A 72,089-nucleotide genomic window follows, 5' to 3' on the forward strand; every position below is an offset into this window, starting at 1 on the left:
GAGGAATTCTATTTAGAACATGGTATCATATACCAAACGATCGTTCCTGATTCATCACAACAAAATAATGTAGCTGAATGCAAAAATCGTACTTTAAAAGAAATGATGAATTCATTATTGCTTATGTCTAGTTTACCACAAAATTTGTCGGAAAAAGCTCTATTGACTTCTAATTCAATTCTAAATAAGTTACTTCATAAGAAATTAGATAAAACACCATATAAATTATGTAAAAGTCGAAAACCTACATATAAGTACATGAAAATATGGGGATATCTTGCTAAAGTTGCAGTACATTTTCCTAAAAAGGTTAAAATAGGACCTAAAACTATTGATTGTATTTTCATTGGATATGCACAAAATAGTAGTGCATATCGATTTTTAGTGTATAAATCTGATATTCTTGACATACATGTCAACACCATTATAGAATCGAGAACTACATCTTTTTTGAAGATATTTTTCCTTACAAAATAGGAAAAATAGATAGTTCACTAACAAGGTCTCATAAGGATATATTTACTAGTAATCAAACTCAAAGAGACACTAATGAAGGAAAAGAGGATGAACCAAGACGTAGTAAGAGAACTAAAATATTTAAGTCATTTGGTCCTGATTTTATGACTTATTTGTTAGAAAATGAACCTCAAACCTTCAAAGAAGCAATGTCAAATCCTGAAGCTCCATTTTGGAAGGAAGCTATTGATAGTAAAATTGATTCTATAATGCAAAATCATACATGGGAGTTGGTAGATCTTCCACCGGTACTAAACCATTGGGTTATAAGTGGATTTTTAAAAGGAAATTAAAACCAGATGGTACCATTAATAAATACAAAGCTAGACTGGTGGCTAAAGATTACAAGCAAAAGGAAGGCTTGGACTATTTAGATACTCATTCACCAGTAACTAGAATTACATCAAATTCGAATTTTGATTGCAATAGCAGCTTTGTATAATCTTGAAATATATCAAATGGATGTAAAAATTGCATTTTTAAATGAAGATCTAGAAGAAAAGATCTATATGGAACAACCAGAGGGGTTTATCGTTCCAGGACAAGAAAAGAAAGTATGCAAACTAGTTGAGTTATTGTATGGACAAATGACTTCAAAATTAATGAGTGTGATAAATGTGTATATTACAAAAGCATTCAAAAAGGGTATGTCATGATTTGCTTATACGTAGATGACATGCTAATAATGGGTAGCAATATGGAAATTATTAAAGCTACTAAAAAGATGTTGACTAATAAGTTTGATATGAAAGATCTAGGTGAAGCTGACGTGATTTTAGGTATTAAAATTACTAAGACATCAGACGGAATAGTTCTTTCATAATCTCATTACATTAACAATGTACTTAAGAAATTTAATAAGTATGATGTAGGTCCAGCAAAGACTCATATTGACATAACTTTACACCTAGCTAAAAATCATGGTCAAAGTGTATATGAATTGGAATACTCCAGAGTTATAGGAAGCCTAATGTATATATCAAATTGCACACAACCAGATATAGCTTGTGCTATTAATAAGTTAAGTAGATTTACTAGTAACCTAAATAAAGATCATTGGAAAGCATTAATTAGAGTTTTGAAATACTTAAGATATACAATGACATATGGGTTACACTATACAAGATATCCCACTGTGTTAGAAGGATATTGTGATGATAACTGAATATCAGACACAAAAGACTCAAAGTCTATAAGTGGATATGTGTTTACACTTGGAGGTGCTGTTGTGTCATGGAAATCTTCAAAACAGACTTGTATTGCGAGATCAACTATGAAATATGAATTTATAGCTTTAGATAAAGCTGGAGAAGAAGCCGAATGGCTTAGAAATTTTTTAGAAGATATTCCAAATTGGTTAAAGCCTGTGCCTACTATATGTATTCATTGTGATAATCAGTCATCAATTAGTAGGGCACAAAATAATATATATAATAGTTGACATATACGTCAAAGACATAATACCATTCGACTACTTCTCTTTAATGGAATTATAAATATTAAATATGTAAAATCAAAAGATACCTAGAGAATCCACTTACTGAAGGTTTATCTAGAGAGCAAGTTTATAAGTCATCAAGGGGAATGGGATTAAAGCCTAAATCTAATGAATCATCATAAATGGAAACCCAACCTAGCTGAATGGAGATCCTAGAGTCCAGGTTCAATGGGACAACGTAAGTATGTATGATTCACAAGAAATACTGTGAAGTATTAAAAGAGAAATACTCCTTCCCATTTATAAGGTGAAACAGTATTGCTTGCAGTGTGTTATTAGGATAAGCTATGCTTTTAATAATGTCTATATTTTGAAAAACCAAGTGAAATACGACATGATATTTCTTATAGACAATCACCTATATAAGTGTAGAAGTGGGGTTGCTTCTATGAGAATTATAAAAGGCATAATTATCTAAAGCACTTATGAAAACTAGGTTGTTTAAGTCCAAAATGAACATAACAATAAGAACAAATTTTGTGCAGAAAAGGACTTGTATGTTGGTTATTGTCTCAGTTTACATCAAAAGTCGACAATTCAAAGCATTATGCATATTGATCGACTAGTAAACTCGACAACTATTCACTATGGAAGATTCAAGTCCAAAAGCTGTCTATCCTAATGCAGTTTCTTTTCATTAAACTCTCTCTAGTGTCTGCATAGTCATCTTGCATTAATTTCTATTCATGTGTGGGGATTGTAGGAATTTGTGAATAGAAATTATAAATATTATATATTTATTTGGTTTCCATAATACTTAAAATACTAGAGTTTTATTTTAAAATAGATAAATAATAAATAAAATAATAAGAAACAGTGTTCTAGTGAAAGAACATGTCTTCATAATGGAAAGATGTCTGGTATTGGAAACGAAGTGACTTTTAACACTTCGTATATTTTGAAGAATTAGGTTTCTTCATATAGATGCAATATTTCCTATGATATTTTTATTATCTTTCTACGATTAAAACATTAGAACAGAAAAGAAGATAAAAAAATATTCGTTAATTTTGTTTTTACATCATTCATTAATAAAATAGAGAGAGAGTGAAACACAAGGTTGTTCGTTATTTCTGGGAATTTGGAGTGCTACTATTCTCAGAAAGTAGTCGTTGTATCCTGAGAGACATTTGCTATCTATTAATCCGTTGAGCACCAGTGCGAGGCGAAAATCGTCTTAAGGCCAAATAATTAAATTCTTGCCTCGACTAATAGGTTTTTCTATAATCTTATTCTTGTGTATGTGTATTTGATATTTATGTATTTTGTAGTAGAAACCCATATCTAGGTTAACATATATATTATGAAAAAAATATATTCTAACCTGCATAAAACAGCACCTAAAACACAGAAAGAGAAGGAAAGCCAAGAATATTTGTATAACCGGGAATCTGGAAATCAAAGCTTATATCATTCCCAGAGACAGAGACATAGACAATGGGTTAGTTGAGTATTTCCATGGCCATGGTGTTGATGATATTCATGGTAGGCGTGAGCAGCTTTGTAGAGACATTTCAGCCACCATTTCGCTCAAAGACACCTGTACCATAACTCCACAAACCCGTCAGATTCCTGCTGTAACCTAATGAAGATAGAGTTGGCTAACCACATACCCTGCGTCTGCACCATCATCACCACTCCTAGTTTGCTTCTGTATTTGGTCTTAATCATACTTAGGCTCCTCGTCTTACCCGGGAATGTGGCTCCCCTTTCCAGCTCTATCAATGCGAGGGTACTAATTCTGTGTCTATTATGATTTAATCATTACTGCTACCAAGGCTACCAAATTTTGATTACCTAAAGATCTGGCATTAGAATATTAGTGATTGATATATGGAAAGTGAAACTAGTAGCATCCTCCTGCTATATTATTTGGCAAGCAAAATTTGGAGGAAAAAATTTGGTACTCTTAGCATTTCTTTCCTTTTTTAATTATTAATATTGTTTGGGTTCTCTGTTTGATTAATTTCTCAAATTTTGAACATCATGTGTTGTACTTTTGATTAAAACCAAAAAAAAAAAAAAAAAAAAAAAATGTTGTGCTTAACTCAGTGAGTCACGGGTCTGGACTCCGGTGAACTGTTTTGTAAATTGATTTTCCAAAATCTTAAAATATTTATGAAAAAAAATTATATCAAATGTAATGAATAATCTTCAAAATTTTTCATTCTTTCCGATTTTTTGTTTGTTCAGTGTGATCAAACTTTCTCCTTTTTTTTAAATTTTTTTTTTTTTTTAATCCCCTCGGTGTATGAAATGGACGAACTGACACACCCTTTTCAAATCTTGAAATCTTGAAGCCAACAAGCAATTCGAGGAATTCTAAAACCATAATATATTTTTATTCCAATTTTTTTCATAATAATTTATTACAACATATGTTCCATGTTTGTTATAGAAGTTGAATCTCAAATTGATGGGTGAGCTATTTTACTTTTGTTTTCACTTTTTTATACTACAGCTTTGTCTTCTTTTCATCGAATGACCAGCGCCACGTAACAAAATTTCTCAATCATTTGTATATTTTGTAATTAAAAAAAGAAAACAAAAATCAATTGATAGTCTTACATAAGTTATTTAGCATAACCATTAATTAAAGAAAAACATTAATTTGTCAAAATTTTTATTAGGGAACTCAATTGTCATCAGTATTGTGACTGAGTAAAGATATAATATTGGGCAACAACATTTAACCATAAATGTCATACAAAAATATTATTTGTCATCACTAATAAATGTTCATTAATAAAATTTACATGTTATATGTCAATTTAAATAGTTATTTTAAAAATTTTAATATAAAATAATAGTAAAATTAAATGCTCTTTGATATATAAACTAGTAATAATCACAAATGATAACAAATAATAAAATTTATATTTGAGCCACCGTTGTATTGGTCACACGCCAATAAATATGTAGCTAGAGATATATTTATTTTTAAAAACTAACATATATTAGTTATGTGAGTTTTTGTAGTAATAAAAATATAGTTCTTACGAGAATAATATTGTTGACCAAAGAAAAAGGCAACTAATCATAAATTTAACTAGAAATTTTAAGAAGATCTTTAACCATAACTAAGGTTCAAAAAATCGATATTGATGAAAATATCGAGAATTCAAAATATGGAAATTTCTATGGAAATATTGGAAAATATTGAATATCAATAAAAAATTATAAAAAATGATGTAAATTTATTTTAAAAAATGAAATTTTTTATTAAAACTTTAAAATTAGCTTATTTAATCCATCAATTATCAAAATTGATTATAAAACTTGCTAAAATATTGAATGGATGTTATATTCTTCTTAGTGAATTGATTTATAATAAGCATTAATGACTATAGATGAATTATTAATAATAAAAGTATGTCAAAAAATACATATATGATAAAATTATTTATTAACTAAAATATATAAAACGATTGTTACAATTACATTATAATTTATTAATGTCATCTTAATATCATATAGAACTTCTGGGTGGTTGAAAATCATCGGTTTCTTCCTCATTTTGATTTGAGATGTGAAGTGTAAGAAGTAATTATGAAAAGATATATCTCCTTAATAATTTTGTATATAATTATTAATATGCTAACTATATGGATCTTGCATTATTGGTTGACTATGTGCATAACTACTACTCTCTAATGGTTGAGTTTGAGATGGTATCCATGAGTTGCGTAAATATTTATTAAATAAGGGTTATGAAAATGATTTCCAACCCTCATAAATCCAAAATTCATAGAAATCGAATCTTTTTCTTGTTGTGATGTCTCCATTATAGATTTTTCTTTATGTATATAGTCTTTTCCAATAGCACCGAATTCTTAATCTGCATTTCTACTTCCATGATCTTCATCTAGTGTTGCATGTGTGTATTATTGTTCACCAGTAAATGATATATTGCCTTCTTCTTAAAAGAAAATGAAAAATAAAACCTATTATAAGGAATATATTTTAAACAATTTTCTTCTTCAAAAAATGTAAAAAAAAACAAAAAAAAAAAAAAAAAACAAAAACCTTGTGAATTGTCAAGATTTTTTTTTTTCAAACAAACATTATTATTTCATATATATATATATATATATATATTTCATTATCTATTTACCCATATTTATAAAACAGATATTCCCGCCAATAAGATTTGCCAGGTTCAAAAATTTAATTTACAATCTTTTTATTTTTGTTTTATTTATATTTAATAAGTAGAACTTATTAATGTTATTCAATTCAATTTATTCTATTTTGTTTATATCACTAAATGTCTAAAAAGCAATTAAAAGGTAAAAACATTATCAATGAAGTTAATTTTATAAATGTTTTTATTAAATATCAATAATATTTATGAAATTTTTTAAAAAGATTAAAAAATTTCATGGATATTTTCGAAATTTCAGAAATTTCAGAAACTTCTATAGAAATTATATATTTTTTAACCAAATCGTTAAGGATTTGATGTGGATATTTTACGGAAATTTCCATAGAAATAATTTCAATAGATATTATGGAAGTTTCATTTATTTCCATTTCAAACCTAAATTTTATTTCAACTCTTTAAAAAAATAAAAATATCGAAGAAATTTTCAGAAAATATCAGATATTTTAAACCTTGACCACAACAACTATAGTTTTTAAATGTTTTTAATAACATAAATTTTAGGCACAAACTTCATCATAGATTATCTGGTATACGGACCGAGCATCTTGAATCTATCATATAGGAGAGCTAAGTTTTCTGAATATGTGCCCTGGAATATGTAGGAAGACAAGTCTAACAATTTATACATATAGTTTATTTGAAGGACAGTAAAAGTATCCTTCATTGTTGTTGGAAAAAAAAAAAAAAAAGAAAAAAAAATATTGTTTATAGTATGGCCAACCTGAATTTTAACTCCCAGTCCCTTGGACGAAAATATCTTTTCAATAATGCATTTAATCACCCCTCCAACCCCTTGATTTATATTTTTTTCCATCGGTGTCCTTGTACATGTTTTGTTTTGCATTTTAGTTCATGAACTACTATTTTGGTATCAAAACCCTATAAATTTCATTACAATGAAGCAAGGTATATGGCCTTTCTTTTTAGCTGGTTGGAAGCTTCTGATGTCTAAGAAGTTCTGATAATTATTTTTACCATATATTTATATATATATATATATATTTCTTTTTTACCACCGAATCTCTAACTCAGCCTTTTGCATGAAAAAAATGTGCCTTTAAATAGTTAAAAAAAAGAAAAAGAAATTATTGCTGCACCCGTAATTTCAACTTTTTAAAAAAAAAGTGGACTGAAGTTTTTTTTTTTTTTTAATAAAAAAGGACAAAAATTAAGAAATTTTTAAAAATTAGGACTTTGGTGCAAATATCATTATCCTCCAACCCAAATTGAAGTTGATTTTATTATGACGTAGATAATTAATATACATATATCTATGTGTGTGTGTGTATTGCAAGAAAACAAACCCATGTATGAATAATTGATTAAGTGATAATATTGAATCAGCTAGAATATACTTATATCCTTTTTGATCCACACAACTTTAGTGACAAAATTGTATTTTCTCGGACAATATTCCTGAGTTTGAAAAGGCGGTCTCAACCATTATTCAGCTTTTAGGCAAAAATTGCTCTGAGGCCTTTTATTAAATATTGCTAATAATTTTTTAATACTAAATTTGATTTTTTATTTAAAACCTTTTTTTTTTTTTTTTTGGCTTTCTGAGATAACTTGTGATAACATATAAATATTTTTTAGACTCATTATTAATCATTCATGTGTACCAAGTTCTAATCTTTGTAATTAAATAAATTAGAAAATGCAAATCAATTAAAACACATAGATGATTTATTTTTACATAACAAATTGAAGTAGAATTGGAAATTCAATAGCAATAAACACGAGTTCATAGAAAACAAAAAAAAAAATCCATAATATAAAAACAAGCCATATAAATTCATTAAATAAATAATAACTAAATAAATTAATATGAGCAAAGTCAAAATTAAAAGAAAAACTAAGAATTAATAAGATTATCCGCCTCTCAAGCAATTTGGATTGAAATTTTGTAGACTATATGGAATGTCTGAGAAAAATTAAGAAATTTACATATAAAACCTTTTTTTTTTTTTTGGCTCATAATTTACGTATAAAAGTTGAGGAAACAGAAAGAGATGAGAACCAAATGAAAAAACTCATAAACAAAGAGATTTTTAACCTGTGTTCATTAATAGAATAGTAAACACTTAATTTAGATATAGAAAATAATTAACGAATTTAGTAGTTTTTTAAAGGAATTTAATAATTGATTGATGTTATTTCTCAAAAATAGAAGATAATTATGGTTATAAATAATAAATTAGAGTTAATGTAGCATTATATGAAAGTCAAAATTTATATATTTTCACAAAGAAAAAAATATTCTATCTTATTTATTCAATTAAAATTGTTATATATATATATATATATATATATACAGAAGTGCTATAGCACGGACCCGTTCGCACCACATGGAGAGGACTTTGACTTCCGCTTGCCTTCCTCCATTTAATGAAAAGGTGCGTTGGCAACTCTTTTGAAAGAAAAAAAAAAAGCAAAAAACAAAAAAAGAAACAAGACATGACCCACATCCATCCGTTTGCTTTTCTCTCCCTTCACTTTCCACGCACCAACTGATTCTAAACAACAACAGCTCAAAATACGAATCTGAAAGAAAAAAGAAAAAAAAGAATAGATGCACTTTCATTTATAATTGACCAAGATCTGAGACAAACAACACCAAAAGCAACAGAAAAATTAAATCCCCCAGCATTCGAAATGATAATCGACCAAGATTTGTTAAGTGACCGAAATAAAAATCATAATCCCAAAAAAAAAAAGAAAAAGAAAAGCTAAGCTACTAGTTTAGGACTTTAGGAAAGAAGAGGATGAACTGCGGGAGAGGAAGAAGGAAGACCTGCGTTTTTGTTTTTGTTTTTTCCAAAAGAGGTGCCAACACACTATTTCATTAAATGAAGAGATAAGCAAACGGATGGGTGTAGGTCTTGTTTTGTGTTGTTTTGTTTTTTTGTATTTTTTTTTTCAAAAGAGATGCCAACGCACCATTTCATTAAATGGAAGAAAGCAAATGGACATCAGAGTCCTCTCCATATGGTGCGAATTGGTCCGTGCTATAGCACTTTTGCATATATATATATATATATACACATTATTCTTAAATTTCAATGTAGAAATGTTTTTTTAGGTCCTACACTTAGCGAGGGCCCTAGGCCTGTGCCTCTTAGGCCTTGTTTGGGAAGTGTCAAAATTAAGAGAGAAAATGATTCTCGAGATTTAGTTTCTTGGGATTTAGTTTTATGAAAATTAATTTTTCTCTTAGTTTGTTTGATAAGTAATATAAAAATTGGGATTCATAAGTAATTAAATTTAACATTGTATAATAAATTAAAGATAAATATGTATTTTAAAAAAAAATCAAAACTATTTTCTCTGTGATTTTTAAAATGACACCTATATATGTAGGAACAATTTTCCCATATATTTTCCTACTTTGGTGGGAATCTAATTCCCTGAACCCACACTTTTCCACCTTACAATAAAGATCCAAACAAAAAAAAGTTATCGTTTTTCTAAGAGAATTAGATTCCTACTAACTTTTCTTCTATCCAAACATGCCATTAAGCAAAGCCGATTTTGAATGATTCCATTTCATTTAAAAAAATGTCTAGTGAAATAATTCATTGGAGTCAATTAGGTGTATGGACACATAATAATAATAATAATAATAATAATAATAATAATAATAGTAAAATAATGGGTTACTTCCAAAGTTTAAAATATCCGATATTTTCTTGAGATTTCTTCGATATTTTCATTTTTTGAAGAGGTCGAAATAAAATTAAGATTCCCAATGAAAATTGATAAAACTTCTATAATATCCATTAACGATTTAGTTATAATTTTTATGAAAATTTCTAAAATTTCTGAAATTTCCATTGAAATTTTGAAAATATCTATGAAATTTTTAAATTTTTTTAAAAGAATTCATAAATATTATTGGTATTTAGTAAAACAAATTATTAAATTAACTTTATTGATAATTTTTTGATCCCTTAATTGCTTTTCAAATATTTAGTGATATAAGCAAAATATAATGAATTGAATTGAACAACATTAATAAGTTTTACTTATTAAATATCGATAAAGCAAAAATACAAAGATTGTGAATTATATTTTTGAATCTGGCAAATCTTATTGCCGGGAATACCTGTTTTATAACTGTGGGTAAATAGATGATGAAATATATATATATATATGTGAAATAATAATGTTTGTTTGAAAAATAAAAAAAATTCTTGACAATTCACAAGTTTTTTTTTTTTTGAAGAAGAAAATTGTTTAAAATATATTCCCTATAATAGGTTTTATTTTTCATTTTCTTTTAAGAAGAAGGCAATATATCATTTACTAGTGAACAATATTACACATATGCGACACAAAATGAAGATCATGGAAATAGATATGCAAGTCAAGGATTCTGTGATATTGGAAAAGACTATATACATAAAGAGAAATCCATAATAGAGATGTCACAACAAGAAAAATATTCGATTTCTATAAATTTTGAATCTATGAGGGTTGAAAGTCATTTTCATAACCCTTATTCAATAGATATTTATACATCAAGTAGCAACTCATGAGTACCATCTCAAATTCAACTATCAGATAGTAGCAATTATGCACATAGACAACCAATAATGCAATATCCATATAGTTGATATATTAATAATTATATGTAAAATTATTAGAGAGATAAATCTTTTCATAATCACTTCTTACATTTCACATCTCAAAACCAAAATGAGGAATAAACTGATTTTTTCAATCACCCATAAGTTCTATGTGGTATTAAGATGACATTTATGAATTATAATGTAATTGTAATAATCGTTTTATATATTTTAGTTAATAAATAATTTTATCATATATGTAGTTTTTGATATATTTTTATTAATAATAATTCATCTATGGTTATTAATGCTTATTATAAATCAATTCATTAAGAACAATATAATATCCATTTATATTTTAGTAAGTTTTATAATCAATTTGATAATTGATGGATTAAATAAGCTAATTTTAAAGTTTCAATAAAAGTGTCCATTTTTTAAAATAAATTTTCATCATTTTTTATTATTATTTTTATCAATATTCGATATTTCCGATTATTTCGATGAAAATTTTTGTATTTTAAACTTTCGATATTTTCATCGATATCGATTTTTTGAATCTTAGTTACTTCTAATAATAAAACCACTTTTTTATAGCAAGCGTGAAGCATAAGGCTAAGTTAGAGACTTTTCAAGTAAAAGACGAAACGTATGGACTTGATGTCTTTTTTGTTATACCTTTGGTGCATCCAAATTTGACTGAATATTTTTATTCTTTCTTTTCGTCAAAATATATAAATACATATATATATATATATATATATTTTTTATCATGTAAATGCTCGATAGTTTTTCTATGGAACAAAAAAAAAATGATAGTTTTTAACAAAAACCATAATCTTTTCTATATTTAAGAAATATTTGCAAAAATTATTGTTTTTTCTGACTGCATAGAAAAACAATGCAAATATTTACAAAGGAGAAAGTCTATATATATATATATATATGTACTAGCTAGGACAACATGCTTCACACATTTTCTAATCTTTAATGATGTGGTATTTGTTATATAACAATAATTTAATGTTTGATTAAATGTTGGACATAACAACATTTTATACTTGTTGGAAGAATGCTGATCATTCGATGTCTGTGTTATTTACTTTGATTAATAAATTTGGTTCTATAGAAACTTTTTTATTAGTAAAATAAACTACTTATATTGTGAGTTGCTTACTTCAAAATTTGTTTGATTTTTTTGAACTCAATTGTTCTCCATTTTTATAATGTATAAGTAAATGAGAGTTATAAAACCTTCCATAGTTTACAATCTAAAGTTTATTGCCTTTTGTATGGATGACAATTTTGCCCAATTGAATTGCCTTGCTGCTGTAGGATCCAGTACCATTTTATGAATGATATGATAATTCTTATATATCATTTTTTTTAATATTTTAAATATCATTACTGAGCATTAAAAATATATACAGATAGTAATAAGTTAATAATAAGTGTGTCCATTAATATATATAGATAATTTTTATATAAATCAATCAGATATAAAATTAATTAATTTAAACAGATATAAATCAATTAATTCAAATCAAGTGAAAATATGATATTAATTCCAATCCTTTTAACTCTATCATATTTGCTAATCAATAAATTTTCAACATTATTTTAGCAAAAATTCTCATATTTTTCCTAAGGAAGTTATTAGTGTTTTTTTTCCTCTTTTTCTTTCTTTTTGTCATTGAAGTTATTAGTACTTGGAATAGTGACAATTTAGCAAGCATATGAAGTAAAATATAATATAAAAGGTAGAAACCTACAAAATGAAAATAGAATAAAAGAAAAGGAGAAATACCACAAAAATAAAGAAGATTGACAGCACCAACAAATACTTTCTTGATAAATACTTCGCCTTAGCAGCAGGAGCAACCTGCGCATTTCATTAGACCAAAAAAGCCATTGAAACATTGACGCAAAGTCTATTAAATAAACACAATTTCCCCCCATCCCCTAATTGGGATATACACGAGTTGATTAACAAATTCTTTCTTGATAAATACAAACCCTACCATAAGCATTCGTTTTATAACCATAAATATGTAAAAGTAACATTAAATAATCAGTGTGTGAGCAAAAAAATTACCTATAGACCATATCTATCTATTCAAAGCCACAAATTTTGAGAGCAAATTTTTAAAATTAACACCAATTAATTGAACAGCAAGTAAGAAATGGTAACAACACATGCTTAAAAAAAAGCAATAAAAATTAAAAAAATTCCATAAATGTCATCTAACATTTTATTAAGACTTATAATATTACTACAGATATAGCTTCCAAGTACATAGAAATTTAACATAAAAAATATCTATTTTAATACCTACCAATATATAATAGCATGTCTCTCTTGTGAAATAGCTTTAGCCTGCTACCTAATATGGCCATCATTGAAACCACAAAAGTACAATTTTTTTTTTCTATTCATTTAGAAATCTTTTATGAAATTTTCTTGTAAAAAAAAAAAAAAAAGCAAAAAGCGGGATTGGATAGTCACTTTTTACTTCCAAAGAGAGCAACGAAAGAGAGTTAATTAGCTTGGTAAGTGTTAATGCTAAATTCTCACATGTACTATAGTTTTGATTTTCTTTGTTTGATCTTAAGCTCTATGACAAGAATTTGTGTTGTTCTTATGGACAACCTCTGAACCCGACCTAAGGTCATCAAAATGACATGAGAATGAGTAAAAACCGTTAAGGAGTATTGGCAGTGATAAGGCAATGCAAACTTTAGGACAATGAGGATGAGCAAGAAAGAAAAGCTATAAAGGAATGCCTCTGAATTAGCTTTAAGAGAGAGAAAGAGATTAAAGAAATTCATAGAGGAAAATCCTTGAAAATGAGTAGACTTATGCCTCTTATAGAAGAGAAGGAAGGTTGGATTTGTGATGTCTAGCACCTTAACTATGGGATAAGTATCATCTGGACCTTACACTAATGCATAAAGGGCACTTGCCAGGTGGAGTAACTTCCAATCCCTCATGAGGTGACTGTTGGAGGTTATGACAAGCTAATCTCTGACTTGTAGCTTGTATGTTAGCTTCATGGTCCTCATCAGACGATTGTCCTTCCTAGCTGATCAAATGGACCCAAATGAGCTTACTATAGGTGGAACTCTCTAGTTGGTTGACTTTGTGGAGACTGCATAACTTCCACATGTTAAATGTGTATTCTTTACTATTTGGATTTCTTTGTCTTTAAGAAAAATTATGAACTCATCTAGGTGATGTATGTTTAACATAGGGTGTTCAAGGTTGTTCACCTCAAACTTCTCCTGTGAAGTTAGCCTTTAGCCTTGACCACGTGATAGGCTTCCTTATTAAGTCATTCACCATGTGAGGTTATTTAGGATAATTAGATCATCTTTACCCATTCTCATGTCTTCAAATGATGTGAGATCATTTCTTTCTACTTTGAAGTTGTTTTTGTCTGTGACTATTTAGGCAAAGTGGATGAAAATTTATCCATAATATTTGTCCTTCAAGCTTCTTGACTTTGCAAAGTGTCATAAAGTTTAAAGTCTATCTTATTTAAATTAATTACTCCTATTTTTCAAGTTAATGAGCTTGGTTATTTCATCCACTGGTTTGAATTTCAATGTTTTTGAGCGATTCCTTACCTATTAAATGCAAGGCTGGATATTTTCAGACCTCATTGTTGAATCCTTCTTTTTGTAGATTTTTTACTGTCAACTTGATAATTAAGTCAAAGTGCTTCTCTTGTGAGCTGGATTTTCAAGATGTGAAAGTGGCTTAGAGCTCTTTTGTTCAAAGATTGCAATCTCCACTAAAAGTTGAGGTCAATTTTCATATACAAAGGAAAGTGATCTACATGCTCCAAAGTGTGTAAAGATGCACTAGGTGAGCACTTGGTAATGAGAGTTCTTCCCCAATAGAGCTAAAAAGCTCTAAAAAGTTTGATGGTGAGTGTACTTTGAGTTCGAATGCATTGATTGAATGAGGCTTGCATGCTTCCTTTTGAGAGGGTTTGATAGTGATGAAGGTGTTTACTTTAAGGTGGATGAATTGCCTAACGAGGTAAATGAGGTGATTTATCTTAATAAGGTCTTTATAGGTAGAGAGCCTATTTGCTTAGCCTCCTAAATTAACTTTATTAGCTCAAGCTGAGTATGATAATAGGTAAGACTATCCTTTACTACTTTTTAGGTCATGGAACTTTAGGGATTCATCATATTCCTAGTAGTATTAGCTTGGTAGTTTCTGAACTTGATAAGGTCTTGGTAGTGGTATCAGCTTGGAACTTGAGGAAATTCATCATATTCAACCACTTGTTACTAATTTGTATCTTTTGTCTTCAATTACAAAAGACTCTTAAAAATCAGGTAGTTAATAATTATTCCAATGAGTTGGCTATGGGGAGCTCACAAGAGATCTTCATGTTCCTCTAAGTTGCCTTCAACAAAGGTTGTCAATGTTGGCTAGGAAACTCTCTCGTTTTCAAAAGCTACTTATGCTTCTTTCTCATCAGAAATTAGGCAAAACTTTAATATCAATTTTAAGTCGATGCCTCTCTGATAGAGAGGCTAGTCCTCCATTCAATTTATCTTGAAATAAGGAAGAATAAGCTTTGGAGACTAAGGTTAACCTAATAAAAAAGAGATGAAAACATAAACAATTTTTGAAGTTGAATGATTACCTTTCTGTTGATGTTTTCTTGGATAAAGATGAAATCCTAAATAGTTTAAATCTAACAGTGATTGTGACTAGGTTCTTGCAAAGACCCTCGGTGTATGCTTTTTTATTTTTTTTTTACTTTTTCCTTTCTTTCTTCATTTTGTATATGCCTTTGTTGTTGACAATTCCCATCCTTGGTAGGTCAACTCCAATTTATTGAAGGTGCATAACCATTCAAGCTACACGCTGTTTTATTCATCATACACTAATGAGCTAGCAAGTAGTTGAGGGAGTTATTTCTAAGCTTAAAGATAAATTGACTAGTTGAGGAGCTTTATAAAAGAAGAAGACTGAGCTTCCTTGAAGGTCTCCAAACTTAATAAGGAGTTGGTATTGGTGAAGAAAGACTTTCATCAATCCACACTCAGACAGCTAAAGCTTCATATGAACCTTGATGTCTTGACTACTATTTGTGATGTTGAGCTCACAAATGAGTTTTTTGAAGGTTTTAAATGTCACAAGTTGATAAACTAGGTATCCCCGACCTCAACTAGTCTATCTGAGGTTGTTAACCTATTTAAGGTTATACTAATTGAAGTCAAATAGACTTTGGAGAAGGTGTCCTCTTCATACCATTGAGGTCGATATGTCAGTGGAGAGAGTGTCCCTTTCATACCATTAAGGTAAGTTCGTTAACGGAAAGGTTTTCCCTTTCATATTATTGAGATCCTGAATAGTTGGGAAATACAGGAAACATTTTAGGCAAAAACAACATTTTTTATTCATTATTTAAGCACAATATATCACTGAAAAAAAAGATATTTAATCAATGGTAAGAATATTTGAGGTGTTTTGCATTCCTAAGGTATACAGAACTTTTCTATAAGGTTATAGAAACTGTTATTGCCTTCTAAGATCGTACTCAAGGTTGTGCTATGCATTTGAGGGAGGACCTTAAAATTGATTTTAACATTCTTGTGCTATGATATATTCATGTAGGTGGACTTGACTTGGACCTTAAGCTTAAAACAAATATTAGTGTTATGTTTGAAGTCTTAATGGATAATGCTTTCTCCTGTTCTTTCTAGTAGTTTGGATGTCTAATGGTTCAAATCTCTTTAAGACAGAATGGTCCTTAACATGTACCAAGATCTCCTTATGATTGTGTTGAAAGGTGTGTATATTTAAACTTGCTTTATTGAGCTCATCAAATTTGATTTGAGGTGATTGTGGTTCATTTTTGAATTTATTAGCTTTTTAGTTGAGATGAACTTCTAACCTTTAGAAAGCATCTCAAGATAGAACCTAGGTGGTGTATTGGTGACAGTACTCAATAAATCTTCAATTCAGACTTTCGCCAAAGTTGTTTGCATTGTTTTGTCATCAATGAAGTCATCTATGTAAATTATCTTGTCATTGAACTTTGGTATGTATGACTTAAATGTTTATTGATCCCTTGTATTATAAACAACAAGTGTGACATTGGTATTTTGACTGGACAAGCTCTCATAAATTGAGCTACAAATGAATTTTCTAACTAAGTGAATGTACTAATAGATCTTGGCTTCAAAATGGTAAACTAGGACATTGTTGCCCCTCCTAATGCGAGTGGAAATATCTTTCACATTGTGGTATAATGGGAAGAAATTCTTCTCATCTTTGGAGAAGCTTATGATGGAGAATAAGAATTTTAAATTTGGAGTGGTCATACGATCAAAGTATATGATGATAATTAGCTTTCAATGAATTCTTCCGAGATTTTACCTTTAAGAATTTTGGATGGGAATACATTGTAGCTAATCTACTAACCTAGCCAGGTGGATGGAATACAAATTTGATTTGATATTGTTTCTTTTATGATGAAGTAGAGTTGATTTTGAAAGTTCCAATTACTGGTCCTGGACGTGATGATAAACATGCATGGCATTATACTATTTCTAGCGCATATATGTGAAATCAGGTTATTGGGTGGTTAGAAGATGGGGTGATGGTGCAAATTTAGGAAGCCTAAATGGCTATAATATGCAAGTGTGATAGAGAAAAATATGAAATTACAAATTCCGATTAGGTTAAGATGTTTTTGTGGAGTTCTTTAATGCTGCTTTACCATGTACTTCTCTTTCAAGTAAAAGGAAAATTATTACTAGTAATAGTTGTGGGTTATTCTTAAATGGAATAGAAAAGGTAATGCAAGCTTTATGGCAATGCCCACATGCTAAGGTTATTTGGAGTTTTGTAAAGATTTCAAATTATTTGAGTATAGTTTTTTTACTGACTTTTGTTGCTAGGCTCTACATCATTTGTATATTTTTCAACAAGTGTTTTGCTTTTGTATGTTAGGGACTGTAAAATAGAAGAAATATTGTTATGCATGAATAATTTTCAAAGGAGCATTTTCAAAACCAAACAAGTCTTGACAGTTTAGTGGGGTTACATTTGGAGTTCAAATAAGCTAATTACAAGCCTCAGTTGGATATGCAACGGATAAGTTTTGGCTTGTGGAGACCTCCAAATGCTTAAGAATATATGGTTAACGTGGGGATGATTTATGAGGTTTGGGAAGAATGGGTGTTGATATAGTTATTCAAAATACTAAAGAAGAATTGATGGTGACTTTTGCTAAACTGTATCAACAAATGAATAGTCATTTTAACCATTAAATTATTGACCATAAAAGAAAAAGCAATGTTGTTTAGATTTCAGTTAGGTTTTGATAGAAGTGAAACAGTTAATGCCAACTTGCGATTAATTTTTTATTGCATGGTAATAATTCATATGGTGTTAGTTGTTTTTTGTTAGATGATATTAGGAGAATATTAGCCTCTATCAGCAATTTTAGATGTGTTTTTTTTTCTCATATAGAAACAAATCATTTTACTTATGAGTCAGCTCAATATGCATTTTTCTTAGTCTTATGAATCTTAAATGGAAGATGGATTTAGTTGGTTACTTCCCACTATTCATGCTAATGTAAATCTTTCTAATCTTTAATAACAATGTATTTTCTTAAAAATAAAATAAAATTACATTGATATAATTCATAAGTTTTATGACAATTGTCAAGAACTATTCTTACAAAGTCGAACTACGAGAACAAAAACAAATGTGTTGGTAAGCACTTGGACTCTACTTAAGAAGACAAATACAGATGTATATATATGGCCAATCATCGAGAATGGAGACACCATTTAAAATTGTAAGCACACATTCTTTTTTCTTCATTTTTTTTTTCTTTTTGCTCCAATACATAAACAAAATGAAAATAAAAAAGAAAAATCGTTGCCTAGAAAAGGCAAAAGTATCTCTAAAGGAGGAAGACATTCATCTAGTAACAAGATAACCTTCAAGCTCCTAGATCAAAAATATTACGAAAATAACAAATTCAGTGAAGATAACAATTGAATTTCACATACTTTGTCAGCAACTTGACTGTAGATTGTTAGCACCATATTGAAAGAGTAACTTGTAAAACCAGAAATTAAGATCTAAACCGTTAAATTGTAAACTGTATCAACAAATGTGTAGTCCTTTTAACCATTAAATTATTGACCATAAAAGAAAAAAGCAATGATGTTTAGTTTTCAATTAGGTTTTGATAGGAGTGAAATAGTTAATGCCAACTTGCGATTAATTTTTTATTGCATTGTAATAATTCATATGGTGTTAGCTGTTTTTTGGTAGATGATATTAGGAGAGTATTAGCCTCTATCGGCAATGTTAGATGTGTTTTTTTCTCATATAGAAACAATCATTTTACTTATGAGTTAGCTTAGTATGCATTTTTCTTAGAGTTTTATGAATCTTAAATGGAAGACAGACTTAGTTGGTTACTTCCCACTATTCATGCTAATGTAAATCTTTCTAATCTTTAATAACAATGTATTTTCTTAAAAATAAAATAAAATCACATGGGTATTATTCATAACCTTTTTTACAATTTTCAAGAACTATTCTAATCATGTCAAAATGCAAAAACAAAAACAAATGGGTTGGTAAGCACTTGGACTCTACTTAATAAGACAAATACAGGTGTATATATATTACCAATCATCAAGGATGGAGCCACCATTAAAACTGTAAGGATACATTCTTTTTTTTTTTTTTTTTTTTCCTTTTTGCTCCAATACATAGACAAAATGAAAATAAAAAAGAAAAATCATTGCCTAGAAAAGGCAAAAGTATCTCTGAAGGAGGAAGACATTCATCTAATAACAAGGTAACCTTCAAGCTCCTAGATCAAAATGTTAGGAAAATAACAAATTCAATGAAGATAACAATTGAATTTTACATGCTTTATCAGCAACTTGACTGTAGATTGTTAGCATCCTATTGAAAAAGCAACTTGTAAAACTAGAAATCAAGATCTAAACCATTAAATTGTAAACTGTATCAACAAATGTGTAGTCCTTTTAACCATTAAATTATTGACCATAAAAACAAAAGCAATGTTGTTTAGTTTTCAGTTAGGTTTTGATAAGAGTGAAACAGTTAATGCCAACTTATGCTTAATTTTTTTATTGCATTGTATTGAAAGAGCAACTTGTAAAACTAGAAATCAAGATCTAAACCTGATTCATATAAAAGAACTTTTCCAGCAAAACTTAGAAAAATCTCCATTACAACCATTAATAACAACTAAAGCATTTTCCTCATATATAACATTGGGTCCACCCTTATTGCTTAGCACATTCTGAAACTCAAACAACAAAAAGAGATTTAGCTAGCTCCATGGAAAAACATGAAAAAATCTAGACCATAATCCCACCAATTTATAAGATGAATCTTTAGAAGCAACAACAATACAGCAAGAACTTTTAGAGAAAGAAGCATCAGGCTTAATAACAACAAAAAGAGTAAGTGTCCATCAAGTAGCAATATTTGGCTTATTATAGTTAAGAATCTGTTCATCCAACAAAAGACCATTCTTAAATCCCTTAAATATTTTCTCTAAAAGCTTTACTTTATCTACCAGAGATATAAAATCTCCTAAAGACAATGAGCCATAAAGGATCAAGTTTATCTACCTCCAAATAAAATCTAATGATAATGCTTCAAATAAATGAAAATTATCTCCATTAGGAAGTATTCTTAAAGCAGCAGAATGGTTAACAATAAAACGAATCAAATCCAAAAAGATTAGAAAATCGGAAGGAATTGATTCTAATAGACCATTTACTTGCAGACTAGAGAGCTTAGCATAATCACAATGAGCAAAACTATGTAACACATCTTCTTGAGAGTTAGAACGGAAAAGGCAACAAACATTTACCAAATTCAAAAATCTTCGAATTCTCGAAAAACAAAGAAGAGAATCAATGGCAATTCTCCATAAAAAGAATTTAAACCTTTCATGAATTTTGACCTTCTATAAATTTTTCCAAATCTTCAAGTTTTGGGAAGAAGGCAAAACCTCATTAAGCATTTGAGTTGCTCTACAAGCTAATTTGACTAAAAACTCCCCTTTTGTACTCAAGGTCCATATCATTTTGTCCTCTTGCAAAATATTAGATCAAAAAATTTTAAGAATAGCATTAGCACATTGATCATAAAAAAATGTGAGAAATGAATTGAATATTCTAAGAAACTCCATCATTAGATTTAAAAGAATTCATAGAATGAGGGAAGGGATTTTTGAATACTCCTCTAAGTCTAGGAACAAAACCAAGTCAGTGAGGAATCCAAGGATCCCTCCATATATCCATTTATGAACAATTTCCAATAATAAAATTTGATTTTTGATTAATTCTTGAGATGCTAAGATTGCTTTCCATGTAGAAGAATTTTTCAGGGACCTAAAGCATGTTAGAAAACCAGAGAATCTGCAAGACCCTCAAAAAAATTAGGTTTGCATATAGATTTCTAAAAGATTAAATGCATTTGATTTCTCTTAAACATAAAACCATTCTACCAAAAATTATGAACAAGATTGTATGGTTGATGACAAACATTTAGAGGAAATTTCATAGTAGACATGGCATAAACAAGAATTGAAGAAACAACACTCTTTAATTAAATTTGTTCTTCCAACTCTAGATAATAAACTACCTTGCAAACCAAACAATCTAAATTCAACACTTTCAATAATTCTCTCAAAATTGTTGCACTCCTATTTTTATCCATGAAAAGAGAATTGCCAAGATAGATAATTTTGCAATGTAAATTCCTTATTTGTTTCAACAAAACCTTCCAATGATCATTTAATCTATTAGAGAAGAATAAATCTAATTCTTAACAATTTACCATAAGACCCAACGACAAAGAAAAGATTCACAAGCAATTAAGCAACCTGCAAGCTGTTTTGTCATTTGCTTTGCAAAACAATATAAAATCATTAGTATAAAAAAGATGTGAAATGGGACTAGATGTTGGGGAAACTTTTACCCCATGAATCCTACGATTGAACTCTTCGTTGGCAAAGCATTCTAGATAAAAGTCTAGCTCCTATTATAAATAAATATGGAGACAAAGGATCACTTTGTCAAAGACCGTGTTGAAATTGTAAGGATAACCTTTACTCTTCTAACATTTTTTATTTAATAAATAAAAAAAGGTTATTAGCTTTTTTTTTTTTTAATCATTTACAACAATATTTTCTACTTCGTATCTCGAATCTATAACCTCTTAGATGTTGGTGTCATTTGAGAAGTCACTAATCATTTACTATTTAAGTTATTTACTCCCTATATCAAGATATATATATATATATATATATATATATATATGTAGATATAGATATATTTACTAAAAGAAAAAATGTCTCTTGATAATATTACGGATATCAAGTTAAAGGCACTATGCCACGTGGTAGTAGCGGCATAGGTTCTTTCGAGGTACTACTGGGACTTATTAAGATTCAAATCACAGCTTGCAAATCCGCATTCGTGATGGTTAAGTAGCTTTTTTCTGCTAAACTACCATCTTTAATGGTATAAATATATATATATATATATATATAATTTTTCTAACATGCAAAATGCACATAGCAGAAAAGATGATCATTTTTTACAAAAATAATCTTCTTTTCTGTATGTGTAGGAAACATTGACTATAATTTTCATAAAAACCATCGTATCTTCAAATATTAGCACCAAAAAATAGTGTGAATATCCACATAGTAGATTTTATCTGTCCCACACGGTCCATGCGTGTTGTTTTAAACTTTTTTTTCCCCCTCATTCTTAATTTCTTTTATGTTTGTTGTTTGTTTTAGTTTATGTTTGTTGTTTGTTTTAGTTCTTCCTTCTCACTTATCAATATATTTTTAGTCATCTCTTATGTAATCATAATTATTTAATTATATTAAATATTTATTTATATTATTTTAACATTATGATTATTTATATACAAGTATCAAAATTTGAATGCAGTTTGTTTAATTATTTCTCTAATTTTCAATTACTTTAATTGTTTGAATTCTAAAAAATCAATTTTTTTTTAAATTTTTTTTAAATTTTGCATAAGGACTGGGGGGTGCGTTTATTTTATTCTTCACAAATTCGCAATCAATTTATTATATACTATGTGAAAATCATTATTTTTCTCCAAACTAAATTTCGAGAACAACTAAATGAAACATAATCTTTAATTTAGTCAATTCTCTTATTAGTTGGACTACAACATAACAAAAAAATGTTGCACTTAGACTATAACCAAGAGGGCAAAAATAGATGTAGACACATTGTCGGTCAACGTCAATAGATCCACCATTCATGATTGTAAAAATACATTCACCTTTCTAGTCTTTTATTTATTTGTTATTTTTTAAAAGGAAAGAAAGAAAAGAACAAGGTCACTAAATGTTAATTAATCACCCATCATTTAATACTATGTTTAACAAACCACAACCATACTAGCAATAACATGATGATAATAATAACTATCATTATTATCTTTTTTGTATAATAGAAATATTAAATCTAGACCCTTATAGTTCGCACGATTTTTGTTTTAATCCTTTAAGTTTTAAATATTAAAACAAACATTTTTACATGGATCTGAATAATATTATTAAATTGTATTTAAAAATAATTATTATTTAAAATTTTAAAAAAATTAATAATATTTTTAAAACTAAAAAGGATTAAATTATATTTAAGTCCAATTTTATAAAAATAGATAAAATTAACCTTTTTATAATCAACATTATCATTTTTATATTTATCATCTTATTATTACTGTTTCTTTTTTTTTTTTTTTAGAATATATTTTTTTAATAAAATATTATTGTCATGTTAATAAATTATATTTATTATTTTTTTTGGGTAAGTACTGCATTAAGCACAAAAGAGGGGGGCACCAGAACAAGAAACCCAGTTACCCCAAGGTACAAGAAGAGATCTCCTCCAAAAGGATTTGCTCTTGGATAGTATCTGGACAATTAAACATATTAGAGCTCGAACAAAAAATGGTTAACTTATTTTTCATTGATTCTTTAGCTGCTAGATCAGCACACTTGTTTGCTTGTCTTGGAGTCCAAGAAATTCTCCAGTTGTGTTTTTTCATTGTCTTCTTAATGGACGTGATGATCTCCCAAGAGCTCCACGCACACGGCTCATCCCTGTCCAACAGCTGGTTGACCACTGAACGGGCGTCACTCAGCCATTCTATGTCTTTCCAGTTGGATTCCTCAGCTGTGGCCATTGCCCACTCGATGGCCTTTATTTCGGCGAGTTCACTTTCCATTGGAGTAGCTGGTTTAGCAGCTAGCAGAAGGACTTTACCTTTGTCATCCCTTGCTATAAAAGCTAAACCAGTTTTACCTGGACTACATGCGGCATCTGTGTTTATGCAGATTTTGCCTTTTAGGGGGGGGCGGGGGGATTCAGCTGACCTCTTTGGGAGAAGGAGTAGGGATGTGTCTATTTAGCACCACTTGACTGTACTCTTCAACTAGAGATTCCCATCCTTTTGTAACCGTGATCAAGGTGCCAGTGTTTTCAAAAATTCTGTCATTTCTCATCTCCCAGACTACAAATAGAAAGGTGGCCAAGAGCAGAGTAGTAAACTCTTTGCCTCCAAACTTTGAATGTAATTGGGAGGACGGATTTAAACACCACAAAACTATTTCTTGAGCATTATTGGCAACTACAGAGTCTATCCTAAGGCCCCATTTGCTTCCGAAGGCTACTACTCTAGTTGCTGGACACTTGGTAAATAGGTGGGTCGGGGATTCAAAAATGAAATCGCATAAGGAGCATCTCGAGTCCCCTTTGCCTGTTCTTTCAAATAAAAGGCCCTTGAAAGGCAGAACCTCGGCTTCCATCCTCCAAAGAAACATCTTGAGCCTCTCATGGAGTTTGGAGGCCCAAATCTCCTTCCAAAGTTTATCGCCAATTTCCCCGTTGCTTGATAGAATTCGATAACAGCTTTTCAAGGAAAAAACTCCGTTGTTTGTACCAGTCCAGAACAGTTTGTCCTCAACGTTTGGTCCACGGCGCTTTACATTTTTGATGGCCTCAATGGAATCTTGGTCACACATCGCTTGTAGCTTCGTTTCGTCCCATGAGAGAGTGTGTGGGTTCAGCAACTCCGCAACTCTCTGCACTTGACTTTCATTTGCTCCCTGAATGAGCTTGGGAGTTTTGTCTCTGATATCTGGGACCCACGGGTCCTTCCAAGGGTTGGTGTCCCATCCGTTTCCTATTTTGAAACAGGATCCCTCTCGAACTATCTGTTTCGAACATAAAAGGCTCTTCCAAACGTAAGAATTTCCTGCTTTGAATTTGCAACCGAAGAAAGGTTTGTTTCTTAGATACTTAGCTCGGATGATTTGTGTCCAAAGGCTGTCCTCACCCTTGGCTAGTTTCCAACCAAGTTTAGCCAAGAGAGCTAAGTTGAAATCTTTGAACTTCCTGAACCCCAGGCCTCCAAGAGCTTTAGGTTGGCATAGAAGGTTCCAGCTTTTTAGAGCTAGGTAGTGTTTGCTGGCCTCCTTTGCCCCCCACAAAAATCTTCTGATAGCTGTGTCCATCTCATTGCATAGAGAATTTGGGATTTTGAAAGTTGACATTGGGTAGACAGGGCCTGCTTGTGCCACAGACTTGATCAATGTAGCCTTTCCAGCTTTTGAGAGAACTTTACTCTTCCAACCTTCCAACGTGTTTTGCAGTTTTTCCTTGAGCTTCGAAAATTCCTTACTTCTATTTTTTCCTAGCAAGAGAGAGTTTCCGAGGTTATTAGAGCCAGCTTTTAGGTCCTTGAAACCTAGTTTTTCTTTTATCAAAGCCTTAGTTCTTGCTGGAATGTTTCTTGAGAAGAGAATCTGAGATTTTTCTGAATTTGGCTCTTGTCCTGACCACCTGCTGTAAAGCCTTAAAACTTCTTGGACGCCCTTAACATTTTGGTCATTTGCTCGGCAAGCCACCAGAATATCGTCTGCATAGAGGAGGTGAGAAATTGCAGGTGCTTCCTTACAAATCTTGATCCCTTGGATGTTTGAATTTTTCTCCATTAACCTCGTGAATATCTCTGAGCCTAGGATGAACAAAAACGGGGATAGGGGGTCTCCTTGGCGAATTCCTCTTTCCGGATTGACCGTATCCATTTTACTTCCGTTGATTAGGAGATCGAATTCCACCGAGCTGATGCAGCTGAAAATCATTCTCCTGAAGTCCTCAGAAAAACCCCATAACTTTAGAACCTTGGTGATGAACTGCCACTCCAACCTATCATAGGCCTTCTTCATGTCAATCTTAACAAGCATCAATCCATTCTTCCCTTTGTGTTTCCGAACTTTGTGGGCAACCTCTTGACCGACTACCGTATTCTCCGCTATCCATCTGCCTTCAAGGAAGGCTCCTTGGTGAGGGGAAATGATTTTGGACATCAGGGGTCTCAATCTAGCTGTAAGGATTTTAGCTACTATCTTGTAACAGAAGTTGCAGAGGCTGATAGGCCGGAACTAGTTGAGATTAGAAGCATTCTTTGTCTTGGGAATGAGGACCAACATTGTCTTGTTCACTCCCCTTGTGATATTCTTTGTTCTAAAACTTTCCTGCACCATATCTATGAGTTGAGTCTTTACAATACTCCAGTAGGATTCGTAAAAAATACCCGAAAAGCCATCAGGTCTATGGGCCTTTAGAGGGTGTAGCTCCCAAACTGTCTTCCTGATTTCTTCCTCCAAGGGGATTGCCATAAGTCTACTGTTTTCCTCCTCCGTGATATAGCTGACTCCCATATCATCCAGCTCTGCCTCAAAGACTGGGTTTGAAGAAGTGAAGAGTTCAGTAAATCCTTCTTTGAAATAATTGCTAATTTGTTCCCTGTTATGGATCCATATCTCTCCTTTCCTTATGCAGTCTATTTTGTTCCTTCTTCTTTTAACAAGGGTGGACGTATGGAAAAATTTGGTATTACGATCTCCTTCAAAAAGCCATGTTTCCCTCGATTTCTGTTTCCAGATGCTTTCCAGCCTGGTTCGTTGTATTCTTAATTCATTCTCCATGACAGTTTGCTTTGCTCTTTCTTCCTCTTTTCCATACTGAATCTCTTTCAGTTCTTTTTCCAGCCTCTTTATATTGTCTTGCACAAAGCCAAAGTGGGATTTATTCCATCGTTTCAGAGCTATTTCTGCGTTGTGGAGCCTTCTGAGCAGCTTGTGAGCCTCCATTCCATTTCTTGTTTCTTCGTTCCAAGCCTTTTTAATTATCTCACCACTAGAAATGTCCTTTATCCATGCTTTCAAAAATCTGAAGGGGCGGTCTCTCCTCTTCTCATTCTCGTGAGAATATAAAAGGAGAGGAGAGTGATCCGACTGTTCTAAAGCCAGATGACTGATTTTGGCTTCACTAAAGAGGGAGAGCCAATCTTGATTGGCCAAGCCCCTGTCAAGTCTCTCTTTTATGTAAGATCGTCCTTCCTGTTTGTTTTCCCATGTGAATTTTTTCCCCGAAAATCCGAGATTGATTGCTCCCACATTCTGTACAAAAGTGTTCAAATAGGAGTGATTTCTTTTAAAACCTTTGCCTCCAACCTTTTCTGTGTCATCCAGGATTTCATTCAGGTCTCCTAAGATGAGCCAAGGCAGCTTGCAGTTGAGAATTGTTTCTTCAAGAAGTTCCCAAAATTCCGCTTTTTCTTTTCTGTAGGGAGTTCCGTATACTCCAAGAAAGCACCATCTCTGTTTTTCCTCTAGGTCTTTGACTGTTCCACAAATCACTCGTTCAGAACTCCAACTCAGCTCAAACTTACACTCATCCTTCCACATAAAGGCTAATCCTCCAGCTCGCCCTTTCGCTTTAACTATTTCGAAATTGTTGAAGCTGAGAGTTTTGCAAATTTTTGTCATTTTGTCCTTGTTTGCTTTAGTCTCCATGAGATAAAGGCAATGAGGATCGTGTCTTTTGATCAGGCTACAGAGGGCTCTGGCTGTATCTTTTCCTCCTATGCCCCTACAATTCCAAGAAATGACCTTTATTGGCGAGGGGGGGGGGGGGGGGGGCATGAAATGGCCCGCCTCCTCGGCCGACTGAAAATCCTGGTGATTTGTTGATGTTTGTCCTCTCTCGGTCCTTCTAGATGGTGTTCTTGCCTGGATATTGGATCTTCTAGCATCCTTCTTCCACTTTCTTGACCTTCCTGAATTTGCTTCATAAGATCCTTGACTGAAGGGAATTTCTTCAAAAATAGCGGTTGTGATCTGGGTGCTTGGCATATTTGGGGATTCCTCTCTGGGTTCCTGGGGTCTTTCCTCTTGTGTTCCTGCACTCCCTTGAAAGCTCTCGAAGAATATGGGTTCCAGGTCTTCCAACACCTCTATTACTCTTGGGCTTTTTCTGAAAGGGTGTTCTGAGAGAGCTTGGGCTGCCCTTTTTAGAAGAGGGGGTGGGATTTCCTTTCTTGCAATTTTTGAACCACTTGGCCCAGAAATATGGCCCGGTTCTGGTATAGGCCCAATTGGTTTGCTTCTTTCCTGGTTATTAAAAAAAGATATATTATTTAAAATTACAGAGGCCCACTCACCTAGAATTTGAGGATCAAAATTGGAAATTCTTGCTTGGTGAAGCATGGCTGCGTAAAAATCTTTCAGATTTCCTTCACAATTTGAATCCATAGTCTTTTTTAGAGAATCTAGTTCAGGACAAGTATCCAAGGCTGATTGTAGGTCTGCCATAGGCGTGCTTTTGTTGCCCTCCTCGAGCAGCACCACCTGCTTCTGTCTGGCCCTATTCTGACATTTGGTGAGTTGCTTTTCTAGCAGTCTATCACATTCCTGTAGCTTCTTCCTGTGATGGGTTTGACTTGCTTCTTCCTCCGGTAGGTTAATGAAGAGAAGGTTGCCGCCGTGCTCCGCCCTGATCCGCGGTCCATACAGCTTGGCCGTTATTCCGTTTGCTGAGGTAATAGTTGCTGGGTTTTCATATCTGCAGATTCCAGTGACATGGTCTAGTTTTCCGCATTTGTAGCAGAAATTAGACAACTTCTCAAACTTAAATTGGATCCATCTTTCGGTTCCATCTTCCCTGTCTTGAAAGAAGCCCGGTGGAAGGGGGTTGAGGGTGGAAATATCAACTCTGATTTTGAGGAATCGTTGGCCTACCACACATTTCTTTGTCAAGGATTCTTTGTGAACGCCTCCCAATTGGTTTCCGATTTGTGCTGCTATGTGTTCATTCATGTATAAGGGGGGTAGCCCGTGTATCTGGATTGAGAAAGCTGTTGTGTCAAAAGAGATTTCCTTGATGGATTTGTTTGGTGGCCACTCTTTTAGAATGAGATGGGCTCCGTCGATGGACCAGGGTCTGTTCCTGAAGATTTGGTCCTTTTCCTCCATGGAGCCGAAGAGGAAAGTGAAGGTGCTTTCGTCAATCTTCGCGACTTTAACCTTGGTTTTTACTCTCCAGATTTTGGGAATGGTTTCTGCAAGTTTGAATCTTCTGAATCTTCTCGCAGTGAGGATTCTTCCTACTAACGTTCTTTCTGAAAAGGACTCTTCCTTGTCTGTGTTGGGTTTCAGTGTGAGTGTCCTTAGGGCCTGTTGCAAGACTTTCAAATTGCTCTGCTGGTTGTCCATTTCCCTGTGAAACACACTTACAGGAGAAGACTGGACTGGGGAAAACTTCGTGTTTCCGGATAGTGTTCAAGATAAAATAATTCCTTCTTGCTCCTTTGTGTGTCAGAGTCTTTGAATGCCTCTGAAGCTCCCTCTTTGTCTCATAATTTTTTCTTTTTGGGTAATTTCTCTTTGTCTCATATGAATGCAATAACACACAAAGAGAAGAAGACTTTTCTTTTCTTTTCTTTTTCTTTCTTTCTTGATCATCTCTCTCTCTCGACGCGAAGCCGATCTCCGATCTGTTTCTCTCTCGACGTCGATCTCAGATCTGCTTCTCTCTCTCGACGATGATCTCAGATCTGCTGGTTACATCCTCGCCGTCAGATACACTTTCTCTCTCTCATGTCTTGTGTTGTTTTTGTAAAACTGTTTTTCAATACGCGTTTTACTTTGTCAATAACCCGGAGCTGCAAAGAATTGGTGTGGTGTATCTTTAATAATGATCATGAGCTTCCCTTCTTTGCTCTCATTCAGATTCTTTTGTGTGGTCATGAGTTAGGCTTTGGGGATATATATATATATATATATACACACACACAAGTAATTGAAAGAGAAGGCATAAATATATGTGTGTGTACATGTGGGTGAGAGGGAAAGGTAAATTATATTTATTATTGTTACTACTATTAACTTTATTTTTTATAAATTTGGAAGGAAAATTTTTGCACAACGATTCAGAACCAGGACATGTCCAGATGGACATATTTATTATTGTTATTATATAAATAATTTTGTATATGGACACAGACTTTTTTTTCTTTTGAAACCGCGTGGACGCAGACTTTGATGATCGGTCAGTCGACATTTCTGACTGTAAGGTCCCAAAAAACAAAAAATAATAAAATAAAATAAAAAAACAAAAGGCGCTGAAGTCGTCAAGGCGTGTTTTCTTTTTTTTCTTTTTTCAATTTTAACTTTTTGTTTTGTTTCTTGTTTCAGTTTTCTTTCTTCTTTAAACTTTTTGGTTTTTTTTTTTTTAAAAAAAAAATGAAAAATACAATATGTTCGGAGAGTGGGCTCAACGCTCTCTGATATCACGTGGGCACAACTACTTCCCCTATCCCTTTGACCAAGGTGACACAAACCAAGTATATAATATATGATGAAGAAGAAAGAAACCCAGGAAAGTGGAAACCAACCACCACAATAAAAAATAGAAGAAAAGCAAAAGCAAAAACAAAAAAATAAATAAAAACTCAGAACCCAAGAAGAGCTTCGGAGGGAAAATGGGTCTCTCGGAGAGGTTGAGGCTGAAGCTGAGCTCGGTGGCGGTGGTGGTTGTATTGGTGGGCATGGTGGCGAGCTTGGCAGATGCGCAGGAAAACTCTTGCGCTAACAAATTGGTTCCTTGTGCATCGTACTTGAACTCAACGACTCCACCACCTGCGTGCTGCAACCCACTCAAAGAGACGGTGACCAACGACCTTGACTGCCTCTGCACTCTCTACAACACCCCTGGTTTTCTTGAAAATTTGGGCCTTAATATCACTCAGGCTCTACGACTTACCCAGGCCTGTGGCGTCCCCGCCGACAGAGTCCAATGCAATGGTAACTTTTATTTTTTTATTATTTTTTCTTTTTGAGCAGCTTATATATGAGTTGTGGATTAAATTCTGGACCACGGTCCGTGATCTTTTTTGTTCTGTTCTTTTATTTTTTTATTTTTTATTATTATTATATTTTTTTTGTTTATGCAATTTTATGCTGGAAGAAATAGGATGTTTTAAAGGTAGATATTTTTTTAAGGGTTAATTGCAATTTAGTGTCTGTAGCTTGTGGAAATTGTATGTTCGAGCTTTAAATTTAAAATGTTCTAATTCAGATTTTTAAGTTTTAATTTGTTTTGTTTTAGTCCAATTGGATTTTGAGCGAATGGCTATTAACAGTTTTGAGACAAATGACCTGTTTGTATTGAAAGCAATTTTTTTGCAAAAAAATAAGAATCAAAATGGCTGTGAATTAAAATTAGAGACTAAATTGCGATAGAGAATTGCACTTCAATTTTTTAAACATCACTTTAGCCAAAAAAAAAAAAAAAAGAATTCAATCTGACCAAAAATACAACAAATTGAAACGTTTTAAATTTGTGCTTCGAAAATGCAATTTCCAACTTAGAGGCTATCAAAGTGTAACTAATCCTTGTTTTAATTAACTGTGTGATGTTATAATCTTGAGCTGCTGAGAATCTTTAATTTTTAATTCTTTATTTATTTTTTTTAATTTTTTAATTTTATTTTATTTTTGGGTGGGGTTTCAGATCCCTTTCAGGTTTATTTTTTATGTACAGACTTCATACATCTTGATTCTATTAGCTGTTCATCGAATAAGACTTTGAATTCATATGTACTTTTCATAAAATTTTGGAATGTTTCTAATAATTTTTTTCTGATTGTTATTTTATTAATGTTTTTTATATAATTGTATCTTCAAAAAAAATTTATTTTTTTGTTTAATATAATTTTTAAATTTTAAATGTTTAAAATTATTTTGCATTTTTTTTTTCAGCTACAGGTCCCTCTCCTCAATCTGTTCCACCACCCCCAGGTGAAAATTTCCTCTATAATTGTTTTTCACTTTGTTTTATTTTATTTTTCCTGAAAATCATAGCTTGTTATTCATTATTTTATTTTTTTCAAAATTATAGCTTATTATTCTCTTATTAGAAAAGACCTAAGTCAACCAAATATAGTGCCTTAAATATAAGAAGTTTGCTATTTGTCATTAATAATAATTATCACCAGTGAAATCTAATTTAATTAGTTATGTATTAATTTTTTATTTTTAAATTTTAATTAAAAAAAATAAACTTTTTTGAAAAATCATTTAAATGATCAAATAACATATGAGTTCCACCAATAATGATCGGGAATGATAAAAAGCATTTTTCTAAATGCATGCATAATATTAGTTTTACAGCTTGACCTGCAGTTAATTATTATCTTTCTCTCTTGCTCATATATATTTTTGATTTTAAATTGGGATTGACGAAAGTCATTGGACATAAATGTAACACACATTGTAAGGAAAAATCATTTATTGGTCTTCACGTTAGGTCCCACAGTGGAATTCAAATTTAAATTTTATAACAGTAAATATTGCCATTTGGCTCTCTGGAAGTGACAAGCAGATGAAATTAGGTGTGATTCATGGGTTTACCTACTCTAAATTTAATATGCCATTACTGAGGTCTTATTAATGTTGGTAAGGTGTAGTTTAGATGATACCAACTCTTAAGGAAGCTTTTGTAGACCCAAAAAGACTGTGATTTGGTGTTGCAATTTAGAGTGGCGTGTCCAAAGCAAGAAAAGTATTTGTTGCTAAAACGGAAAGGAAATGTTTAACATTGTGGTTCATACAAAGCATAATATATTAATGGGGAAAACAAACACACCACAAAGAAATCCAATCAAGTAGCTTCATTCTGTACTGAAATGAAAACCAAAGAAGAAGAAGAGAAAAAAAATGCTTCATTCTATATTTTCTTTTCTTTTCCTATTTTATCGCAACCAAATTATAGCAATTAGCACTGTTTATTAATAGAAATTGATTATTAGAATGATTTGGAAAATTTAATTAGTTGAAAGATATTACTCTTCTTAGCAGAGTGCTCGAAAAATAACTTATAGTACGGTTTGGTCTTAACCCTTGCCACACGTACACCAACAAATACCGTGAGAGGCACTTAATTTCTATGCGATTAGTTAAATTAGTCATCGGTAAAGGAGATTTGCAAAACTTTTGAGAAGACAAAGTTGATTAAGAGATTGAAATTGTCATACTTTTTCTTACGAGTATTGCTTGTGTGACAACAGGTTATAATATGCATCTTCTTTCTATCAAACCTTCATTTTCCCAAAATCTTGGTCTTCTTTCATATAATTTTAAATCTCTTGGCAATATTTAGTAATTAATTATCAAAGAATTTTATGTAAATAAGTGCCCTAAGTCATTTACCTCTATAATACCCTGCAAAGAAAAGATTTCAAACATCTCGTAGAGGGTAAGTTTTGTGTGACAAAAGATTATTAAAATTGAAGCCTTTGTTTTGTTTTGTTTTTTAGACACACACACACACACACACACACACACACACACACACACACATATATATATATATATATATATATTGTTTTTGTTTTTGTCTTTTTTTTTTTTTTGGGTTATTTATATTAGAATTGGAAAGTGGAAATTCCAACTTGCATCATTGTCCAAATAAACAATAGAGATAGATTCAAGACTTTTTAAGTGTATTCAAACTGATTTTGTAAATGCAATCTCTGAATGTGAATATTTCCCTATTCTAATAATATTGTGAATTCATCTAACAGGAGTTCCAGGCAGTGATGCACAGATGATCGTGTGGACTGGAATTTATACTCTGCTCATATTTTTGGCTTCTATGATGTTTTACTAGGTTATATATATATATATATATATATATACATACATATTACCCTTCGGAAGCCTATACAATTATCTGAAGTAAATAATGCTGAGGTCATTGCATCATTAAGATTTGGACATGGTTTAAGGATTATTTTGTTACTGGATCGCATCCTTTTTTTTTTTTTTTTTGGCATTGATTTTATATTTATGATATAATTGGTCTGCATCGGTACCCTTGATGTATCACTGAGTTATGTAATACAAGCAACTTTCAATTTGTTTCTTTTATAATACCTGGAATATTAGGATACATTAGAACGGTACTTTTTAGAATGGAGTGGTGATCCAATTAAAACTGTCTATCTAACTCTATAGCTTTCAATCAAGCTCCCCATATTGTTTCTAATTATTGGTGAATCAAATCAGGTCCCAAAAAAGTGAAAAAACTCTTTCCAAAGTTATAAGAGAATTTCACACATCAAGCGAATTCGTATATTGTCAATTTATTTAAAAGAAGAAATTCAAACATTATTTTCATTAAGTGAAAACAACAACAACGACAACATTGAGAGCACGAAGGAGAGTAAGGAAGCTGAAACATTTTCAAAAAGATGAGAAATGCTATTTGTTATCGTTAATGATTGAAAGTTTAAGGTTCTAAGTTAAAAGGTTAATACAATAAAGGGAATAACTTAAACCTGTTATATATATACCTTAAAAATTTCCATGTTTAACCAGCATAGGTGGAACTTTGTTCACATACTCTAACAATCACTATCTCGAACAAAGGATCAGTTGCCCTTTCCATTCTGGTAACCTCTCAAATTGACAACTATTATTTCGTCATATCTCATTGAGATCTTCTCTGCAGTTATGATGGCTCACCGCATTACCAAGGAGCTTCGATGGGATGACCTCCTCCATGTGGGAGTTGGCATGGAGGTCTTCATCCCCTCACCATCATGAAGTGAACTTTTCATCATCTAGTTTCAGCTATCAATCATGGCTTTACTCTTCATCATTGTGGTCCACCATCTGGGACTTATCCACCATTCGATTCACCTTAGATTCATCTCATGCATACACTTGGTTCTTTTTGAGTTTTAGACTCTTATATCACTTATTGAGGCTTGGGGTTGTAAGGGCTAGTTTGGGATTGTGTTGAGAAGTGTTAAAATCAATTATTCTAAAATTTAAGAGGATTAAAGTGTTTTGTAAAATAATAATTCCCCTGATTATTTTATAATTTAGGCAGTTACAAAGAAGCTTGTAGAATAAAATGGATACATGATTTTAAAAATATGATTCTCTTATAATCTCGACAAATAAATTTAAATTCCTACAATACCCTTAATTAATCAATAAAATAATACATTTTATTTACTTTTTATCCTATCAAACAATCACACTCATTTATCAAAAAAAAAAAAAAGTCATACTCAAATTAAAACACTTATTATTATAAACAATTTAATAAATTAATAAATTTAATATAATCATTGATCATTTGTTATATATATATATATATATATATATTAACAATATTTTTAAATTCAATTTTAATAGAAAAAATATCACAACATAATTACATATAAATTATTATTTTTTTTAAAAAAATATACACATTATGTCTTTTAGTAATTGTAAACTTTATATCAATTAATTTAATAAGTTACCAATTACTTTTTCATAACTTTTATACATTATAGTACTTTTATTAATATAAGTTACCAAACATTTAATTGATTTTTTCTTCAGACTGAGTCTTTCTTTAGTATAGCTGTAGCTAATTCTTGGTTCAATGTAGCTACAGCTCCAGCTGAATTTTTTGGAACCAAGTAATAGTAAACTAAGCCTAAGCAAAAAGGTTAACCTAATAGGGCAGATAACAAAGTCTCTTACATATCTTTCTGGATCCTCATGTTTAATTGATGTGGAACTTTATTCGCACATTTTAACAATTGTACCTATCTGTTAAGTCACAATTTATTAAGCTATCATTAAATGATTTATTTTCCCAAATTAAATTTTTAGTATAAATTAAAAAAATAAAAACAATCAAATGGCTCCATGTTAAATGCCTAGCGACAATTTGAGATTACATCGTGCAATTGAGAGATAAATAAATCGTTTATTGGAACAAGATGAATGTATGTGGCATCAGTGTTCATGTACTAAAGATGAAGACAATAATAAAAGGTTTCTTCATAACCATGCTTCTTCTACAAGACAGTCGAATACAATAATGGGAATAACAAATTTATTAGAGGAATGGCAAACTAGTCAGGTGTTGATTCCATCGGTTTTCATAGATTACTTTGCTAATTTATTTAAAATTGGTGTTTCAATTTGTTGTAATGATCTATTTAATGGGGTTCAAGACCAGGTAACTGAACTAATGAATCAAAGATTGAGCATGTCATTTACAACAAAAGAGGTTCAAGTTAGCTTGTTTCAAATGTACCTTACATTAAAGCCCCTAGAAGTGATGGTACGCTAGTTTTTTTTTTATCAGAAATATTGGCAGGTTACTAAAGCATATTTGGATATTTTGAATTATAATGGGGATTTTAGTATTGTTAAACCACATTTTGATAGGTTTAATTCTAAAGGTTATATAAACTCTTCATGTGATTGAGTTCATCCCATCGGTCTTTGCGATATTATGTGTGAAATTATTGCCCAGACATTGGTTAGCCGATTCAAAAGTGTTTTGCCTTTGTAATATCATAAGAACAAAGTGCTTTTATCCTGAGAAGATAATGTAATGATGACGTTTGAAACAACACACATTATATATAATCAGAGAGGTGAAGATAATCATTTGTTTGTCCTTAAACTAAATATTAGTATGTGATCATGTTGAACGGGAATTTGCAATTAGCTCTTCAGCTTTAATTTGAATGTCCAAAAGATCATGGCCCTTGATAACAATCAATTATCTAGATCACATAAGAGACATTAAATGAATGTGACACAAAGCTGCTAAGAGATGGATTTGAATTTGAAATACCGAATTCCTTAATTGTTGTGCCCAATTGTTGGTGGGGTTGTGCTATTCACACTATGAAATTTAATACCCACACCACAATCTATACAAATCCAATTTTATTTTAATTTTGCTTCCTATACCCATATATGATACCTAATTATCCATAAATATAATTAAAAAGATACATTACAACTTCACGTATGGTTTGTTACTGCCTGAGTTATATAATTTGGATAAAACAAGATATGTCTAGTATACAAAACCCGAATGAATTCAAACTGTTTAGATTATGTATTAAAGATGACTACTGCACATATCATTCATTTCCATCCTTATTATATAATCTAGATGCAATCGAATACATTTGCTATACAAAATCCAGAAGGGCTCAAATCATCTGGGTTTCATACACTGAATACTACTTCACATATTGTTTTTTTCTATTCAAATTTTATAGTTTGAATGAAACAAGATACATCTAATTTTAAAGAACCCATATGTGTTCAAACCATCCAGGTTATGAATACTGGATGATTACATATATTGTTAAAGCAATTATTTTTTCTCATATATAAAAGTTAGACCTATTCAAAGCATCCAAGCTATTATAATGAACTACTTCAAAGTGATATGAAGGACAGATAAAATGAAATTTAAAAAAAAAAGAAAAAATATTAGAAAAGCATATAGAGAAAACAAATAAATCATAGAAGAAAGCTAAAGATATTTACATTTTCAGGGTTAAAAGAAATTATTTGGTAATCATTTCTCTATATTTTTTTCATTGTGATCACTAAACTTCATTTTCTCTATTGTTAAAGTTTACTATTTTTCTAAAAACTCCACTATAGTGTACATATGTAACACCCTGTCCTAAAGAACATCGAAATTTTTGTATGTTGACCGAGTTTGACCGAGTTGATAAAATGGGACCCACGATTGACTTTTGATGCAGATAGAATTTTGCATTGAGTGAGGCATTGTGGCAAAATAAGTGTCAATAGTAGTTCATGGACTAGTAGCATGTCCAAAACAGAGCTGTGGTTTGAAAGTTATAGGTGAATCAAGTTGCGATCCAAACTGTCCTAGCGATGTTGAGTTAGCTTTTTATTTTTATAGAAATTGGTTTTGACTTATATATTATTGTAAAGTCCCCATCAATATAAGTTCATACACTAGTGGCACGCTTAATTTTGACATTTTGTTGCAAAGACCTTCAAAATTTGATAAATTTTTCTAAGACTGCTTTTATGGAGTACCAATTTGTGAGTATGTGAAAAACGTTCGCACAGTGCCCACCAATACTGTGCCACATGACAATCATTTGGCCAATTCTGTTAGTGCACAATGGCACCTACGAGTGGCTTTATTGGTGAGTGAAGGGAAGAGAGAGAGAGGAGAGAGAAAAAGGAAAGAGTGAGAGAGGAGAGAAAAGAGAGAAACCGACCACCATTGATTCACTATGCTCCGATCATCTGGGGCATGCATGTGCCGCCCATGGCTAGCTGAATCCATGGCGCATTGAGATAAGCTTGATTTCCAGCGGTGGTGCCACCAGTTTTGTTGGCCGGTTTCTTCCAATCCGACCACCACCTATTCTCTCTGCCCATACCACCATGAAACACATCCTCCGGCAGTCCTTGCCACCAAGTTTGATAGCCAGTGGTCGCTGGACATACTGGTGTTGGACTCAGCGAGTTTCGAAAGTGTCCATCACACTTTTCCACCTATTTTAACCTCCCTAAGCCCAAATCCAATGTCCTTTTCATCCAAATCTTGCTAGAATGGGAGATTCGGGATAGTTAGCACCCGAGCTTCTTGGTCAGATCTTTATCACCATTAGTCCGATCTCCAAGACGTAAGACCTAGTTTGTAATCTTCATATCATGAGCTTCATTTTGGTATATAATTTGCCTATTTTGGACAAAGTTAATGTTAGCTTCCTTGGGTAAACTCTGTATCTTAGACCCGATTAGATTACTATTTTAATCGATGTTATGTTTTGATAATATTTTAGACACCCCTGTAAATATAGGATCGATCCTATGGAGGATCCCGAGTGATCCATGTAATTTAGGTAAGTGGTCTATTTTCAAAATCTATTTTCAAACCGTTATAATCATATATTTGTGTTATTTAAATTTATGAAAATATTTTATCTATATAAATTTAAGAAAAATTGTCATTTAATTGTGTAGTGCTAATTTATGTAGTTTAAATATAATTGTTGCATAAAAATTGATTTTCTAGTTTTAAAAAAATACTTGTGTTAAATTTATTGTGCATAAAAATATATTTATGTATATATAATTTTGTGTAAATTGTATCTATCTCAAAATAATTGATTTTAATGAGATTTAATAGATTTTAAGATACAGTTTGGGAAATTGAGAATTTATGGGTTTAGAAAGATTTGTTAACAAACCCATTATTATTTCTAAAATTTTGGTGAATATTATATTTCTAATTACTTTGTTTTAGATGCATCATACAGTACTAGTGTTCTATACTATATTTGCAATTAGCACGTAGGTATTGATTAGCCATCATGGGAGCTATTGGTGAGAGGGTTGGTAAGTATTTTGCACAATGACCATCAACCGTCTCCTTTGGCTACAAATTGGCAGGTTATTAGCATCGGCACCTTGAAATGACAAGGTGACTGTTTGCATATATCTCCCTTTAACTTTTCCTTAAAAGTGATACTTGGGACGCCAAGTGCTACCTGGCACCATTTGATATATAGTGTGTTGCATCAGGTTGTTTTCCTAATAATTTTTTTTTTAAAGAAAAAATGCTTTAAAATATATTTTATTATATTTTAATTATTTATTTTCAATTTATGTTTTAAATTGTTTAAAATGCTACTTTATAAATTATTTAAACTATTGGATTTAATTTTAACCCATTATACTATTTTTATTATTTAATTAATTTATTCAATTATAATTTTATATATTCATGTAAATTTTATCTTTTTTATATATTAAAATTTTCTTATATAAATTTTATTTATGATTTTACTCTATTTTATTTTGTCCTAAATTTAATCATTGTTTATTTTATTTTTTCCTAAATTTAATTATTGTTTATCAAATTATTTTCAACTTTTTTTAATTTTAAATCGTTTATATTTTTATTTATTTCCATGATTCTTGAGAAATATAAAAATTATGGGTTTTGTGAAAATCATTTTAAAAAGGAAAACTTTTCAACTTAGAGAAATAGTGAGGGTTTTGAGAGAAAATTCTTAATATTTATTTATTTATTTACTTATTCACTTATATATTTCTTATTAATTGTCGTTGTTTTATAATATTATATGTTACTTTCGTAGTTAGGTGTCATTCACTGATATTATTAGCATTTTATTATTTTTCTATTTTTAAATCCTTTCCCATAGGCTTAGATGCTAATAGGCATGAAATGTTAGGGGGCAAGCTTGATGCCATCTGTGTGCTACTGTATTCTAAAAGAGCATTTCATTTGTTTTCTTTTCCTGTAATATATTTTTTTTCATAAATTCTTGTATTTGTATTAAATTTGATGCTTGAATTATACTCTTAGTATGCTCTAATTACAATTGTGTTGGATTATTATTATTTATTCACTTCTGTTGTTATTTTGTAATTGAAGTGTTGCCCCTTGTGGAAAATCTTGTAGTACGATGGGATGAATAAGGTGGTGCTTTATTAGAGTGAGTTTTCTGTGCAGGAAATTTTAGGGCAAGTCCAACCTTTAGGGGAGATGCAGTCAGATTTTCTGTAGGAACATGTGGTAGGGTTTCCTCTAATTGGGGCTTGTTTAGGGTTCTAGTAAGGAATATTAAGCGGGTTCTAATAGAGTGGTATTAGAGCTTTAGGTTTCTACATCTTCAAGGGATTGTGCATTGTTATGCATCCCATTCGCAAATTTATTTTTTTATTTTGACATTGTTGAAGTGTCATTCATTCTAAACTTTTATTATGTTTCTCCAGAATCCACTTTGATGCTTTCGAGAGTTTCAGTAGAAGATCGAGTCTCAAAAAATTTGCCTCCAATTGACCCGAGCCTTGGGAGTTTTAACTAGTTACACCGTAGACTAGGCCCAATGGTTGGGAGTTGTGAATTTTAATGGAGCCCAAGGTCGAGCAGCGGCCATTAATTGGTTAGCCGACATGGAGAAAATCCTAGAGGAAGGGATGCAATGCCTCGATGAGGACATGATCAGAATTTTTTACCTTTTTGTTTTCAATGGGGTCTGGAGGTGAAAATTCAAGGATCTGTGTCAAAGGAATATGGCAGTCTTAGAGTACAAGAGGAAATTTTGAGAGATGTCTAAATTTTGTATGCATCTGTTTCTGAACAATGCTAGGAAGAAGACGACATTCATCAATGGCTTGAATGTGAATATAGCCTGGAACATCTTCAAAGGGGTGGACCCAACACGAGATGCCGAACTCAAGCTGGAGAGTTAAATCCAAATACACAGATCAAGGGGTAGGTGGTTCAAGGGCACTTACACAGGAGCACCTAGTCAAGGCTTCCCAAAGAGAAGTCATATCACAGGTTCCTTAGGCAGTGATGGACCGAGCCCCTGAGTTACTTTCCCACAGGGAGGCCAACGTTTTCCCTAAGTAACTCGACACTCGATCAATGGTGGTGCTAATTCCTATCAAAGGTTCAATCTTGGAGCTGGTCATAAATAGTTGTGTAGAATTTGTGCAAGTCACATGGCAAGCCTTGTAAATGGGATGGTGTGTACTTTCAGTGCGACAGTAGGGCCACATGAAGAGCGATTGCCTCTATGTGATGCCAGGATGCTTGGAGCAATCCCATAAGCCTAACAGACTAATGGTTTTAGAGGCTAGAGTTCCCAAGCGAACCAAGTAGCAGGTGGTTCATCGGATTGGAATAGTAATCCACGGGACCAAGCCAGGGTAGAGGATGGAGGTCTTAGTAAATAAGCCAAAGTTAAGTGTCTGCACTGATACAATAGGAGGGCCTTAGCCACACCCAATGTGGTTACAGGTACATTGAACATTTTTTGTATTGATGCACTAGTATTAATAGACACAACAGCTACTAATTCCTTTGTCTTGAAAGAATTCGTTGCCCAAGTTGGTATAACTCCAATCCCTCAAAGGTGTCAATTAGACATAGCTACCCTTACAAGAGAGTTGTTATTGCCTAGCTAAATGATTAAAGGATGCCATTTCCACATTGAAGATCAAGTGATGGAAGCAAATCTGATTTTTCTTATCTTTTTGGGCTAGACATGATCGTAGGCATGAATTACTTGCTGTGAATCATGCCTCAATGGATTGCCATAACAAAGAAGTGACATTTAGGCGACAGAGCCTATCAAAGGTGGTGTTCCATGGAGAATATAGGAAGCCTTCACTCGGGTTGATTTTCATCCTCATTGTTAAGAAGTTACTAGGGTTACCATCGGAGAGAAAGATCAACTTTGCCATTGATTTAGTTTCAGGCATCGTACTCATTTCTTTGCCACCATACCAAATGACACCAGTAGAGTTGACAGAGCTAAAGGTTCAACTACAAGATCTGGTGGATAAGGATTTTATTAGTCCAAGTATGTCACCTTGGAAAGTTTGTAAAGAATAAATGTAGTATCTTGAGGTTATGCATTAAATAAAGGCAACTTAATAATGTGACCATCCCAAATTTCTCGTCGTTGCTAAGGATTGACGACCTGTTCGATTAACTTTAAGGTGCGAAAGAGTTTTCCAAGATTGACTTAAGGTCTTGTTACCATTAATTGAGAACTAGGGAGTCAAATATCCCCAAAATTCCCTTCAGGATGCTATATGGGCATTATGAGTTCCTAGTGATGTTGTTTGTGCTTTCCAATGCCCTAGTGGACTTTATGGACTTAATAAACCATGTGTTTTGCATGTTCCTAGACCGTTTTATAATCGTGTTCATAGATGACATTTTGGTTTATTTGAGGATTAAAGAGGAGTGCGTGAAGCATTTGAGGAAAGTGCTTTAGACTAGGCAACACCATCTACATGCTAAGTTTAATAAGTATGAGTTTTGGCTAAATCGAGTGGGTTTTCTCAGGTACATAGTGTCGACAGATGGCATTATGTGGATCCCAAGAGAGTGAAAGCCGTTTTGAATTGGGAGCACCCTACTACCATGACAGAAGTGTGGAGTTTTCTTGGCTTAGCAGGATACTACTGCCATTTCATGTAATGATTTTTCAAGATAGCAGGGCGACTCCATTATCTAACCTAGAAAGAGGTAAAGTTCGAATGGATGGACATGTGCAACTATCTTGTCTTTACCAAATGGGAACAAAGGTTTTTTTTTTTTTTTTTTGGTGACACAATACATCAAAGACTGGGTTACATGTTGATGCAAACCAAAGACTGGTTGCATGTACCTCACGACAATTGAAGAAGCATAAGAGGAATTACCCCATGCATGATCTAGAACTTTCAATGGTAATCTTCACTCCAAGGACCTAAAGGCATACTTGTGCTCGTTTTACACCTACCACAAAAGCCTCAAGTACATTTTCACCCAAAATGAGTTAGATATGAGGTAGAGGAGGTGGATGGAGCTATTAAAGGGCTATGATTGAGTGATTAACTATAACCCAGGAAAGGTTAATGTGGTAGCTAATGCTTTGACAAGAAAAGCTGCTGGATTCTTAGCCCATATACAATCGTTCCAACTTCCTCTCATGGTCGAGTTGTAGAAGATGAGAGTGGTAATGCACATGCATCCTTTTGGAGTACTCATGGCCAATTTTCACATCTAACCAGTGCAAGTGGATTGCATATTGGAAATCCAAATGGAAGATCCCAAGCTAAGGACGATCGAAATTGAGGTATAAGAAGGGCTGGATATGGATGCTAATAAAGTACTATTGGTGGGTTGGCCTCAAAATGGATGTTACGGATTTTGTGTCAAAGTGTTTAATTTTTCAACTAGTGAAGATGGAAAACTAGAAGCCTAGAAGCCTTTAGGACAACTCCAACCCATGTCTATCCCCATTTGGAAATGGGAGCACCTCGATATGAACTTCGTGGTGAAACTTCCTCCCACAGCAAGAAGGTATGAAGGTATTTAGGTAATCATCGATTAACTCACCAAGTCAGTGCACTTCCTGCCTGTGCAACAATGGTTCTCACCTAAAAAGTTAGTTGACTTGTTCGTGAAGTGCATAGTTAGTCTACATCGAGTCCTATTAGCATCACATCCAATCGAGATCCACCTTTACTTCGAGACTATGGTAGAAATTAACGAATGCATTTGGAGTGAGGCTTAATTTAAGTACTACCTTCCACCCATAAATGGATGAACAATCAGAATGTACAATACAAACCTTGGAAGATATGCTAAGATCAGGCATCATGCAACTCTGAGAAAGCTAGGATGAACAACTATCATTGGTGGAGTTTGTGTATAATAATAGCTACCAAGTGAGCATTGAGATGTCTCCATACGAGGCCCTGTATAGATGACAATGTCAGACCCCACTGTTCTGAAATGAAATGGGTGAGCAGTAGCTTCTCATGATGGACAATGTGGTTGTGTCTGAATACCTATGTATGACCATGGGTAAGGTGAGAGTCATTTGAAAAAAAGATTGAAGGCTGCTCAAGACCAACAAAAGAATTACCCTAGTATGCACAAGAAGGATCTTGAGTTTGAAGTCGGTGATTGGGTTTTCTTAAAGCTACCCTTGTGAAGGGAGTTGTGTACTTTGATCGATGAGGGAAGCTAAGTCCTTGTTACATAGACCCGTATGAGATAACTAAAAAATTGGCTCAGTATATATAGGTTAGCACCACCAGAGGAGTTAGCACGAGTGCACAATGTGTTTAAAGTCGGTGATTGGCTTTTCTTGAAACTATACTCGTGGAAGTGAGTTGTACACTTTGGATAAAGAGGGAAGCTAAGTCCTCATCACATAGGCCCATACGAGATAACTAAAAGAATTGGTCTAGTGGCATACAAGTTAGCACCATCAGAGGAGTTCGCATGAGTGCACAATGTGTTTCACATTTTGATGTTGTAGAGGTACATTGCAAATTTATCACACATCGCGTTGATAGAAGATCTGTCATATGTGGAGTACCTAGTATAGATCTTGGATCGTGAGGAGCTAGTGTTGCACGACAAGACCATCCTACTAGTCAATGTCCTTTGGCAGAACCATTTGGTTGAGGAAGCAACGTAGGAGCTTGAAGCATAGATGGGAGAGTAGTACCCCCATTGCTCTAGTGATCCATGAAATTTTGTGGATGAAATTTTTGGAAGGTGGTAGATTGTAACACCATGTCTTGAAGTACATCTGAATTTGATTGAGTTTGACTGAGTTGACCAAGGTTGACCTAGTGGGTCTACGATTGACTTTTTGCTATGGGTAGAATTTTGCATTAACCGAGGCACTGTGGAGAAGTATGTATCGACCTAAGTTCATAGACCAGTAGTACGTCCAAAACAAAGCTTATAGGCGAAAACAGTTGAGGTCCTAACTATCCGAGTGATACCAAGCTGAATTTTAATTTTGGTAAAATTTGATTTTGACGTGTACATTATTGTAAAGTATTGTCCATACGAGTTCATTACCTAGTGGCATGCTTAATTTGGACATTTGGGTATGGAGTTATGGACCTTCAAAGTTTGATAAATTTTTCTAAGACTGCTTTTATCGGGTACCGATTTGTGTGTATGTGAAAAATGTATGCACATTGCTTACTGATGTTGTGCCATGTGTCAATTATCTAGCCAATCCCGTGGTGCATAGTGGCACCCACGGGTGGCTTTATTAGTGGGTGAGATGGGGAGAGAGGAAAGAGAAAGAGCAGAGAAAGAAAGGAGAGAGAAGAGAGAAATCAGCCACCACTAATTCACTGTGCTTCAGTCACTAGCGACATGCACATGCCATCCCATGGTGTAACCCACCTTATGACTGGTCAGATGGTCGAATCCCTCGGGGAGCACACCAGCAATGTGCTAGGATCAACATGATTTTAGACAGCAGTGCCGATAGATTTGCCAGCTAATTTTTCTCGATCTGGCCCACCCTTATTCTCACTACCCATACCATTGTGAAACCCATCTTCTGGCCATAATGATACGAACCTAGATCGACTCGTGCCTAAACCCATATTATATTAGCCCATATCTCAATTAAGTTCAAGTTATTATGGAAAAACCTTAACCCCTAACCAACCTATGATTAGAAAATTTGGTATAATGAAGACACCACAATAGGTGATGGATATCCTATTAATAAGTCAAAACTAAAACACTCACTCTCTAATGGTGTTTTAGGTATTCAAAGAGAACAAAGATAATTCTTCCTCACAAATTAATTTCTGAATATTATTAAAGGTGTGTTCTTTCTCAAAAATAAGTCCTTAAATAGGCTAGAGTCACAAAACAACAAAACCCTAAAAACCTAGGACAAAACCGACCAAGCATGTTAGATTCCTAATGTGGCCGAATTTTCTCTCATATCATAATCTAATTTTGATTAATTAATTCCTTTGTTTTCAGTTAGGAATTAATTAATTGACAATGGAAATAATAAAATAATAAATTTCCTAAGTTGATTTGTCCAGCAAATAAATAAATAGAAACCAAGTAAAAGACTAATTTCTCAAAACAAAAGTCAAAATCAAATCAGGAAACAAAATGACTATCTTTCTAACTAAGCTATCTTTGACCAATTTAAGCTTCAAATCAACTTCCATATGCCTTGTAGGGTGCCAAATAGGATGATCATTGAGTCCCACACGTTTCCCTCGGTTAGAATAAAGAGAAAATGCCAACTCAGCAAAATATAGTAAAGCCAGCAACAAAATCCAGCAAAACCGGCCAACTTGTCCCCTATGCACACAAGCCCTTTTTGTTTGCCTTTGATTCTACCGTGGCTTGATTCCATGACTTCTTAGTGATATTCATTGAATTCATGAAGTTTTGGAACCATATCTTGCTGCCCGGAGTCCATATTTACACGAAAATAGCTACCTGAGTCCGTATCGGCCTCCACCACTTGGATGTTTAAAAAGGGCCTTGTATCTTTGGGTATTGTCAAGGTCTTTTGAGAATTAATTACTCCATGTATAAAGGCAGCCAATTATCCTTAAATATCTTGGCTTGAGCTCTAGTGATTGGCCCGGTCTTCATCCTTATCGGGTCAACATCCAAGCGGATTATCGATTGTGCAGGTTTGGGTGGACTCACATCATTGTAAGATTTGTAAAAAAAAATGTTGCACTTGTTAAGTCCATGACACTCTCAACCACAAGCATGCCATAGTCCTCTAGGATATGAAGATGCCATGGCCATTCCATACTTGGGGATGAGATTCCATTGGACTATTCCATCTAGCCTTAAAGGGTCACATCTAGATTGTTAGAGCTATTGAATATTTTATAAAATGGGTGGAAGCTGCGCAAGGCCACTGAAGCACCTATGTCTAACTTCATTCAGAAGTATATGGTAAGCAAATACAGCATCCCTTGCAATATTGTAAGAGACAATGATGCACCATTTAGAAGCCACTTTGAACAGATATGGGGTTAAGCATAGATGTTTAATGGCATACTAACCCCTAGGAAATGGCCAAACTAGAGTTACTAACAAACCTTCCTTCAAATTTTAAGAAAAATAGTGTACGAGTATGCAAGGGGCTGCAGCTGTCATTTGTTGAATGCCTTGTGAGCTTATCGGATTTCACCAAGATCATTTATCAAATTCTCACCATATACACTAGTGTATAGATCTGAAGCTATGTTACCTATGGAAAAAGTTATCTTATCATAAGAACTTTATTAATTAATGATGTGGAATAGGAAGCCGAGTTGTAAGCTGATATCCAGAAAAAGAGCTAGAGGCCATGGATGAGAAAAGGCAAGCAGCCTACAACAACCTCAATCTTACCATAAATGAGTCATGAAAGCCTAAAATAAAACTGTACCTTAAGGAATACAAAAGGGCGATTTGGTGCTTAAAGCCGTAGACTTAGTCCAAAGGAAGGCATCACCTCCATCAAAATTGTATCATCTATGAGAAGTGCCGTTTATAGTTAAAGAAGCATATCTAAGTGGATATTTTTTGCTTGTGAACACTATTGAAGTGACCAAGTACAATCTAGTCAGTGGAAAATGGCTTAAACCTTACTATTCTTAAAGTAACAGTTAGACACAAAAGACCTTTCCTTTTTATCTATTTTGCCAAATTTTTAATAGAACAAACATGCTTGATATAAAAAGCATTCTTTTGATATTTTGTCCTCTTCGAATTACTATGTTATGTTAAAAAAAAAAAAAAAAAAAAAAAAACCTCTTTTGTGGTACTTTCTTTTACAAAATTTGTACCTCTAAATGCAAATTCAATGAAAGAAAAATATGTACTTTGGAAATCCACTTGTCCATTATCATCTTTTATTTTTAAATGCACAATAACTTGCAATGGAAAACATGATGCCTTGCTTTTGATAGGGGTGGTGCCTATGCTTTCAAATTGCATGACATTTTGCTTAAACACATAATGCCTTGATTTTATACCTTCAATTGCAAGATGTTTTATTCTCAAAGGTATGTAATTTTGCTTTTATAATTGCGTAATGTTTATTTGAAACACATGTATTGTCTTAAGAGGGAGAAATGCCATTTTGATTTTCACATAAATGCAATATTATTATTTTTGGTTCCACTTCTAATCTATACATGTTTTGGTCGTATGAGCATTTCGGGAAAAAAAAAAAAATTGGGCATGACTGCCCTTTAATTGAGTCACCACCCAAAGTTATAACTCTTTGTAAAACTTGCATGTTTATAAAGTCTACATATATTGAATAGCATAATTTACATAAGAACCACACTTTTCAAAGTTTTTTACAAAAGCCATTTATCATGAGTTTATGAAAATGCATGGAGGTTTAAAAACATAGTATATCTAAAAGAGAGGATCAAAATACCTAAAGTGTTCTACAATACATGCAATGTGCGAGATGCTAAATGGGTTTAGACTTATCCACTTCCAGGCAAGACACACTTCCATGTGAAATGCTGAATTAGATAGTGAGTTTATACTTATTTCCATTCAAAACTCACTTCTATGCAAGATGCTAAATGGGTTCTTACATGCCTAAAGCATACGTGAAATGCTGAATGAGATAGTAAGTTTATACTTAATTTCATTCAAGATTCACTTCCATGCAAGATGCAAGACTCAAAAATAAATCTGTACTTACTTATTTCTATCGAAGATGTAAAACTCAAAGATGAGTTTATGCTTACTTACTTCCATGCAAGATGCAAGATTCAAAGATGAGTTTATGGTTGCCTAATTTCATGCAAGAGGCAATGCCAAGTCGAATGATATTATCATTTAGATCCATAAGCATAATCTCAGCAAAATAAAGCAACAAATTCGGCAGCTAAAGTCATAAACATAATCTAAGGACAACAAAAACTAGCAAGTCTATTGTCCTAATTCCTAACAAAACAAACAAAAGTCTAAAAGATGAGGTAAACCAAATGCATTACTAGAAAACCCAAAGAGCTTGTTGCATTATCCAAATGTACTGAGATGTTAAAAGGTAAAGCCCATGCATTAGGAGGAGAACCGAGTGTTTTCTTTGAAGCCTTGAGCTCATCTAACTTCTTTTAGGTCTCTTTTATTTTGATATCCAATGTTTTTGAAGCAGTGGCTTTAACTGGTGAAAGAAAGAGAATGGAGCTAAACGATCCAAGCACTTCCTTAAAAAGTCAACGCCTAAAGCTTCATAGTATACATCCCTCCAAGCTAACAGAATGGGAAAAGCCATTTCCCAAGCACTTGCCCTACTCATATGCATTAGGATTAAGCCAATTCTTTAGAGGAAACTATGAAGCATGATCGCAAAAAATTTGAATTGTGAAGAAAATTTTTTGATTAAGACCTCAATCTCCTTAAGATGTGGAATGATAGAAGATGGAATGTTAATACTCTTAAAGCTCCCTATTGATTCAATATATGACACATAGGTTCTCCATATTCAACGATGCATACTTACCTCAATCTAGATTTCGAAAAAAATCCATCATCTTTGTTATATCTTCTTTGGAAAGGGATGCATTTGGACCATCCTTAATCAATGCCACCAATTTCTCAACTAATCTTTTATCATCATGCTTAAGGCTAGCAAGTCCTTTAAGAACAGGGGGCTAGGATGATAAGGTGTGGCTAAAGGAAACAAACACGCACTTCAAATTTCCTATGAAAAGAGAGTGGAGGTTGGATAACATTTTAGCATAAAAAAAAAGGAGTGGACAAGTCTATATTAATACTAAATAACAAATACAACTAGCTTACCCAATAGGACATCAAGAAAATTAATCCATGCCTATAATCCATGTAGAACTTCTTCAACATTTGCTTTAAGCATAAAATTATCTTGTAGGTCATTATACGAAAAATTCCTCTCCAAAATGGTAGTGAAGCTTCAGGGTTTTGTTTTCCTATTTTGGTGGTGGCTACATCTAGAGATTCCTCTTTTCATTGTTGTCCAAATTACCTAACAATGCCTTATGAGAAGGTTGTTGCGTAGTATGAAAATGGCTACTCTCAACCCTACTTTGCTCTAGAGGGGTTAAGATCCTCTGAATAGTTAGTTTAATGATCCAATCTACCTTCCTAACCTCCTGATATATAAAGTATCTTTCTAGCGTAATCTTTTATCCAATACAAAATATGATACTTTCTGTAGAAAGAAACAACACTTATTGAATGGAATTTCATCCCTCTGGAATTCACTATATGCATTTTGGGCACCAAATGACCTAGGAAAGTCTTGAACTCTTGAAAGATTTGCTAGCAATATGCACCAAAGATAAAAATATACATGCCAACATGAGAGGGATAAGCGACTTATGCGAAGAACTCTAGAAAAGTGAGGAGATGCCTCAATCCTCCCATGAATAAAACCGATTAGAAGGCAGTAATCCGAAACCATGATTAGGAGAAGATATTGTAATCTCTTAGTCCAAACCAAATTGATGATGGACTCTATGTGGAAAGTGAAAGGAGATATCATGCTCCAATATAAAGGACAAACTTCGCATAAGATCCAGGATGGAAATAAAGTATGGGATTGGCAAGCGAGACACATCCTCTTAAGATATAATAATGTCATCATAAATGGGAGCAGAAAAATAAGTGTTCAACATAAAAGATGCCATAAAACAAGGTAATGAATCCTCAAAAGGCCCAAAAGTAAATTCTTTTTCATCATCTTTAAAATCCACCAAATGAAATTTTCTCTTAGAGAATTAAAACCAACGACAGTAGTAAGGAAGAGGGAACTCATCCAAGAAGCCTTCCAAGCTCTCATATTGACCTTCATAGATGTAAGATGTTTCTAAGAAGCTAACTCTCCCAAAGCTTAGGAATTGAAGCATAATTAGATAAATGTTCCTACAAGAAGAATTGCATAAAGTTAATCGAAATGTATGAGTCAAGCACATTATGGCCACCGCTGGATGCCTCATTATTAACAAAGGCATCAAGGTATTAATAAAGAAAACTAAAAAATAATGGACCAAAACAAACTTATGAAGCCTTAGCAATTTTGAGAGATAGGTGAATAAGGAAACTCTTAACCACATAAATAGGAAGAGTGTAGAAAATATATCAGCTTAACCAGAGCAAAACCAATGCTAAAAGCCGAGCAACTGTATTTAGCCTCTCATTCTTTTGACCTATCCATCCATGAATCCACCATAATACTTTATCCATCTAGTAAAAGATTTGACGAATGGCTTTATTCAATATAAGGTTGTCTCAAATGGTATTCTTGAGATCAATATCCAAGTCCTCTTTGTTCCCCCTTATAATACAGATTATGTGAATTAAGGCCTCCAATGATATGCAATCCTAAGATCACATGCACATCTTCCAATGTGGAGTGAATTCCTCTTGAGAGTATATAAAGGTGTGTGTCTTTGTTCAAGGAACACAACAAATAAGGAAAGAATCGACATCCTTTGACACCTTAAACTTCTTGGAAATCATGATGGAAGAAAGGTCTTGCATCTTTCAACATCCTATATGCTTCCCTGTTTTTTCAATTCCTCTTCAACCCATTTATTCCTAAGAGAGACAATACTAGATGAAATAGAAAATGTTACAAGAATTTCTAGGAATTCGTTTCTTTCAATATTTAGCTTATGAAGAGAAAGTGAAGTGGAAATCTTTCATGGTTTTCCATGACAAAGGAGACCAATTTTTTAGAAAGGGCTTTGACTGGCTTGATTGGGAATTTTTCAAAATTTATAAAGAAGCAACCAACATTAAGATATATAGGATCCACCATGAATATGGATTCCAAAAATAAAGGCTCCTTGTTGTTTTGGTCATAAACCTCCTTCTTGCCTTTTGGGCTTGAAATGTATGGCCATTTAAAAAAAAAAAAGGGAAGGGGGAGGAAGGCGGAGGGAGAAGATGTAACATTTTAGCAAGCTTAATTATTCATTATCATCTGTCCAGCAAGCACATTATTACAAACCATGCAAATATTAATCCAGATGCATATGCAAAGCAATATAAGTTGCAAAATAATTCACAAAGGTATGAGAATTGACCAAATATCTATATACAATATAAATGCATATGTGTGCTCACACATTGCCACATACACTCATGCATACTTACTGCAAACAAAGAGCATCATTATATGGCATCTTAATAAAACACACACACACACACACACACATATTTATTTTACTTAAAATTTTCATTATATGGTATATTTCAAAAATTGTTACAACATATGCACATATTGTTTTCCACAAACAAAGTTCATATCATTTCTCATGACAAAAGAGCGAGTATTTGTCATGATCTCCAGGTAGCTATATGTATGCACATATACACATTGAGCTTTTATTTACTTTTCTTTTAAAAAGAGAATTATTCATATTTTTATTATTCTTTTTCTAGATACATCATTGTTGGAATCATACAGCGAAAGTCGGGCACTATTGAATATAATATATAATATATAAATTTTCATTATCCATTATTACTAACCTATAATAGTGCAGAAAATTTCTTCTTGCATCCACAGGACCTTCCAAACTATTCTCTACATAATAGATTTGTATGTGGGTGCACTTGATAGCAGAAAAAGCAAGAAGGTTGGTCTGAAAAATACTTTAAAACTTCATAGTTTCTGTTTTTCTCTCAATGTGTTTTATTTTCTCCTGAGATTCTCAATCTTCAGAAAATAATATGTAAAACCTTATATGATTGGAGGATAGTAAATAGTGTATTTATAGCTTGCTAACCCTAATCCTCCTAGGGTTTCATAACACCTTGGGCTCGATTAATGAGCTCCTTTTTGTATCTTAACAACTAGTTAAATGGGTTCTATCATTTAAGAGTTAGTTTAGGGATCCTACAGCCTATTATTAATCAAGGCTCCTAAACAATGGATTAGTTTGCTCAAAGAGCATAAATCCAACAATCTCCCATTTGCTCTGAGCAAGCTTGGGACATTGATCTAATCCAGTGTTACTTGACTAAAAGCCCAAATTTGAACTCCAAGATTAGTAAAATTTATGTCAAATCTATTTTTCCTTTATAAAATATAAATAATTAATTGATAATAATTTCTGTCAATCAATTAATTATTTATTCTCGTAACTTATCAATTTTTTTAACGAATCCAATGCACTGGTCAGTGACTTTCAATATTCGAGTACCAAAACATGTTAAAAGGATATTTCATACAAAATCCATTTTGTACATTTCATAAATACTTGATAACCAAAAGACCATAATTTCCAAATCATCAAGATATTGGCTATTCATAATGGACCTAACTTATTGATAACTCAGAGAACCATGGTAACTTAATTGCCTATTTATAATATACCTAGGATTAAGAAAAATAACATGTCCAATATTGCATGAGATTCAATTCTTTTCACAAAAAGTTATCCATAATTAAATGTCTTCTGATCTTATCAGAATGACTATAGTTCATTCCAATATTTTATAATAACCAAGAAAAACTATGTCATAAAATATTGCAGTCTAAAAAGGTGCCTAACTTTATTCAACAATAATAACCAAGACAAACTATTTCATAAAATATTGCAGTCTAAAAAAGTGTCTAAATTTATTTAACCACTGTGAGACAATTCTTTAATTATGAGAACCTATGATCATGTTTTCTATGGATTTATCCGTATGATCATATACTACATAATTAATCTATACCTCATACTTAAACTATAATGTGCAAAACCGTTTTAAAAAAACTTCATATTATTGAATTAGAAAATGAAATTACAACTTGCCTTACTCCTAGAGCACAAATGTAATTAACTCCCACTCATTCTAAAATAAGTCTGAACCCTTCTCAGACCCATACTATCTACATGCTTCTCAAATACTTATTGAGGTAGAGTCTTGGTATAAAGATTTGCCAAAATTTTCCCATGGAAATCTTAGTTTATATAATTAAGGGTTCTCAGACTCCCACCAATATATAAGCATGTAATTTGTTGACACTTGAGTATATGCTTTACTACAACCTAGTGTTCCATTCTGGGATTTGATTTGAAATAATACACTACTCCCACTGCATAATATATATCTGGCCTAGTACATAGCATGGCATTCATGAGACTACCTACTACCGAAGCATAAGGTTTCTTACTTATGAATTCTTTCTCCCTAGGATTTTTTGGTGATTGCTCCTTAGAAAGAAGTATTCTATGTTTGAAAGGTAAAAATCCCCTCTTAGAAATTTTCAAGTCATACTTAGCCACTATTTTTGTCAATATATGAAACTTAAGATAAAGCCAACATCTTATTCTTCCGATCTCGTAAAAATTTAATCTCTAGAATATATTTGACTTCATCCAAATCCTTCATATCAAATTGTTTTTTAAAGTAACTCTTTACACCTGATAACACCTTCATATCGTTTTAGATTAGAAGAAAATCATCTACATAAAGAACCAGAAAAACTACAATTGAACCTTGAATTTTTTTATACACATATGGTTCATCAGCATTTTTCTCAAAATTGAACATTTGTATGGTCCAATCAAACTTGATGTTCCATGACCTGGATGCTTATTTAAGTCCATAAATTGACCTATGCAACTTGCATACCATGTGCTTTTGTCCTTTTGCTATAAACCCTTCTGGTTGCTGTATATAGGTACTGGCGAAAAGATTTCATTATAATCTACACCCTCTTTCTGGGTAAAACATTTTGTCACAAATCTAGCTTTAAAGGTTTCTACTTTCCCATTTGGTCCTCTCTTTCTCTTATAAATCCACTTGCACCCAATGGATTTTACCCCTTTAGGTACTTCTACAAGAGACCAGACTGAGTTAGAATCCATAGATTCTATCTCACTGTCCATGGCCTTTTCCACTATTGCACTTCAACATTCTTCAGTGCTTCCTTATAAATGGTAGAGTCATCATCTAGATTATCCATAATGGCCTTACACATTTCACCTAACAAGTTATACGTTGGAGGTTTATGTATCACTCTCCCACTACAAGTTATCTGCACTGATTGTTGTATATGTATAAGAGGATCCAGGTTCTATGGTTGCTGTGGTGGATCACCAATCTCTTCATTATCCTCTTCTTATGCTTGAGTTTGGTCCTGAACTGGTTCCTGGTTTTGTTCACCTTTGAGTGCTTCTTGTACATTGTCATCTTTTTGAACATGCATAGGAAACAGGAGTGGAGGGACAAGAGTTTCAGGTGGGTCTCAAACTGAATTAAGCTTTTCAAGATCACCTTACTCTTAGGTTTAAAATTCATCACATAATCCTCTTCTATGAAAGTAGCATGAGTACCCACAATCAGTTTCCATTCCTTTGGATTATAGAAAAATTCATCTCTTGTTCCCTTAGGATAGCCTCTAAACATACATGCTTCTGTACGAGATTCCAATTTTTGAGATTTCTATGCTAAGACATGGGGGCACCCCAAATCTGAGTATGGTTTAAACTGGGTTTATGCCATTCCTATAATTCTGTGGATGTCTTTGAAACAGATTTAGATAGAACCAAGTTCAGTAGGTATACAACTGTTTCTAAGGCATATCCCTAAAACAACTCAGGCAAAGATGAATAATTAAGCATCGACCTTACCATATCTAAAAGAGTCCTATTTCTTCTTTTAGCAACTCCATTTTGCTAAGGTGTTCCAAAGAATAACAATTGAGAAATTATCCCCTCTTGAGCCATGAAAGACTTGAACTCACTAGACAGGTATTCACCACCTCGGTCAGACCGAAGCTGTTTTATATGGAACCCTAATTGTTTTGCTATCTCAGCCTTATACACTCGAAATTTTTCCAAAGCTTTAGACTTATGGTACATTAGGTAAACATAACCATATCTTGAGTAGTCATCACTAAACCAGATAAAATATTCAAACCCACCTTTAGCTTGAACACTCATTGGTTTGCATACATCTGTATGTACCAATTTCAGCTATATAGTGGGGCGATTTCCTTTGGCCTTGAAGGGTCTCTTTATCATTTTACCTTCCAAACAAGATTTACATACTAGTATAGGTTCAAAGATCAAGGAATTTAAAATTTCACTTTGAACTAAACCATAAATCTTATTAAAATTAATATAACCTAATTGCAAGTGCCAAAGATAGGCTTCACTTAACATTCTTCTTTTCTTAGATAAGGGAAATTGCTCATTATTTATATTTTCAATGGGATCAATATCATAAAATAAAGGAGTTAAAAAATAAAGACCATTAATTCTCCAAAACAAATAAAAATACCATTACTTTTAATTGAAACTGAGTAATTATGCTGTACTGTTAAATCGTGTAAATATACAACTAACAAAAACCAAATTCCTCTTAAAATTTGGAACAAATAAATAGTCTAGCTAAAATGAAGTTTTATTATTAAAAGATAACTCCACTAGTCCTATTGCCATTACGGAGACATGTTCTTCATTTTCCAATTTCAAGCTTCTTTGTCCTTTACTGAGCGAGCTACTTTGTTTGAACCATTGCAAAGAGTAACAAACATTGGTAGTGGCTCTTGAATCAATGAACCATTTATCATTGTAATTCTTCACTAAAACCCTCAACTATATGTAAATTACCCATACCTGATTTAGGGCAATGACCCTTTTAACCGCACTTGAAGCACTTGCCCTTCGACTTCTTCACTGCAGGTGGTTTGGCAATTGGAACTGTTTCTTTCTACTTTTTGTTCTTCTTTCCACATTTAGGTTGTCCTTTAGGTTTGTAAGAACCTTCAACATGATATGCACCTACTAGCTTCACGAGAGTCTTTTCAACACTCTCAAGCTGATGCATAATATCAATAGGAGAAAGCTTCATATTAAGCATATCATAGTTTAATTTGAATTTATTGACGCTATTAGGTAGAGATTCCAAGATTATGTCATTCTGCACCTCTTCATCCAACTTAGCCCCCATCACCACCGTACAACTGAAATGCCCCATCATCATGAGACAATGATCCCGAACATTCCCTCCAATCATACGAGAGTACATCAATGTCCTTATTGTTGCTTGTATAGTACTACTACTGCTCTTAGCAAACATCCTATCTAGAATCTTGATTATTTCTGATGCATCTTCTAGATTGATTATTTGCTTTGGTAGATGACTGAGAACTTCGATATGATTATAATAATCAATCGTAGTATTCACCCATTTCTAATCTACATATCTCATCTTAGTTTCCTCAGAGGCATTAGCAGGAGGATCTTGAGGCTTTGGAGTTGTTAGGAGAAGCTTGATTATCTCAAACTCAAGGATAATAAAAAGATTGGTTTTCCATTTCTTATAGTAATTTCTATCCATAGGTTTTTGACTCAAAATCATAGCTAAAGGGTTTAGACTTAACATTTTCTTAAAATAAAAAATGCGTATATATTAACACATAATTTTCACAACAAGCATATAAATATGCAGATCATTTTACTTATTTCTTATGTTTATTGTAACAATAATTTAGCTTTCATTACAAATACTTACGTCGGGGTAAGACATTTGTAATAAACTAAGCTTTGAACATAGTATATCTAGTGTCCTACTAAATTAGCTCCTAGGAAAGGTGAGATGGGTTTTAGACTTCTTAAAAACCTACCTCCTTAGATAGAGCCTTCTTAGATAATACGAACACCTACCACTTAAAACTGATTTTTGCAAAATTGACCACTTTGAACATGATATATATAGTATCCTACCAAGTCAACCCTCAAGAAATATGAGGTGGGTCTCAGATTCCTTAAAAACATACCTTCGTAGATAGAACCTTCGTAGATAACATTAACATATACCTCTCAAAATTGATTTTGAAAAAATCAACCATTATTCCAATATTCTTTGGGCTTTTAATAATATTGACAGAGCTTTGTTTGGAGGATTATTAATATTATTAAAACTGAATGTATTAACCATTAATTTAATTTCAAAAATTTTTTAATATCCAAGCATTGTCGATATTGGACCGTACAACCTAATTAAGATTCTGAAATTAATTTAGATCCAATCCAATAATACCCAGCTATGCTTATCCATTAGGATATCATATAACCATTTTATTGTTGGACCTTTAATATAGCACGTAGGTTTTAAATTGATCAAGTTAATTTTAACATTCACCCATTCAATATTTTATAATCAAATTAATTTGGGGATATTTCATAATAATATAATCTAAAACATATATTATTACATACATGTATATATCATATGATGCAATAATATGGCACTATCTATTTTATACGACATACAAGCACACAAAAACATGTTATATCCATATAATTTAAACAATTATTAAAAATTAGATAATAAATAGATCCTTAATCCATGGTTTCCTATAAAGAAAAATTACAAGCCCAATTAGGGTTATAAAGCCCAAACTTGATTTCTTGGTCCGTTCCTTTTCCTTTCTCCAGATCTTGCAAGTTCAAGGAGTGTGAGCCAAACCAAAACTGGTTTTCTATTAAGCCCAAAACCACAAAACCTAACTTGTCTCCTTGTTGAATCCGAGCACTGAAAACATTACTGGCGGCCATAGAAAACTCCGATTACCGTACGTTTTACAGGTAGGTAAAGCATCAGTAGCAGAATCTACACATCAAAAATTAGCCAAATTGGAGTTCATAAGCACTCAAGGAAGCCAGACTAGTGAGATCCACTTGCAGCCACTTTTGGCGGTGCGTGCGGGCCTGTTTGGCGACTTCTAATGACATTTTGGTGCTCATTTGCCTCGTCTCGCTGAGTACTATCTGTCCATGGTGATTGTGTTCCAAACTGACCTCCTTATGGCCTTGAAAATTGATGAACAGTGATGATTGCGTGTTTTCTTTGAAGTATTTTATATATATTTTTCCTAAAATTCGATTTTATTACAAAATAAATAAAAAATGGTTAGAAAAATAAATAAATAAATCAATAAGGAAACATAATCTTATAATTAGTCTTCTTGTTACATCTCCAATAAAAAAAAATACAAACAAAAATCTACAATAAATTAAGATAAAAAACCAATCATTTATTTATAATAACAAAATTATAAATAACATGAATATTAGAAACCTAAATGCCATATATCTAATAAATATTATATATATATATATAAAATTAAAATTATGGATTCAATCTATCACATACCGATTCAACTGGTACTTTTATACCAATTGTTGAAATCATATAGCGGAAACTAGGAATCGCTTAGTTGATTAAAATATGTGATAAACTGCTAACCCTAATTTTTCTAGAATTTCATAACATCTTGGGCCCAATTGGTAACACCTGAGGAAAGAAGATTTAGCTTCAAGAAACGTAGCCCATACCATTGACTATCAACAAAGACGATGAATCACTAGCACACTAGAAATAAAAATAAAAAGTGAAAAAAGGAAACTCCAGTGAAAAGAAAAAAAGAAAAAATACGTTTTTTATTGAAAAAAAAAAGAAAAAGGGGCAACGATTTATGAGAGCGGAAAATACGTATCCATAAAAGTAAGAAAACAAGCATGCTGTTCAATCATCACAAAAGTGAAAGAAACAAAGTTCCAAAAATTGAAATTTAACAATGGCTACATAAGGCCATGGAGATAGCAGCAGATTAGCAAAGGGAAAGGAAGAGAGTGAGAAACACGAAGATAAATACTCACCTAGTTCATGTTGGACCTGTTGTGGATGCTGTGGCCGCCGGTGAGAAGGACCATCCAAGAGGATGAACGCCCACAAAAACTTGTTGGATGGATACGTGGTCCCGTACGTGAGGAGGAAGAATGTGAAGCTACTTACGTGCGAGAGAAGGACAAAATCCTGTGGGAGGTTAAATTGTGACTCTTTTTATGCAAAACCAAGGGTAAACAATTCTCACCCAATTGAGTTGGTACTTTAAAACTTCTGGAAAAAAGTAAAAAGGACAAAGTTTTCCAAAGAAATTAAATTACTATTTTATTCCTATTCTGATGCCTATAAGATGGGTTTCAACTTTTGACCTTCCCAAAAAAGATATAAATAATTATCGCATGCTCTAGAACCCTTTAAAAAATACATTTATTTTTTTTCCAAAATCAAAATGCATTTTTTCTAGATTCAATAAATATTTATGGGTTCAAAATTGGCTTGATTTTATCTTAATCTTATTGGTCACAAAAAAAAGAAAAAAAAGAAAGAGTTTTATTTTTTTTTCCTAAAAGAATAAAGTTGATACGGAACGTTGATGAAAGGTCTAACTGATTGAAAATACATATTTTATCTAAAAGTATATTATTTTAAAAGCAAAACGCAGTCTCAAACTACTTATAGGGCTCATGGTTAGAGAATGATTTGATTGGCACAAACTTTAGAACATAGGTTTGATTTAATTTTTTTTTATAACAAAAGTAACTCACTTGGGGAAATTTTTAACTTATTAACAATAAAATAAATTAAATCAAGCTAAGAATGATTATGGATTTACCTTAGTATAAGGAACGATGTCTTAATCTTTATTTCCCTTATGTCAAAATTCATACTTGGATCATCTTGTCTTTGCCAAGCTAATCTTATGAGGAATCCTTTGAGCCAAATCCTTTGTTTGGTCCATTTACTAGACTCAATTCCTTGGCTGATCTCCATAAAGTTTTCTTTATAGAAATTTTATTATATTTTCATTATTTTAAATATATTCTTGTATATAAATGATATATATACATACTTTATACAATAAAATAGGTATATTTATTTACTTATATATGATTTCACCAATTATTATGCACTTTTGTGTGTTTTAAATTATATTGGTATCTTTTTTATATATATACGTATATCCCATCTGAATTTCAAAATGTGTAAATATATATAAATAAATTTATATATAATTTTTATATAATTTATATGCAATTTGTCTATTAAGAAGTACAGATACAACATCTTTTATGTGTAAGAAAATATATTTTATGTAGAGTTTTGAGTTTTAGAAGGAGAAAACTTTTTGTCAAATCCTATCTTTTTCTCTTTAACCAAGAAGGAATAGTTCTTCTACCTTCCCAAACAGATTTGCTCAATCATCAAGTTATCGTAGCTGAGAGAGGGAGAAAGCTCAAGGAAGGGAGAAGTCCCATCTAGCATTCTTCCCTAGCTCAAATCCAGATAAGGGCATCAGACCTATTTGGATGACCATTTCATGCATCAATCTTTTAGTCTTTATGTTCACCCAAAAAAAAAAAATCTTTTAGTTTTTATCTTTCTTATTACCAAACTAATATTGAGGGAAAATCATTTTTACCATTCTATTTTTCTAATCAGTGAAGAAAATATCGATATCAATAAAAATATCGAAAGTATGAATTTATATCAATATCGATGGAAATATCGATAAGGTTACGGAAACTGTAAATTTTTAATTTAGAATACAAATTTTGAAATATAAAATAATTAATATAATAAAATAATATAAAAATTCAATAATTAGAATACGATAATAATAAAATATAATAAAATACTCATCCAATTAAGCATATATACTAAAATTTTATATATATATAACAAAAAAACTAACAATATTATTTATTTATTTTTAAATAGATAAAATCAAATTTATTAAAAAAATAAATAAAATTAAATTAAACACTAAGATAAAAAAAAATAAAGAGATGTGTATTAAAATACTATATATAAAAAAATCATGTATTATCCTTTATATAATATAATATTATCATATTATTATTTTATTATAAAATATTATCATTTTTTTTTCTTTCTCTTTCCTTTCCCCCCCACGTGGAAATTTCTTTCTTATCCTTTCTTCTTCTTTCTCTCTTCCCTTCGTCTTCTTCCTCCCTCTCTTCTCTGCCAGATCACAACCAACCTACATCATAGCCACCGACATCTCCCCAAAAAATCCACCGAAACCCGACGACTTCTCGCCGACTTCTCCACTGGAATTTCTACCATAAAAAACGAAATCCCGACCGACTCCTATGTTTCTAGGCGAAATCCATCGAATCCGGCGACATTCCGGCGACACCCATGACAGAAACTCTTCCCCCCCCCCCCCCCCTTCGGTGTCAGAGGTGGTCGACAACCGACAGAATCGGTAACTTTTCGCCGGTGTCGTCACCATTTGCTTCACTGCCTCTAATGACTACCATCATTTTCATTTTATCTTTATTTGGCGGATAAAAATATTTCTTGGTCAAAAGAGATATCTAAATGAAAGTTTAACTCCACTATTTAAATGGGAAGTCTCTCTTTCAAGAAGGATCTTTTTCCTTCCTATACACTTTAAGCCTTTCTAAATATTCTACTTCAAGTCTAATATTAGCCCAGATTATATAGACAACCCCAAAGGATTAGCAAACACTCATTTTCATTCCTCAAAAACCCATGCTTCTCTCTATGGCCATAGTGTCTCAAGTTACCACCCTTAGTTAATTACTTTTGACGATGTCATTCTTGACCATATTGCAAAGTTCGCTTCCAATATTTTTCTAAAACCATTTTCTCCTATTTTCCTTGAGTATGGACATCATTTGACATACTTTAGTGTCACATGAGTTTTTATATATTATATAAAGGAGTGATGACATGTTTCTTTTGAAGTATTTTGTACTCCACTAAGCCTCTTTGGTGTGCTCGGCTTTGGATTATTTGTTCTTTTTTGTGTTTTTCTCTAAGTTTCTGACTAGTTGTTCCTTTAAAACAATCTAAGATGGAAGACATCTAGCTTGGCTTCCAACCATTCAAGAAACTAGGCAGTTTAATCTGTACATGTGGAAAGACCATCCTTACAAACTTATATTAAAAAGCAGGTGCGAGGCCTAATTCACAACCCCAAGAACTAAATTTGCGAAATATAATGAAGGCAATTCATCCAGCTAGTGTGAAGATGCCAAGGAACCAAAGTAGACTTATAATTAATAAATCTTACCACATAATTGCAATCAAATCCAAGCCACTTTATCGCAAGAAAATCATCTAGCCAACTCTAAAGTATGAATATTGGAAATTAATTACGCTTTAAAAGCATAAGCCGAAGCAATAGGAAGCATAAAACATTATCGAACAAAGTCTCTACGATTCCCAAAATCACCACCTCCTCCTGAAGTACCTAAACTACCATTTGATGCTCCAATTGTATTAACTTTAAGCCAACATAGAGAAGGAAATTTCTAATTAATCTAAATAATACAAGGGAACTTGCGAGGTTGAGGCAGAACAACAACCTGGCACATCACCTGTATTAAACATTTGTCATGCTAAATCCAATCTGCCTTGTACCATTTTATAGTTGTGTAAGTTATTTTTAAAATATTTGATATACACTAATGTTTTTTGTCTAGTTTTTGGAGCTAAAGAAATATTTTACTTTAATATAGGCCCTTGTATTGCATTTGGAGGCTATCCTACAAAGAAGCAAGTTTGATCATCAATAGTTTCTGTAAAAGGTTTCGCTTTTTAAATAATGAAATGGCATATTAGTACAATATAAATATGGTTTAAATATTTTATGTATTGTTTCAAAATTAAATACTTATTTTATCTATATAGGGTTATTTATATTTACATATATGTGTTATCCTTTTTTGTTATTTTTGGCAAGATTTTTAATGATTCCAAATTCTAATGGGTTCATAGTGAACTAGTAAATCTTGGTATTTAAATGTTTTAGTATTTGAATTCATGTTTTAATCCAATTGAAAAATAATTATTTTTTAAAAGGTGGATTGGAAATTATATATTCGTAAATATATTTAAATGTTTTAAATTTCGAAGTGTTTGAAAATGATTTGTAGTAATATATTTCACTGTTGATATTTATGTTATATATTTATATATGAGGTTTTGACATGAGATATTGATTTGGAAATTTTGAAATAATTATGTAAAGTTTATGGTTTATAAATTCACTTGGTGAAATATTAAATAAATTATTTGGTTTTAGATATTAAATTGCGGTTTTTATGGTGTAGTATATATTTAGAAGATGAAATATGATATTAAAAATATTGTTTATAAATAGTGCATTGCATAGTTAATCTACCATATATTACTTATGTCTCTATTCTATATTACTTATGTCTCTATTCTATTATTATATTATTAGCATGCAGATTTGTCACGATATTTATAATAAGCTAATGGTTGTAACTTGGTGGTTCCATAAGTTCTCTATTGCCATGATGCCTTTCGTATAGTAAAGGTCGCTAGTTGGATTTTTCCTATAAGCTCTTTATTGCCACGATTATTTTAGTACACTAAAGGTTGTGAAATTGGGTTCATCTAGATTTTGCCTATACGTTCTTTATTGCCATGATGATTTTAGTATACTAAGGGTTGTGAAATTGGATTCATCCCATAGGTTCTTTAATGATTTTAGTATACTAAGGGTTGTGAAATTGGATTCATCCCATAGGTTCTTTACTATCTGGTGGTGTTCTTAGACACCATGCACCATTTGGCAACACTAGGTATATCAAAAGGTACACTCTTGGATTTCTAATATATTTATGTTTTACTGTAATTTTTTTATAACTATTCTATGAATTTATATTGATATTATTTTATGCTAAGTGTTGAACTCATGTTCATTTATGTTATAATATTTAAATGGCTTTATTATGAATTATTTGTTTTATGATATTGATTTGGGGTATAAGTTGTGAAATGATTTTAAAAGTGGAACTTTTCAAAAGAGTGGGATGTAGAGTATTGAGAGAATATTTTACAAAAGTAAATTATTATTTTTCTATTTAGTATACCATTCACTGAGATATCTATATCTCATAATTTATTTGTTTTTAATTCATTCCTTTAAGTCTAGACAGCTAGCGGACCATATACGTTATTCATCACTTGATAATTTTTGTATTCACAGCAGTAATAGTATTTTATCTTTCTTTATCTTATCTTTATTTTGTCTAGACTTATTCGTATAGTGTATAAACCATATTTATAATTATTTTTAAAATAGTTTGATTTAAATTATGGACACAATAGTAACCATAGTACCTACAATATAACTGGCCATAGTTATTGGTTATAGTTGTGAGACTTGCATATTGTTATGGCTCTCTCTCTCTATATATATATAGATCGAGGTATTATTTAATTGGCATGCATTGGTTGTCCATAGTTTGGGTGAGATTCTATTGGGTTTTCTCTAAAGATTGCCTAGTGGAACTTTCCTAAATAGAACCACCAGAATTCCCAAAGTGGTTCCTATCAATAGATCCATCATTGATCAACTAAAAACCTTACAATCTTGGATAAAGCATATTACAATCTTTGAGTCATGCACTATTTCAACCCCCAACAAAGCAGGCTTGCAAGCAAAATAGAATAACTTCTTTGATAGCTAGTAACTCAATAGTTAGCGAACTACACAAATGATAAATGTTTTTTCAAATCCTACCATTAAATTGCCTTTATTGTTAGAGAATCATGGTATTGTTAGCCAGGAACATAAGCAAACTCGAGAACAAACTAATTGGCCGAGGGGTTGCTATATAACCTTGTTTTATCTATTTTGTTTGTATTTTGTTCTAGTGAAATTTTAAGTAATCTAAGCTAGTTAAGTTGGTGCACAAAGACACCAAAATGTTTTAATTAATGTGTATTAGCTAAATGAGGGTTAAGGAAACTTAAGCACCTTGATGACATGGATGATGACTTAGACAGCTGCTTGTTGACATAGAGCTTAATCATTCGGCCTACCTCTCCTCCAATACATGTGAAGACATGTGGCATCATGCATGAGAATTACTTTAACATGAAATACTCAATAAGGAAGCAACACTTATCAACATCTTATGAAGCATGTGATGTTTTACACATGTACTTACTTCACCATGAAGAACTTGAAAAATATTGGTGCATAGGATCAGCCATGGTGTGCCTTCACACCACTTTTGTAAGATATATATATATATATGTACAAACATTTCAATGAATAAATGAATTGAGTTTTGGAAAAATATCTTAGTTTTCCCTCTTGAAAACAAGAGAAACACCATACCAGCCTTGATAGAAAAATTTTCCAGCAGTTTATTCAAAACCAAGTCGAGCACTTCTCTTCCAAAATCAATTTCCAACTACCTCAAAACCTTGCTCACTTTAGATAAACCTTGCATTCAATCTTTCAAATTGGTATCAGAACCTTCTTTCTTCAATCCTTTGTTAAAACCAAGTGAAAATTCAAAGAACACCAACTGGTTTCAATGGCTTCTTCACTTTTTTCAGTACCTTCAGCTCCTATGTTTGATGGCCAAAACTATATGGTTTAGGCAATCAAATTAAAAGCCTATCTTCAAGATTATGACCTTTAGGAGCTGGTTGAAGTTGATTATGAAGCAGAACCATTAAATCTGGGAGCTACTATAAACCAAATTAAGCTCCATAGTGAAGAAAATGTAAGACCTTACAAAACTCTCATGGCAATACAAGTTGCTGTAACATATGAGATTTTTACAAGGATTATGACTTGTACAAAACATAGAGAAGCTTAGGAAAGGCTTCAAGAAGAGTTTCAAAGAAGCACAAGCACAAAACAAATGTAGTTATGAAATCGTGAAGGGGTTCACCAACAAAGTCATGAAGATTGTGAACCAAACTCGACTATAAGGTGAGAACTTTCCAGATCAAAAGATTGTTAAAAAGATCCTCATATGTCTTCCAGAGAAATATGAAGCAAATATTTCAACTTTGGAAGAAACAAAAGATCTTTCATAGATCTCAATTGCTGAATTGATTAATGCCTTACAACCACATAATAAAAAGGAGTCTTCGACTTCAAGGTGAATCTAGCTTGAGTGACCTTGCAGCAAACAACAAAAGCAAATCAATCTACCAAGCAAATCATTTTCAAAGGAAAAACTGAGGCAAGGATACCACCAAAAAAAAAAGGAACAAGATGACCTATGGTCCCTACATAATATGCAAGAAGCAAAGACACATGGCCAAGCTATGCTAGTGAGACCGAATGCTCAATGCAAAATTTGCAAGCAATTTGGTCACATGGAGAAAGTTTGCAGGAAAAGGAGCCAGAAGCAAGAGGCAAGAGAAGCTCAAGAACCTGAATAATCAAATGATGAGCATGAACACACCTTCACAGCAACATGTAACCTTGCAAGCACAACTAAAGATTCTTGGATCTTAGGTAGCGGTTGTACTAATCACATGTGCAACAACCGTGACCTGTTTGTGAGGTTCAATCCAAGAATTGCAACAAAAATCAAGGTAGTAAATGGACAAATGATGGAGGCATAAGGAAAAGGAGATTTGGTGATTAAAACACCAAAAGGTACAATGCTAATTACAAATGTTTTGTATGTACCAAACCTGTCCAAGAATTTGTTACGTATGCCACAACTCATGAAGAAATGATACACTTTGAAATTCTTAAATACAAGTTGCAAAAAACCTAAGGATGGAAAAGTTGTATTACATGTCCATTTGAAGGATAAGAGCCTTGTGATTTATTTTAGTTAACAAAATCAATTAGCCATGAGTACCAAGGTCCAAGAATAATTGGAGTTATGGCATAGAAGGCTCGGTCACAACAACTATGCCACCATAAAGCAAATGCAAACTCAAAAAATTGTTGAGAATTTACCACAAATCCAAGAAGTTGAAGCCGTATGCCAAACTTGTCAACTTGGCAAGCTCAAAAGACAACTATTTCCTTTGACAACTATTGGCAAAGCAAAAGAAATGCTACAGTTAGTGCACTCAGATTTGTGTGGACCGATGAGTGAAACAACTCATGCCGAGAGGAGATATTTTGTCATCTTTATTAATGATTATTCAAGAAAATCTTGGATCTACTTCCTCAATCAAAAGTCAGAGGTAGTAGCCATGTTTGAAGAATTCAAAACACTTGTGGAGAACCAAGCTCAAACAACCATTAAGTTCATCTAAACCGATAATGGTGGTGAGTACATTTCAAGTGCTTCCCAAGAAATTTGAAAAAAACTGGCATCATACATCAACTTACAACTCCATACACACCATAACAAAATGGAGTTAGTGAAAGGAAGAATAGAATAATCATGGAAATGTCAAGATACTTACTGTTTGAGAAGAGCTTACCAAAGAAATTTTGGGTCGAAGCTGCCAACTCAAGTGTACACCTTCTAAACGGACTTCCAAGTAATGTAATTGAGTCCAAAACTCCAAAATTATGGTATGTTTCAAACCTTCATTTGCTCATTTAAAAGTCTTTGGAAGTATTTGTTATATGCATGTACATGACACCAAAAGGTCCAACCTGGATAAAAAAGCAAATATTGGCATTCTTGTTGGCTATAGCTCAGTTTCAAAGGACAATAGGACATATGATGTGTCAAAGATGCAGGTCGTGATCTCAAGAGATGTTGTAGTATATGAGAACTCATATCTGAATTGGAAAGAGCATAAATTGGAAGCAAACACTTATATTCAATAAAAATTCCTTCAGGGGATCAAAGTGATCTTGTTGTTGTCAAAAATGATGAAAATGATGATCCGGCCAATGAAGACTATGTTGGAAAAAGAGGTACAAAAACAATTGCTGAACTTTATGAAAGAGTAAGCATGGAAACACCTAATCCAACAACATACAGTGAAGCTACACAACACAAAAAAGGGCAAGATGCAATGAAGGAAGAGTCTATATGATGGAAAAGAACAAAACATAGAGTTTGGCGTCGAGACCAAGTGATGGGCATGTTATGAGTGTTAAATGGGTTTTTTTAGATCTAAACTAAATTTTGATGGCTCCTTAAACAAACACAAAGTAAGACTGGTTACGAAAGGATATGTCTAACAATATGGAGTAGACTACATGAAGACCTTTGCACCGGTGGCAAGACACAAAATTGTTCGACTACTTCTAGCATATGCAGCCAATAATTCTTGAAGAATACACCATTTAGATGTGAAATCAGCCTTTTTAAATGGTATATCAAAAGAAGAAGTCTATGTTGAGCAACCTAAAGGCTTTGTCAAAGAAGGAGAGGAGGAGAAAAGAACAAAACATGGTGTCGAGACCAAGTGATGGGCATGTTATCAGTGTTAAATGGGTTTTTTTATATCTAAACTAAACCTTGGCTCCTTAAACAAACATAAAGTAAACTGGTTGTGAAAGGATATGTCCAACAATATAGAATAGACTACATGGAGACCTTTGCACCGGTGGCAAGACACGAAACTGTTCAGCTACTTCTAGCATATGCAGCCAATAATTCTTGAAGAGTATACCATTTGGATGTGAAATCAGCCTTTTAAATGGTATATTAAAAGAAGAAGTCTATGTTGAGCAACCTGAAGACTTTGTCAAAGAAGGAGAGAAGGAGAAAGTGTACAAGCTTCATAAAGCTTTTACAAAATCAAACAAGCTCCAAGAGCTTGGTATACAAGAATTAATGATTTCCTTACTCATGAAGGTTTTTCAAAGAGTGACAACGAGCCTACCCTCTACATCAAAGCCAACTCACATGAAGATAAAATAATAATCTCTCTTTATTTTGATGATTATCTTATAACAGGTTGTAATACCGAAGCCATCCAAAAGTTCAAAGACAAAGTAAAGTAAACCTTTGAGATGTCTTATCTTGGCTTAATGAATTACTTCGTAGGTTTGGAGATCAAGCAAACAAATAAAGGTATATTTCTATTTTAGGAAAGATATGCTTTAAATTTGCTTGATAAGTTTCAACTAGAAAATGCCAAGTTTGTTCAAACACCAATGATTCAAAATGCCAAGTTTGAACTCAATGATGGATGTGAAAAATAAACGGCTCGGTTTATAAAAGTTGGTAGGAAGGTTGCTTTATTTATGTGCATCAAGACTTGATATCATGTATGTTGTAAGTGTCTTATCAAGGTTCATGAGTGCTCCACTCAAAGCTATTATCAAGCTAGAAAGAGAATTTTAAGGTATGTAAAACGCATGACCAACTATGGAATCTTATACAAGCATGGCAAAATTTATGAGCTAGTTGGCTATTGTGATAGTGATTGGGCAGGCAGCTTAAAAGACATGAAAAGTACCTCTACCTACTTATTCATGTTTGATTGAGATCCATTTTCTTAGAGTTCACATAAGCAAAGAACCACAGCACAATCAAAAGCAGAAGCCGAATACATTTCAATGGAGGTAGCATCAAACCAAGCAATTTGGCTAAAGAAATTGCTTGATAACTTAGGCTGCAAGCAAAGAAATGCAACCACCATTTATTGTGATACTATTTCAGCCATTGCCATTTCTAAAAATGTAGTACAACACAGAAGAACAAAAAACATCCCTGTGAAGTACCATAGCATTCGAGAGGCTAAAAGAAACAAGGAAACAAATTTGGTGCATAGCTCCACTCAAGATCAACTAGCGGAAATTCTTACAAAGCCATTGCAGAAAGAAAGACTTCAAAAGCTTAGGAATCTACTACATATCAAGCCTAACATTGCAAAGGAGAAATGTTAGAGAATCATGCCATTGTTAGCCATGAACATAAGTAAACCTGAGATCAAGGTGCCTTGGCCAAGGGGTTCTCTCTAACCTTGTTTTTTGTATTTTCTTTGTATTTTGTTCTAGCAAAATCTTAAGTAATCTAGGCTAGTTAAGTTGGTGCACAAAGACACCAAAATGTTTTAATTAATGTGGATTAGCTAAATTAGGGTTAAGGAAACTTAAGCACCTTGATGACATTTAAGCACCTTAGTGATAAGGATGATAACTTGGGCAGCTGCTTGTTGACATGGAGCTTAACCATTCGGCTTACCTCTCCTTCAGTACATGTGAAGACATGTGGCATCATGCATGAGAATTACTTCAATATGAAGTACTCAATAAGCAGCAACGCTTATCAACATCTTATGAAGCATGTGATGAAATTGCCTTTACACATGTGCTTACTTCACCATAAAGAACTTGAAAAATATTGGTGCATAGGATCGGCCATGGTGTGCCTTCACACCACTTTTGTAAGATATATATATATATATATATATATATATATGTACAAACATTTCAATGAATGAATGGAATTGAGTTTTGGAAAAATATCTTAGTTTTCCCTTTTGAAAACAACAGAAACACCATACCGACCTTGCTGGAAAAATTTTCCAGCAACTTATTCGAAACCAAGCTGAGAACTTCTCTTCCAAAATCAATTTCCAACCACCTCAAAAACTTGTTCTCTTTAGATAAACCTAGCCCTCAGTCTTTCATTTATCATTTCGAACAACATTCCCACAATTGTAATCTCTCTCACATCCGATAGAGATCCATCCCTATTAATTTTGTATTCTCCTACTCTTGGAGGTTGCCAAACCTAGTGATCTATCTTTTCCTCCAATGCCATAAGTGATTGATTAGTTTCTTTAAACTCAAGGTGAAGCTACCACACTGTCGAGCAAAAGTTGATCAAGTTTTGTATGCACATTGTGCATGAAAGCATTCCCTTTATTCCCCAACATAGATAAGCAAACATATCTTTATGGAAATTATATAACTTAATAAGAGTCACAAAACACAATTGCAAAAGACTGGTAATTTTTATTCTTAATTACCGAGTAAAACTTAACCTCTTTCCAATTTTTTCTTACATTAGAACAACGCAATAATGCATGTAATGAGTGTAATCTCCACCATGGCACATATCACAAACTTTGTTTTATATTCCTTCAGAATAATGTATCTGCATAAGGAATGACATAATTGCTTGCTCTGCAAAGGAAAATTTTAATCTCATTTGGTATTTGTAAATCCCACCAATTTCTTTCTTTT

At 32.5% G+C, this 72,089-nt stretch overlaps 2 protein-coding genes across 2 annotated transcripts; one reads left to right on the forward strand and one right to left on the reverse strand.

Annotated features, from left to right (window-relative positions):
• Positions 1-30,553: 30,553 nt before the first annotated feature.
• Positions 30,554-34,122, forward strand: LOC107430260 (non-specific lipid transfer protein GPI-anchored 7). Its single transcript, XM_016041084.4, has 3 exons — positions 30,554-30,993; positions 31,951-31,989; positions 33,774-34,122. Exons 1-3 carry the CDS (start codon positions 30,672-30,674, stop codon positions 33,857-33,859), a joined length of 447 nt encoding a protein of 148 aa, XP_015896570.1. The 5' UTR covers positions 30,554-30,671; the 3' UTR covers positions 33,860-34,122.
• A 22,927-nt stretch (positions 34,123-57,049) lies between these two features.
• LOC125418850 (uncharacterized) lies at positions 57,050-57,418 on the reverse strand. The gene has a single exon (XM_048463520.2). It carries the CDS (start codon positions 57,416-57,418, stop codon positions 57,050-57,052), a length of 369 nt encoding a protein of 122 aa, XP_048319477.2.
• Positions 57,419-72,089: the final 14,671 nt, after the last annotated feature.

The sequence above is a fragment of the Ziziphus jujuba genome, chromosome 6, assembly GCF_031755915.1.
Source record: "Ziziphus jujuba cultivar Dongzao chromosome 6, ASM3175591v1".
Lineage (NCBI taxonomy): Eukaryota > Viridiplantae > Streptophyta > Magnoliopsida > Rosales > Rhamnaceae > Ziziphus > Ziziphus jujuba.

Coding starts and splice junctions, on each gene's coding strand:
- LOC125418850 (XM_048463520.2), bottom strand. CDS start 57,418: ATGTTTGCTAAGAGCAGTAGTAGTACTATACAAGCAACAATAAGGACA.
- LOC107430260 (XM_016041084.4), top strand. CDS start 30,672: ATGGGTCTCTCGGAGAGGTTGAGGCTGAAGCTGAGCTCGGTGGCGGTG. Junction 30,994..31,950: donor CGACAGAGTCCAATGCAATG/GTAACTTTTATT, acceptor TTTTTTTTTCAG/CTACAGGTCCCTCTCCTCAA. Junction 31,990..33,773: donor ATCTGTTCCACCACCCCCAG/GTGAAAATTTCC, acceptor TTCATCTAACAG/GAGTTCCAGGCAGTGATGCA.